A 72,089-nucleotide genomic window follows, 5' to 3' on the forward strand; every position below is an offset into this window, starting at 1 on the left:
GGTTATTGACCGGAGATGTGTCTCGGTCATGTCTACATAGTTCTCGAACCCGTAGGGTCCGCACGCTTAACGTTCGATGACGATTTGTATTATGAGTTATGTGTTTGGGTGACCGAACTTTGTTCGGAGTCCTGGATGAGATCACGGACTTGACGAGGAGTCTCGAAATGGTCGAGAGGTAAAGATTCATATATTGGAAGGTTATATTCGGACATCGGAATGGATCCGAGTGATTCGGGTATTTTTCCGAAGTACGGAGGGGTTACCGGAACCCCCCGGGGAAGTGTTGGGCCAACATGGGCCTAAGGGAGAGAGAGGGAAGCCCGCGGGGGGTGGCCGCGCGCCCCCTCCTAGGGAGTCCGAATAGGACAAGGAGGAGGGGGTAGCGCCCCCTTCCCTTTCCCTCTCCCTCTCCTTCCTATTCCCTCCAGTGGAGAAAGGAAAACGGGGGGCGAATCCTACTTGGACTAGGAGTCCAAGTAGGACTCCCCCCATGGCGCGCCCCTCCTGGCCGCCGGCCTCTCTCCCCCCTTCTTTATATACGTGGGCAGGGGGCACCCCAATGACACACCAAGAAATCTCTTAGCCGTGTGCGGTGCCCCCCTCCACAGTTTACTCCTTCGGTCATAGCGTCGTAGTGCTTAGGCGAAGCCCTGCGTGGATCACATCACCATCGTCGTCACCACGCCGTCGTGCTGTCGGAACTCTCCCTCAACCCTCTACTGGATCAAGAGCTCTAGGGACGTCATCGAGCTGAACGTGTGCAGAACACGGAGGTGCCGTACGTTCAGTACTTGGATCGGTTGGATCGTGAAGATGTTCGACTACATCAACCGCGTTAACATAACGCTTCCGCTTTCGGTCTAAGAGGGTACATGGACACACTCTTCCCCTCTCGTTGCTATGCATCTCCTAGATAGATCTTGCATGATCGTAGGTTTTTTTTTTGAAATTGCATGCTACGTTCCCCAACAGTGGCATCCGAGCCAGGTCTATGCGTTGAACACAAAGAGTTGTGGGCGATAATAGTCATACTGCTTACCACCAACGTCTTACTTTGATTCGGCGGTATTGTTGGATGAAGCGGCCCGGACCGACATTACATGACCGTGTTCATGAGACCGGTTCTACCGATGTGCTTCGCACACAGGTGGCCGGCGGGTGTCTGTTTCCCCAACTTTAGTTGAATCAAGTTTGACTACGGCTGGTCCTTGTTGAAGGTTAAAACAGCACACTTGACGAAAAATCGTTGTGGTTTTGATGCGTAGGTAAGAATGGTTCTTGCTAGAAGCCCGTAGCAGCCACGTAAAACTTGCAACAACAAAGTAGAGGACGTCTAACTTGTTTTTGCAGGGCATGTTGTGATGTGATATGGTCAAGACGTGATGAGATATAAATTGTTGTATGAGATGATCATGTTTTGTAACAGTTATCGGCAACTGGTAGGAGCCTTATGGTTGTCGCTTTATTGTATGAAATGCAATCGCCATGTAATTGCTTTACTTTATCACTAAGCGGTAGCGATAGTCGTAGAAGCAATAGTTGGCGAGACGACAACGACGCTACGATGGAGATCAAGGTGTCAAGCCGGTGACGATGGAGATCATGACGGTGCTTTGGAGATGGAGATCAAAGGCACAAGATGATGATGGCCATATCATGTCACATATTTTGATTGCATGTGATGTTTATCTTTTATGCATCTTATTTTGCCTAGTACGGCGGTAGCATCATAAGATGATCCCTCACTAAATTTCAAGGTACAAGTGTTCTCCCTGAGTATGCACTGTTGCTACAGTTCGTCGTGTCGAGACACCACGTGATGATCGGGTGTGATAAGCTCTACGTTCACATACAACGGGTGCAAGCCAGTTTTACACGTGCAGAATACTCGGGTCAAAATTGACGAGCCTAGCATATGCAGATATGGCCTCAGAACACTAAGACCGAAAGGTCGAACGTGAATCATATAGTAGATATGATCAACATAGTGATGTTCACCATTGAAAACTACTCCATCTCACGTGATGATCGGACATGGTTTAGTTGATATGGATCACGTGATCATTTAGATGACTAGAGGGATGTCTATCTAAGTGGGAGTTCTTAAGTAATATGATTAATTGAACTTTAATTTATCATGAACTTAGAACCTGATAGTTTTTGCACTATGTTGTTATAGATCAATGGCCCGTGCTATCATTCCCTTGAATTTTAATGCGTTCCTAGAAAAAGCTAAGTTGAAAGATGATGGTAGCAACTACACGGACTGGGTCCGTAACTTGAGGATTATCCTCATTGCTGCACAGAAGAATTACGTCCTGGAAGCATCACTAGGTGCAAGACCCGCTGCAGGAGCAACTCCAGATGTTATGAATGTCTGGCTGAGCAAAGCTGATGACTACACGATAGTTCAGTGTGCCATGCTTTACGGCTTAGAATCGGGACTTCAAAGACGTTTTGATCGTCATGGAGCATATGAGATGTTCCAGGAGTTGAAGTTAATATTTCGAGCAAATGCCTGAGTTGAGAGATATGAAGTCTCCAACAAGTTCTATAGTTGTAAGATGGAGGAGAATAGTTCTGTCAGTGAACACATACTCAGAATGTTTGGGTACCATAACCACTTGACTCAGCTGGGAGTTAATCTTCCTGGTGATAGTGTCATTAACAGAGTTCTTCAATCACTACCACCAAGCTATAAAGGCTTCGTGTTGAACTATAATATGCAAGGGATGGAAAAGACAATTCCCGTGCTCTTCGCGATGCTAAAGGCTGCGGAGGTAGAAATCAAGAAGGAGCATCAAGTGTTGATGCTTAACAAGACCACTAGTTTCAAGAAAAAGGGCAAAGGGAAAAAGGGGAACTTCAAGAAGAACAGCAAGCAAGTTGTTGCTCAAGGGAAGAAGCCCAAGTCTAGACCTAAGCCTGAAACTGAGTGCTTCTACTTCAAAGGGACTGGTCACTGGAAGCGGAACTGCCCCAAGTATTTGGCGGATAAGAAGGATAGCAAAGTGAAAGGTATATTTGATATACATGTTATTGATGTGTACCTTACTAATGCTCGTAGTAGCGCCTGGGTATTTGATACTAGTTCGGTTGCTCATATTTGCAACTCAAAACAGGGGCTACAGATTAAACGAAGATTGGCTAAGGACGAGGTGACGATGCGCGTGGGAAATGGTTCCAAAGTTGATGTGATCGTCGTCGGCACGTTACCTCTACATCTACCGTCGGGATTAGTTTTAGACCTAAATAATTGTTATTTGGTGCCAGCGTTGAGCATGAACATTATATGTGGATCTTGTTTAATGCAAGACGGTTATTCATTTAAATTGAAGAATAATGGTTGTTCTATTTATATGAGTAATATCTTTTGTGGTCATGCACCCTTGATGAATGGTCTATTTTTGTTGAATCTCGATCGTAGTGATACACATATTCATAATATTGAAGCCAAAAGATGCAAAGTTAATAATGATAGTGCAACTTATTTGTGGCACTGCCATTTAGGTCATATTGGTGTAAAGCGCATGAAGAAACTCCATGCTAATGGGCTTTTGCAATCACTTGATGCTTGTGAACCATGCCTCATGGGCAAGATGACTAAGACTCCGTTCTCCGGAACAATGGAGCGAGCAACTGACTTGTTGGAGACAATACATACTAATGTATGCGGTCCGATGAGTGTTGAGGCTCGCGGCGGGTATCGTTATTTTCTAACCTTTACAGATGATTTGAGCAGATATGGGTATATCTACTTAATGACACATAAGTCTGAAACATCTGAAAAGTTCAAAGAATTACAGAGTGAAGTGGAAAATCATTGTAACAAGAAAATAAAGTTTCTACAATCTGATCGTGGAGGAGAATATTTGAGTTATGAGTTTGGTCTTCATTTGAAACAATGTGGTATGGTTTCGCAACTCACGCCACCTGGAACACCATAGCATAATGGTGTGTCCGAACATCGTAACCATACTTTATTAGATATGGTGCGATCTATGATGTCTCTTACCGATTTACCGCTACCATTTTGGGGTTATTCTTTAGAGACGGCTGCATTCACATTAAATAGGGCTCCATCTAAATCCGTTGAGACAACACCATGTGAACTGTGGTTTGGCAAGAAACCTAAGCTGTCGTTTCTTAAAGTTTGGGGCTGCGATGCTTATGTGAAAAAGCTTCAACCTGATAAGCTCGAACCCAAATCGGAGAAATGCGTCTTCATAGGATACCCGAAGGAGACTGTTGGGTACACCTTCTATCACAGATCCGAAGGCAAGATATTCGTTGCTAAGAATGTATCCTTTCTAGAGAAGGAATTTCTCTCAAAAGAAGTGAGTGGGAGGAAAGTAGAACTTGATGAGGTAATTGTACCTGCTCCCTTATTGGAAAGTAGTTCATCACAGAAATAAGTTGCAGTGATTCCTACACCAATTAGTGAGGAAGCTAATGATGATGATCATGAAACTTCAGATCAAGTTACTACCGAACCTCGTAGGTCAACCAAAGTATGATCCGCATTAGAGTGGTACGGTAATCTTGTTCTGGAGGTCATGTTACTAGACCATGACGAACCTACGAACTATGAGGAAGCGATGATGAGCCCAGATTTCGCGAAATGGCTTGAGGCCATGAAATCTGAGATGGGATCCATGTATGAGAACAAAGTGTGGACTTTGGTTGACTTGCCCGATGATCGGCAAGCCATAGAGAATAAATGGATCTTTAAGAAGAAGACTGACGCTGACGGTAATGTTACTGTCTACAAAGCTCGACTTGTTGCGAAAGGTTTTCGACAAGTTCAAGGAGTTGACTACGATGAGACCTTCTCACCCGTAGCGATGCTTAAGTCTGTCCGAATCATGTTAGCAATTGCCGCATTTTATGATTATGAAATTTGGCAAATGGATGTCAAAACTGCATTCCTTAATGGATATCTTAAAGAAGAGTTGTATATGATGCAACCAGAAGGTTTTGTCGATCCTAAAGGTGCTAACAGAGTGTGCAAGCTCCAGCGATCCATTTATGGACTGGTGCAAGCCTCTCGGAGTTGTAATATACGCTTTGATAGTGTGATCAAAGCATATGGTTTTATATAGACTTTTGGAGAAACCTGTATTTACAAGAAAGTGAGTGGGAGCTCTGTAGCATTTCTGATAAGTATATGTGGATGACATATTGTTGATTGGAAATAATACAGAATTTCTGGATAGCATAAAAGGATACTTGAATAAGAATTTTCAATGAAAGACCTTAGTGAAGCTGCTTATATATTGGGCATCAAGATCTATAGAGATAGATCAGGATGCTTGATAAGTTTTTTCAATGAGTACATACCTTGACAAGATTTTGAAGTAGTTCAAAATGGAACAGTCAAAGAAGGAGTTCTTGCCTGTGTTGCAAGTGTAAAAGTTGAGTAAAGACTCAAAACCCGACCACGGTAGAAAATAGAAAGAGAATGAAAAGTCATTCCCTGTGCCTCAGTCATAGGTTCTATAAAGTATGCTATGCTGTGTACCAGAACTATTGTGTACCTCACCATGAGTTTGGCAAGGGAGTACAATAGTGATCTAGGAGTAGATCACTGGACAGCGGGCAAAATTATCCTTAGAGGACTAAGGAAATATTTCTCGCCTATGGAGGTGATAAAGAGTTCGTCGTAAAGAGTTAGCGATGCAAGCTTTGACACCGATCCGGATGACTCCGAGTCTCGATCTAGATACATATTGAAAGTGGGAGCAATTAGCTAGAGTAGCTCCGTGCAGAGCATTGTAGACATAGAAAATTTGCAAATACATACGGCTCTGAATATAGCAGGCCCGTTGACTAAATTTCTCTCACAAGCAAAACATGATCACGCCTTATTACTCTTGGGTGTTAATCACATAGCGATGTGAACAAGCTTATTGACTCTAGTAAACCCTTTGAGTGTTGGTCACATGGCGATGTGAACTATTGGTGTTAAATCACATGGCGATGTGGACTAGATTATTGACTCTAGTAAACCCTTTGAGTGTTGGTCACATGGCGATGTGAACTATTGGTGTTAAATCACATGGCGATGTGAACTAGATTATTGACTCTAGTGCAAGTGGGAGACTGAAGGAAATATGCCCTAGAGGCAATAATAAAGTTGTTGTTTAAATTTCCTTATATCATGATAAATGTTTATTATTCATGCTAGAATTGTATTAACTATAAACTTAGTACATGTGTGAATACATAGAGAAACAGAGTGTCCCTAGTATGCCTCTACTTGACTAGCTCGTTAATCAAAGATGGCTAAGTTTCCTAGCCATAGACATGTATTGTCATTTGATGAACGGGGTCACATCATTAGAAAATGATGTGACGGACAAGACCCATCCGTTAGCTTAGCATAATGATCGTTAAGTTTTATTGCTATTGCTTTCTTCATGACTTATACATGTTCCTCTGACTATGAGATTATGCAACTCTCGAATACCGGAAGAACACTTAGTGTGCTATCAAACATCACAACGTAATTGGGTGATTATAAAGATGCTCTACAGGTGTCTCCAAAGGTGTTTGTTAGGTTGGCATAAATCAAGATTAGGATTTGTCACTCCGTGTATCAGAGAGGTATCTCTGGGCCCTCTTAGTAATGCACATCACTATAAGCCTTGCAAGCAATGTGACTAATGAGTTAGTTGCGGGATGATGCATTACGGGATGAGTAAAGAGACTTGCCAGTAACGAGATTGAACTAGGTATGATGATACCGACGATCGAATCTCGGGCAAGTAACATACCAGTGACAAAGGGAACAACGTATGTTGTTATGCGGTTTGACCGATAAAGATCTTCGTAGAATATGTAGGAGCCAATACGAGCATCCAGGTTCCACTATTGGTTATTGACCGGAGATGTGTCTCGATCATGTCTACATAGTTCTCGAACCCGTAGGGTCCGCACGCTTAACGTTCGATGACGATTTGTATTATGAGTTATGTGATTTGATGACCGAAGCTTGTTCGGAGTCCCGGATGAGATCACGGACATGAAGAGGAGTCTCGAAATGGTCGGGAGGTAAAGATTCATATATTGGAAGGTTGCATTTGGACATCGGAATGGTTCTGAGTGGTTCGGGCATTTTTCCGGAGTACCGGGAGGTTACCGGAACCCCACCCCCCTCGGGAGAAGTTATGGGCCTTATGGGCCATAAGAGGGAAGCACACCAGCCCACAAGGGGCTGGTGCACCCCCCTTGGGCAGGAGGCCGATTAGGACTAGGAGAAGGGCCCCCCTTCTTTCTCCTTCTCCCTTCCCCCTTTCCTACTCCGTGTGGGAGGTGGAATCCTACTATGACTAGGGAGTCCTAGTAGGACTCCACACCATGGCGCGCTCCCTAGGGACGGCTGCCTCTCCCTCTCCCTCCTTTATATACGGAGTCAGGGGGCACCCCATAGACACACAAGTTGATCTTTTAGCCGTGTGCGGTGCCCCCCTCCACAGTTACACACCTCGGTCATATCGTCGTAGTGCTTAGGCGAAGCCCTGTGCCGGTAACTTCATCATCACCGTCACCACGCCATTGTGCTGACGGAACTCTCCCTCGGCCTCAACTGGATCAAGAGTTCGAGGGACGTCACCGAGCTGAAGGTGTGCTGATCGCGGAGGTGTCGTACGTTCGGTACTTGGATCGGTTGGATCGCGAAGACATTCGACTACATCAACCGCGTTACTAAACGCTTCCGCTTTCGGTCTATGAGGGTACGTAGACACACTCTCCCCACTCGTTGCTATGCTTCTCCTAGATAGATCTTGCGTGATCGTAGGCAATTTTTTTGAAATACTACGTTCCCCAACATTGCCTTGGCGAAGGAATCCAGATTTCACAAGAGAACCCAACACATCAAGAGATGCTTCAATTCCATCTGCGATCAAGTCAAGGAGGGAGACATAGAGATTTGCAAAATACATACGGATCTAAATGTTGCAGACCCATTGACTAAGCCTCTTCCATGAGCAAAACATGATCAGCACCAAGACTCCATGGGTGTTAGAATCATTACTATGTAATCTAGATTATTGACTCTAGTGCAAGTGGGAGACTGAAGGAAATATGCCCTAGAGGCAATAATAAAGTTATTATTTATATTTCCTTATATCATGAAAAATGTTTATTATTCATGATATAATTGTGTTAACCAAAAACTTAGTACATGTGTGAATACATAGAGAAACAGAGTGTCCCTAGTATGCCTCTACTTGACTAGCTCGTTAATCAAAGATGGTTATGTTTGCTGACCATAGACATGTGTTGTCATTTGATGAACGGGATCACATCATTAGAAAATGATGTGATGGACAAGACCCATCCGTTAGCTTAGCATTATGATCATTTTAGTTTTATTGCTATTGCTTTCTTCATGACTTATACATATTACTCTGACTATGAGATTATGCAACTCCCGAATACCAGAGGAACACCTTGCATGCTATCAAACATCACAACGTAACTGGGTGATTATAAAGATGCTCTACAGGTGTCTCCGAAGGTGTTTGTTGAGTTGGCATATATCGAGATTAGGATTTGTCACTCCGAGTATCGGAGAGGTATCTCTGGGCCCTCTCGGTAATGCACATCAATATAAGCCTTGCAAACAATGTAACTAATGAGATAGTTGCGGGATGATGCATTACAGAACGAGTAAAGAGACTTGCCGGTAACGAGATTGAACTAGGTATGATGATACCGACGATCGAATCTCGGGCAAGTAACATACCGATGACAAAGGGAATAACGTATGTTGTTATGCAGTTTGACTGATAAAAATCTTCGTAGAATATGTAGGAGCCAATATGAGCATCCAGGTTCCGCTATTGGTTATTGACCGGAGACGTGTCTCGGTCATGTTTACATAGTTCTCGAACCCGTAGGGTCCGCACGCTTAACGTTCGATGACGATTTGTATTATGAGTTATGTGTTTTGGTGACCGAAGTTTGTTCGGAGTCCCGGATGAGATCAAGGACATGACGAGGAGTCTCAAAATGGTCGAGAGGTAAAGATTCATATATTGGAAGGTTATATTTGGACATCGGAATGGATCCGAGTGATTCGGGTATTTTTTCGGAGTACCGAGGGGTTACTAGAACCCCCCGGGGAAGTGTTGGGCCAACATGGGCCTAAGGGAGAGAGAGGGAAGCCCGCAGGGGGTGGCCGCGCGCCCCCCTCATAGGGAGTCCGAATAGGACAAGGAGGGGGCGGCGCCCCCCTTCCCTTTCCCTCTCTCTCTCCTTCCTATTCCCTCCGGTGGAGAAAGGAAAAGGTTGGAATCCTACTTGGACTAGGAGTCCAAGTAGGACCCCCCATGGCACGCCCCTCCTGGCCGCCGGCATCTCTCCCCCTTCCTTTATATACGTGGGCAGGGGGCACCCCAAAGACACACCAAGAAATCTCTTAGCCGTGTGCGATGCCCCCCTCCACAGTTTACTCCTCCGGTCATAGCGCCGTAGTGCTTAGGCGAAGCCCTGCGCGGATCACATCACCGTCACCACGCCTCATGCTGTATGAACTCTCCCTCGACCCTCTACTAGATCAAGAGCTCGAGGGACGTCATCGAGCTGAACGTGTGCAGAACACGGAGGTGCCATACGTTCGGTACTTGGATCGGTTGGATCGTGAAGACGTTCGACTACATCAACCGCGTTAACATAACGCTTCCGCTTTCGGTCTACGAGGGTACGTGGACACACTCTCCCCCTCTCGTTGCTAGGCATCTCCTAGATAGATCTTGCGTGATCATAGGATTTTTTTTTGAAATTGCATGCTACGTTCCCCAACATTTCAGGTGTTCGGTTGTAAGTGTTTCATTCTCAAGAAAGGTGTTTGTTTGTCTAAGTTTGAACCTAGAGCTCAAGAGGCATATATGTTGGTTATGCTACAAATTCTCATGCTTACTGTGTCCTCAACAAGTCCACCGGACTCATCGAGGAGACGTGTAACATGGAGTTTGAGGAAAATAATGGCTCCCAAGTGGAGCAAAGTGGTCTTTGTGATGTAGGTGATGAAATTCCTCCCCAAGCCATAAGAAGAATGGGGATTGGTCAAATACTCCCCATCGAGGAACCCCTTGTGGCCGAAGGAGAAGGACAATGCTCTGCTCAAGTGGAGCCATCACCGACGCTAGACCCACACGCTTCCTAAGAACAAAGTGAAGGCCCTCAACCAAGTGAACAAGATCAAATGCAAGATCAACCTCATGATGATGGTGGTTCACCAAGTGATGCCCAAGATCAAGTTCATGACCCCGAGCAGCTCAAGATCAAGAGGATGCTCAAGATCAAGAGCAAGCTCAAGACGGTGCTCAAAGTGATCAAGTTGATGCTCCTCAAATTCCTATTGAGGAACTTTTGGAGCGATGTGATGCCAAGGTGGCTTCCAAGATCAAGCATCAACAACATGTCTTGGAGAACGTGCTAGGAAGCTTGAAAAAGGGGGTAACTACTCGTAGACAATTGTCAATTTTTTGTGAGCATCACATGTTTGTTTCGTGTGTTGAACCCCAAAAGGTACATGAGGCGCTCGATGATGTGGATTGGCTTGAAGCCATGCATGATGAACTCAACAACTTCGAGCGCAACCAATTTTGGGAATTAGTGCCAAGGCCAACAGAGGACCACAATGTCATCTGGACCAAGTGGATCTTCAAGAACAAGCAGGATGCGAGCGTGTGGTTGTTCGAAACAAGGCAAGATTGGTGGCACAGGGCTACTCCCAAGTCGAGGGTATCGACTACGGTGAAACCTTTGCCCCCGTCGCTCGTCTTGAATCTATTCGCATGTTGCTTGCATATGCATCTCATCATGATTTCAAATTGTAACAAATGGATGTGAAGAGTGCATTTCTTAATGGTCCTTTGAATGAGTTGGTATATGTCAAACAACCCCCGGGATTCGAGGATCCCAAGCTCCCCAATCATGTATACAAACTCAACAAGGCACTCTATGGCCTTAAACGAGCCCCACGTGCGTGGTATGAGCACCTTACTGAGTTGTTGCAAGATCGCGGTTTTGAAATTGGGACTAAGAGGGTCGAAGGGGATTTGTTCATATGCCAACTATATCTTGATGATATCATATTTGGTTCTCCTAACAAATCTTTCAATGATGAGTTTGTCATACTAATGACCGAGAAGTTCGAGATGTCTATGATGGGAGAGTTGAAGTTATTTCTTGGGTTCGAAGTCAAGCAAAGAAGATAAGGAACCTTCATCAATCAAGCCAAATATACCCAAGACATGCTCAAGAGATTCAAGCTAGATGATGTCAAGCCGGTCAAGTTTCCTATGCCTACCAAATGCAAGCTTGACATTGATCCCAATGGTAAAGCGGTGGATCAAAAGGTATATCGCTCCATGATTGGATCCTTGCTTTACCTTTGTGCATCTAGACCGGATATTATGTTGAGTGTGAGAATGTGTGCAAGGTTCCAAGCCTCACCTAAGGAAAGTCGCTATGTGGCGGTCAAGTGAATCTTTCGATATTTGGCTCATACCCCAAACTTTGGCCTATGGTACCCCAAAGGAGCAAGCTTTGATCTCATGGGTTATTTGGACTCGGATTGGGCGGGAGATGTTGTGGACAGGAAGTCAACTTTTGGAGGGTGCCAATTTCTTGGTTGCTCTTTGGTAAGTTGGTCTTCGAAGAAGCAAAATTGTGTGTCTCTCTCGTCCACCAAGACCGAGTATTTAGCCGCTGCGAGTTGTTGTGCACAATTTATATGGATGAGGCAAACTTTAAAGGATTATGGTGTCACGTGTGACAAAGTGCCTCTTCTATGTAACAATGAAAGTGCTATCAAGATCTCCTACAATCCGGTGAAACATAGCAAGACGAAGCATATTGAGATTCGTCGTCATTTCATTCGGGATCATATCAAGCGTGGGGAGATTGGCATTATCTACATCAACACTCAAGAGCAACCAGCGGACATTTTCAGCAAGTCCTAGGATGAAGCAAGATTTTGCGAGTTAAGGAATGAGCTAAATATCATTGATTCAAGCAACGTGGCTTGAATATAGGCACACCCCACCGCATTCATCATATTATCTTGTTCTAGATGTAGGCATGAACATAGGGGGAGTGTTGTTCTCTTAATGAACCCCCCCCCCATTATGGATAAATTGATCAAATCTTCCACATTAGCCATTTTTTATGGTACTTGTGCTTCAAAGATGACTTTTGGTCATGGGACCAAGGTTAAAATCTTTGCGGTGCCATACCTATTGACTCAAACATAGATGACCTTGGTCACCGCCCTCTCTCTTTGAGAGGTTTGGCTCCCTTTGGTTTGAGGTGTGCTTTCATTTCTTTGGCTTTCGGTTGTTGGATTACTCCATGTGTGCTCTCCTTTTTGTTGTTTCTGACCTTGGAGTACTCCTTCCCTTTTGTTGTGTTTTTGTGTTTGCAACCTAAGCCTTTCCGTGCCTCAACCTCTCATATGTTCCATAAGTCCTTATTCTCTTCTTGATCATGGGCAGTTCTTTTGGTAGCAGGCGGTACTACCGCTGGCAGGAATGGTACTACTGCTTTGGGCAGTACTACCGCACTTGCCGGCGGTACTACGTCGAGTGCAGTGTGTTGACCTCCTGTCAACGCACTGAGGCGGTACTACCGTTGTGGGGCACAGTACTACTGCTGACTAATACGTCTCCAACGTATCTATAATTTTTTATTGTTCCATGCTGTTATATTATCAATCTTGGATGTTTTATATTCATTTGATAGCAACTTTATATCATTTTTTGGGACTAACCTATTGACATAGTGCCCAGTGTGAGTTACTGTTTTTTACTTCGCAGAATATCAGTACCAAACGAAGTCCAAATGCCATGAAACTTTTTGGTGATTTTTCTGACAGAAGACAACTTGGGAGCCAAGGAAGTGCCCAAGGGGAGGCCCGTGGGCCCCACAAGGCACCAAGGCGCGCTAGAGGCCCCTAGCGCGCCCTGGTGGGTAATGGGGCCCACAGGCCCCCTCTCCACCGCCTATCAGCTCTATAAATACTCTAAAATCCCCAAAACCCTAGGAGAGCAAAGAGATCAGAGTTTCCACCGCCGCAAGTTCCAGAACCACGAGATCCAATCTAGAGACCTTTTCCGGCACCTTGCCGGAGGGGTCAACAATCACGGAGGGGTTCTTCATCAACACCCTTGCCCCTCCGATGATGCATGAGTAGTTTACCACGGACCTACGGGTCCGTATGCACAGGGCCGACCTTGGGGTATGGCCAGAGGGGCGACGGCCCAGGGCCCAGGCCGGAGGGGGCCCATAATGTAGTACACACATATAGTATAGCCCAGCAAAAAATAGACAAGGGAAAAATTATGAGAGGAAGAAAACAAGATGGGCTCGGCCCATCAGATCGCCTGGTAATGCGTAGCGAAGCATCGCGCACGCAAGTCACGGCCGCACGATGCGTACGTGTGAAACAAATCAATCTGAATATTTGGCTTTTCCTATTCATCGCTCGTCGGTTCGTCTTCGTCGTCTCATCTGCCCATCGCTCCGTCGTTCCTCGCTCGGTGCCTCAGCCGCTCGTTGCCGCCGCAGCACGCAATAGTCCGGCAACTCGGCCTTCCAGCAATACGGCAATACATATGTATGCGAACACATGTACATACCCAATATCCATGTTCGGATGTTCCTGATCCATTCATCCATACCCCAATTTTAGTAGTTTCTTTAGTACGTATATTAAACTATTCATCCATGATTCATCCCATGAAGTATCAAAAAATTTATGTATAGTTTTCTAATTCAATCTTTCATAGTATGTATTCAACCATCCTAATTTTTTGTCATTCTGTGTACATGTCTAGGGTTCCGATCATCCGACCTATAAATTTCTAATTTGTTGTCTACTCTTTGCTTCGTAATATTAGGACATTAGCATGCCATGTTGCCTAAAAAGCATTTGTCGGGTGCTGAAAAAAGAAAAAGAAAAAGAAAGAAAAAAATAGATCTAAAAATTCAACCACTGAAGGGTTCTTTGACAAAGTATTTTACATCTTCAAGTATTTTTTATGTCAGTGAAGAACGTAGGCAAGGAACTAATCCCGAGCATGAAAATTCAGATGTTAAGGTAGGTGAAGATGGTGCAAGTACAGAGGAGCAAATAAATTTGTTTCCTATTTGAGGTAAGCATGTCATGTCAGTTTTATTTTGCATTGTCCAAGAATTATTGTAGTCAAATTTTAAACTAAACATGTGTGGTTGAAAGTTTACTTTTAATATTATGCAAATGAAGTTATATTTTTTATGTACTACGAAAACACACACACACACACACATATATATGGTCTTAGGATGTAGGGGCCCATGTCGTCGAGTTCACCTAGGGCCTCCTGAAACACAGGGCCGACCCTGCGTATGTAGTAGCTAGATGGCTTCTTCTCTCTTTTTGGTTCTCAATACAATGTTCTCCTCAATGTTCTTGGAGATCTATTTGATGTAACTTTTTTTTGCGGTGTGTTTGTTGGGATCCGATGAATTGCGAGTTTATGATCAGTTCTATCTATGAATGTTATTTGAGTCTTTGTTGAACTCTCTTATGCATGATTATTATAGCCTCGTATTTCTTCTTCGAAACTTTGGTTTGGTTTGGCCAGCTAGATTGATTTTTTTGCAATGGGAAGAGGTGCCTTGTGATTGGTTCGACCTTGTGGTGTCCTCACCCAGTGACAGAAGGGGTAGCGAGGCACGCATGTATCGTTGCCATTAAGGATAAAAAGATGGGGTCTATTCCTACATGAATAGATCTTGTCTACATCATGTCATCGTTCTTATTGCATTACTTCGTTTCTCAATGAACTTAATACACTAGGTGCATGCTGGATAGCGGTCGATGTGTGGAGTAATAGTAGTAGATGCAGGCAGGAGTCGGTCTACTAATCTTGGATGTGATGCCTATATACATGATCATTGCCTTGGATATCGGCATAATTATTTGCTCTTTTATCAATTGCTCAACAGTAATTTGTTTACCCACCGTATGCTATTTTCTTGAGAGAAGCCTCTAGTGAAATCTAAGCCCCCGGGTCTATTTCCTATCATATTGTTTTCAGATCTATTAATCCAAAAATACCTTGTTGCACTTTTTCTTTACTTATTTTATTTTTGTGTTTTTGTTAGATCTATTTATCCAATCTTATACAATTTAATCTAGCTCAATACCGAGGAGGGATTGACAACCCCTCTTACGCGTTGGGTTGCGAGTTTTTGTTATTTGTATGAAGGTACTGCTTACATAGTACAGTACCTTGGTTTCATAACTGAGGGAAAACTTACTGTTGTTGTGCTGCATCACCCTTTACGCTTGAAGGAAAAAACCAACTCGATATCACAGGTAGCAGGAAACACTGACCCCAGCGGTACTACCGCTTCGAGGACTCGTGTGGGGGTTAAGTGCTGGGCACGTGGAGTTCTAACTCCCCCATACCCATTCACTTCTTCTTCCCCGACTTCTCTCTCTCAGGCGACCCAAAACTGCTCTGGCGGCCGGCTCCGGCTCTCCGAATCCGTGTCGTCTTCTCCGTTTCCGACCGATGGGATCGATCCCCACCTTCTCCTCTTGCCATGGATACTGGTATTGTCCTCGTTTTCCTCTCCTATAGTTCTACTTTTTGATCTTGGGTCTAGGGCAATGCATGTGGTATTCTTAGATTTTTGGCTAAATCTAGGCATGAGTAGGATGAGGGATGACTGCTAGATAGGAGTATAGTAGTCTTTGCCAAGATTTTGCTTGTCTACGTCACCGGTACTACCGGATCCACTCCGCGGAAGTTTTCCCATCGGGTGCGCGGTACTACCGCTTGGGCGTGGCCGGTACTACCGCTTGTAGCGATACTACCGCTCGTGTCTAGCGGAACTACCGCTTACCCTTCGGTAGTACTACCGCGGTTGGACACGGTACTACCGCAGTGACCTGGAACTTCAAAGTTTTTGCACTTACTTGTATCCTCATTTTGTGTCCCTTGTCTTATGCAATGGCTTTACACCTGCTTTTCCCTCGTCCCGTGTTTGTGGGTTCCAAGTGGTGGTATCTCCGCTCATCAAGCCCGTCGCAAGAACCCCGATCGTCCCGGTTCCAAGCGCTACTGTACCGCAGATGGCACTCCTGCAAGTTTCAGTGGTCCTCCCAGGCAGAATGTGAAGACAACTGCAAGCAAGCAGAAGGAGAAGGAGAAGTACACCCCTCCTGATGAGATGACTACCAAGGAGTTTGAGGAGTTCCGCATTTGCAATCCGTATCGCCGTACTCAAGATGAGGCTCTTGTTGGGCGTCCCTTCTGGACCAAGGAGCAATCGTTGATCTACCTGGACATTTTGAAGGCCAAGAAGAACTTGTTTGTGAACGTCAAGTCTATTGATGTCTCTCGTATGGAGAAGGATCTGACATATTTTGGAGAGTCTCTTGCTCTTTGCCATCAATGGGGACGCATTCCCTTCATCACCTACAACAAGGACTATGATGCGGAGATTGTGGCTCAATTCTATGCCACGGTTCACTTTCATGCCAATGAGGAGAGATCTATGTCATGGATGACCAGTGGGAGAAGATTTAGGTTGGTTGGAAGGAGTTCATGGATTGCTTGGGCATTGTTGATGAAGGAGAAGACAACCCGGTAGGTCTTCAGCCTCGTAGGGAAGGGCCGGTCACGCACAAGTCAAAGCTTATTCGCTACTCCAGGACGGTGAAGACTCTCAAGGGGACTCGCACGTAGCTCATTCCGTTTCTGGATATTATGCACAGGGTCTTTCGCAACCCTCTCTTCCCTCGCATTGGGAATTCGGACATGGTGCACTCCTGCTTGGTGGATCTTCTCTTGATGTGCATCAAGGAGCAGGGCAAGAATTCTACTTTGGACATCTCCCACGTCATGTGGCGTGAGCTTTACTATGGGCTTTACTTTGGATGTTTAATGGGCTTTACTATTATTTTTGGGACTAACTTATTAACCCAGAGCCCAGTGCCAGTTCCTGTTTTTCCCTTGTTTCAGTGTTTCGAAGAAAAGGAATATCAAACAGAGTCCAAACGGAATGAAACCTTCGGGAGAGTTATTTTTGGAACAGAAGCAATCCAGAAGACTTGGAGTGTACGTAAGGGAAGCAACGAGGAAGGCACGAGGCAGGGGGCGCGCCCTCCACCCTCATGGGCCCCTCGTGGCTCCCCTTACCGACTTCTTTTTCCTATATATATCCATATACCCTAAAAACATCGGGGAACAGAATAGATCGGGAGTTCCGCCGCCGCAAGCCTCTGTAGCCACCAAAAACTAATCGGGACCCTGTTCCGGCACCCTGCCGGAGGGGGGGAACCCTCACCGGTGGCCATCTTCATCATCCCGGCGATCTCCAGGACAAGGAGGGAGTAGTTCACCCTCGGGGCTGAGGGTATGTACCAGTAGCTATGTGTTTGATCTCTCTCTCTCTCGTGTTCTTGAGGTGATACGATCTTGATGGATCGCGAGCTTTGCTATTATAGTTGGATCTTATGATGTTTCTCCCCCTCTACTCTCTTGTAATGGATTGAGTTTTCCCTTTGAAGTTATCTTATCGGATTGAGTCTTTAAGGATTTGAGAACACTTGATGTATGTCTTGCCGTGCTTATCTGTGGTGACAATGGGATATCACGTGATTCACTTGATGTATGTTTTGGTGATCAACTTGCGGGTTCCGCCCGTGAACCTATGCATAGGGGTTGGCACACGTTTTCGTCTTGACTTTCCGGTAGAAACTTTGGGGCACTCTTTGAAGTACTTTGTGTTGGTTTGAATAGATGAATCTGAGATTGTGTGATGCATATCGTATAATCATACCCACGGATACTTGAGGTGACATTGGAGTATCTAGGTGACATTAGGGTTTTGGTTGATTTGTATCTTAAGGTGTTATTCTAGTATGAACTCTATGATAGATCGAACGAAAAGAATAGCTTCGTGTTATTTTACTACGGACTCTTGAATAGATCGATTAGAAAGGATAACTTTGAGGTGGTTTCGTACCCTACAATAATCTCTTCGTTTGTTCTCCGCTATTAGTGACTTTGGAGTGACTCTTTGTTGCATGTTGAGGGATAGTTATATGATCCAGTTATGTTATTATTGTTGAGAGAACTTGCACTAGTGAAATTATGAACCGACTCTCCGGTAGAAACTTTGGGGCACTCTTTGAAGTACTTTGTGTTGGTTTGAATAGATGAATCTGAGATTGTGTGATGCATATCGTATAATCATACCCACGGATACTTGAGGTGACATTGGAGTATCTAGGTGACATTAGGGTTTTGGTTGATTTGTATCTTAAGGTGTTATTCTAGTATGAACTCTATGATAGATCGAACGAAAAGAATAGCTTCGTGTTATTTTACTACGGACTCTTGAATAGATCGATTAGAAAGGATAACTTTGAGGTGGTTTCGTACCCTACAATAATCTCTTCATTTGTTCTCCGCTATTAGTGACTTTGGAGTGACTCTTTGTTGCATGTTGAGGGATAGTTATATGATCCAGTTATGTTATTATTGTTGAGAGAACTTGCACTAGTGAAAGTATGAACCCTAGGCCTTGTTTCAACGCATTGCAATACCGTTTTCGCTCACTTTTATCAACAGTTACCTTGCTATTTTTATATTTTTAGTTTATAAAAACCTATATCTACCATCCATATTGCACTTGTATCACCATCTCTTCGCCGAACTAGTGCACCTATACAATTTACCATTGTATTGGGTGTGTTGGGGACACAAGAGACTCTTTGTTATTTGGTTGCAGGGTTGCTTGAGAGAGACCATCTTCATCCTACGCCTCCCACGGATTGATAAACCTTAGGTCATCCACTTGAGGGAAATTTGCTGCTGTCCTACAAACCTCTGCACTTGGAGGCCCAACAACATCTACAAGAAGAAGGTTGCGTAGTAGACATCAGGCATAACCACCACCCTACTACGGCGGGTTTACTAAACCCTCTACAGATAGGCGAAAGTACCGCGCCACGCCACAGTAGTACCGCTCAGGTGGAACTACTGCTGGCTTGTGCCACGGAGAGTACCGCTTAACTTTGCTGTCCTGGACTGGTCTGTTCCACAAGCGGTAGTAGAGCGACAGTTTCCTACTGCAGTACAGCCCCGGGCGGTTCTACCGCCCTGCCCTCCCCTACTACCACGGGTTACGGCTGTAGTTCAACACCACACGGTAGTACAGCTGATGGGAACGGTAGTACCGCTCCGGGGGCACTACGTCCCCCTGACTTGTTCAGACTGAACCTTGTGGCCGGAAGTTCTGTGTCAGCGGAAGTACCGCTCATCCGAGCGGTATTACCGCTTATGCACGGAGAGTGTGGGAGCATAACGATGGGATCCCTTCTCCCACTATATAAAGGAGTCATCTTTCTTCTAGTTGACTACCTCTTCCTCTCCCAAGCTCCATTGTTGCTCTCAAGCTCATTTCCACCCGATCTCTCTCCGTAGCCAATCAAACTTGTTGATTCTTTAGGGATTGGTTGAGAAGGCCTAGATCTACACTTTCACCAAGAGAAATTTGATTCCCCCACTAATCCCTTGCGGATCTTGTTACTCTTGGGTGTTTGAGCACCCTAGACGGTTGAGGTCACCTCGGAGCCACATTCCATTGTGGTGAAGCTTCGTGGTGTTGTTGGGAGCCTCCAATTAAGTTGTGGAGATTGTCCCAACCTTGTTTGTAAAGATTCGGTCGCCGCCTTCAAGGGCACCACTAGTGGAATCACGGCATCTCGCATTGTGTGAGAATGTGAGGAGAATATAGTAGCCCTAGTGGCTTCTTGGGGAGCGCTTTCGTTCCGTTTTCCTTGTGGTTCCCGTAGTCGAAGCAGCTTTTCTCTTTCTTTTCCTTTTTGTTTGTTTCGAGAAAGATATCGTCCGATTCTCCTTCTATTGATTCTTTTCCGATCGAAGGCCGCCATCCTTCTTATTCAGGAACCCTTTGTTTGAGGAGGGCGTATCCCCGGGAAGGGGAGAGTGGCCGAGCGGTCAAAAGCGACAGACTGTAGAGCATTGTGCCTCCACACCGCTCCAACAGAGACGTACTTCCTCTCAAAGGGAAGGAACTTCAGCAACACATCCTCATCTTCACCGTCTCCAATTGTGGTTATCCCTTTACTTTGTGCAAGCTTTACTTGTGTTATATCATTTGCTTGCTCGTGTGGCTTGTGTTGTTAGCATCATATAGATTGCCCACCTAGTTTCTTATTAGACAACCTATTTGTTTCTAACCCTGATTTGTTAAGAAAAGTTAAAAAATTGGTAGTTGCCTATTCACCCCCCTTTAGTCAACCATATCCATCATTTCAGGGGGGAAATGCCATGTTTTTGTTTTGAGGTTGGTTCTTTTTATGGCGGGGTATTGTCGACATGTGTGTTTATCATATCTATTTAAACTTGCGCTTTTTGTGTCCACCTACATGATGGGTCCTTTTGTTGTTGTTGTTGTTCACATGTTTTCGATTTTGCAATATGCCAGAGAGGATTTGAACAATAGCGATGATGATTCTATGGATATTCCAGGCGGGGAACGTTGTGGCATCAATGATCCCTTAGAGCAGGCATTGCTAGTTTTTCCCAGCAACATTTGATCATCACAATTTTTATTGTTTTGTCATGCAGAGTTGTTGGATGCGTTGATGCTGATGGCCCATGCGACATCTACAAACGTTATTTTTGAACTATAGTTAGTCATCTTATAAGTAGGTGGCAATTTTCCACCTTTACTTGCATGGCACTTTTATAGTTGTTGTAGTTGGCATTTTTTAGTTTTTTTTGACTATTTACTGTAGAGCAACAGCCCCACAGTCCTTTTATTCCAGTTTTTTTGCCCAAACCTGTTTAAATCCGCTCCCACCGGGAGTCGAACCCAGGACCTGGCATTTTTTTAGTTGTTCTCAGTTGGCATCTGCAAATGTCATTTTGGAATTATAGTTAGCCATCTTTCATGTAGCTGACAGTTTTTCACTTTCACTTGTGTGGCACTTTCATAGCTATTGTAGTTGCCATTTTTAGCTATTCTCACATGGCATATATATGTTTCTACTGGATGGCATTTTAATCATGTTTTCTTCATGACATTTTTTCATGTAATCATTTTTATGATTGCAGATTTTATGTAAGATGGCATTTTATTAGTTTCGTGTGGCAGAAACAATTTCCATAGTGTGTTAGCAGTGGAAGATTTTATGTGTGCAAGTAATGGCACACCAGTTAGATGTTTTTGTTTATTTATGAATTGTTTCATATATTATTCGATGGTGGCAGATCGTTCCCAAGTTTTTCTTCCAACTACTTGAACATATAGGGCCACAATTGGTTTCCCCCCAGGAAAAACCACACCCCAAGTCGACAAAACTTTCGTCCCCCTTTATGTGTTTTTATGGTTTATGCAAAACCATGCCACAACGAAGCGATTTTTTGCAATACCAAGTTTCTCCATTTTAAGAATATAATGTTTTTTGTACTTGAACATATAAAATGGGATGGCAATGCTTAGCTCTAGATGGCAAAGCGTTGCCGGATCGTGAAGACCGTACACTTGCAACCAAGTAGAGATGCCGTGTTTTCGGTCTTCCATTCAAGAGATCGTTCAAGGGAGGTTCGCGGGATCGTCATCAACGGTTCGAGGGACTCCAAGTACGATCTACACCGACTTGTCTACTTTCGCTACACTCCGGAGTCTATAATGATCATTGATCCAAACCCTATATGCATCTTCATATTGTTCCTGGTTGATCGTAGATCAAATTTGTTTTATTTTCTACAACGTTTCCCAACAAGAATATCTCTCCATCTCGGAGGAGCAAATTCCACTCTCGAGCTATCTAGTCCCTTGTTAAAATTTTTGATGAACCTATAAGTTGTGGTATGATGGCCATGTTACAAATGACATTTGAGCAACCCAAAGTTCATCGTACGGTAAGAGATGACTACAATACTCTCATGGTCTAAGGAACAAAACACATGTTAACACTCCATGTTATAACAATTGACTTCAGACGATATTATCTCAAAGTATAACAACCAAGTTTGGGCCGATTCAGTATGACCATTCTTCTAGCGTCATACTCTCGATGTTGTTTTAGGACCATCGTTACACTTAACGATATTCTAAGATTCGAAAAACATGATCATCAACAACACTTGAGTCAGTCTTAGAGGCAAGACTAGGAATCTTATTTTACGTTTATCATTCCACACGTGCATATGAGTTTTCCAATGAAACACATACTCCAGGATCATATGGGTATAACATAGAATATAAACTCTTAATTATGAATATGGAAATATAATAATATGATATTATTGCCTCGAGGGCATATTTCCAACAGAGACGCTGTTGCAACTTGCTCGGGCGTCCATTTTTTGCTCATGTCAGCATCGACCATCTCTAAGTCTGGATCAGTGCTCATTGGGTCCTATGAGTATGATCCTTGGTTTTCCGCTTCTGGTGCCAGTTCGGCCGCCTCATCCTCCCCTTCTTCCTCCTCGACGTCCTCGGCCACCATCGGGTCTGGCACCAACACACATTGTCCATTCAACTCAAAGATCCTTGAAGGGCAGAGCTGATAGTGGGTGAATGCCATCACCATGGTCCTTAAAAACATGGCCAAGATGCCCACATACAACACACTAGTCGGGGAGTCTTTCATACTTCACCCGATAGATCTGGCATTTTGTGTCTCGGATCATTGAAACTGCATTCTTGAGCGGCTTGAAGACATTTATTTAATACAAACTCGGTAGAAATTGCCAACAAAGTCCTGCGATTGGGTTTCAGCAAAGAGCACCTCTCTCACCTTTCCTGATAGAGCTTCGACAAGATGAGCATACTTTTCTGGAACGTCATGGATCTGCGCCCATATGTTCAACATGTCTAGAGCACCATGGAGGATTGAGGGATTCCATCATAGGGCGTGAGGATGATCGCATTCCCTCGAAAGTTCCTGGGGCCATCTTGCATCACCCATTCCCAATCACCAAGACAAAAGATTTGCACGGTGTATAACTTGTCTTGCAGGGGGCGGAACTTGCAGTCATGTGCTAGATCCCGAGCCGCCCGCATGTTCTTGAAGAACCAAAACTGGCTGTAAGGCTTGTCCATATGAACTCGCACTACGGCCATCCACCTTGCTGATTCTGGTGGTGCCTCCTTCTCATCAGAGACCACATCATCCAGGTCTTCCTCGCGGAGGCCGAGCTCCGTCATCATCTTCTCTAGTTCACCAGCAGGGCTCGCGCCAGGAGCGCTTGCCGTCGGCGAATCACCCGATGCCATATCTGGAACCCTAACCCAACATAGATCTGATCGAGCGTTGTGACGAACCCTAGCTCCCTTCACGCACCAAGGGATTGATCAAGGCGGCGGCAGATCGCCCCGGGAGAAGCTAAAACCTAAAGAGAGGGAAGGTTCTATACATTTTTTCGTAATTTAAGTTTTTTTTTGGGACACTTTCGTAATTTAAGTTTTTTTTTGAGGCAACTTTCGTAATTTAAGTGAATTCGAAAGCTTCTTGCGTCGTTTCAAAATAGACCTTTTCTTGGGTTTTGCTGGGCCTGGGCCATCCGAAGAAAGCCCAGTAACGACAGCAAAGAAATCCCCCATGTCCAAGGGCATGGATGAAGATTTCGTGAAGGCCGAGCCTCCTCATGTAATTTCCCTCCCCGCCGAGAAGACAAAATTTCCCACTCCACTCGAATTAAAACCCTAGCGGCTACAACCTTCGTTCCCCGCCGCCTCGTCCACCTGTCGCCGGCGCGCCGCCACTGCCACCGCCAGCGAGATTGCGACCTGAGAGGTCCCGCGTCGTCGTGCTGTTCCCGGCTCTACCTTCGCCGCGGCCACCATGATCTGTGCAAGTAAGCTCCTTTGCCTCAGCCCCCCATCCTTTATTTTCTTCAAAACCCTAGCTACCCGATCCGTCTCCCCGTGCGCTAATTCGTCTTCCGTGGCCTCTACGTTTGGGCCTGAAGTCTCCGGCGAGGTGCCGGATGAGCCGGTGGTATCAAAGAGGTCGGGGCTCCTCTTTGAGCGGCGGCTCATCGAGCGCTACATTGAGGTCGGTAGTACGTCTTAGATCTCGCCTGGTATTTCTTTATCCTGTTTGCGCTAAGATTGTGTGGGTTGCTGTGGCCCAGGACCATGGAAAGTGTCCAGTTACGAAGGAGGAACTCTCCATGGACGACATCGTGCTGGTGAAGACCAACAAGGTGAGGCCTCTCTGGAATGCTAATAAATTTTCGAAATTGCATGCTTCCGTAGATTATCCTATGCCATATCCTCCTATGTGGCGGCACTAAACTAATTAGCTAAAAGTAACTTGACACATCACCCCTCAAATATTCGGGGATTCAATCTTTGAAAAAACCACTGATGAGCTCTATTATTCACAGGTCGTGAGGCCCAGGCCTCTGCAGGCTGCAAGCATTCCCGGACTCCTTGGAATCTTTCAAAACGTAAGTGGAATTCTGAATATCTAAAACTGTTGATAATCATTGTTGTCTTGTTAGTTTACTATAGCGTGTTATAATTATAGGTCAAACACTCACAGTAAATTCGTAGTGTGCTTCTAATGTCAACGATAAACAGTTCCGGGCTTCCTGCAAGCTGCAACACTGTGGAGCTGTTTAAGTGTATTCTTTAGCATCTACAGAGATGTAACTTACACTAAGCTAAAGCTAGAAAAATTGCCTGCTTGTCAGTTATATTAATGTGGAATCAGGAACTCTGCTATATATTTGTTGATCCACCCTTTTTTTACGTTTTCATATTTGTCCTAGAGTCAGAATGATCACATTTAATAACTGCTGAAATATATGAATAATAATCCTTAAATTCTGTTGATAACATTTCCCTTGATGGTGAAGTCTGCACTATGGTACTATTTCCCTGACCCCTGCCATACTCTCATGAACTAGTTTTTCTCTGATTTTGCAGGAGTGGGATGCTCTTATGCTTTCTAATTTTGCTTTGGAGCAGCAGCTTCACACAGCAAGACAAGAACTTAGTCATGCGTTATACCAGGTCTTTGTTTGACCAATGCAATTATTTCTTCTCAATTCACGCAAAAAATATTAAGGAAATTTCCGTGCAAGTCAAATAGTAAGGACGCAATTATTTTCTTCTTAGAAATCTCAGTCTGTGTTAATTCATAGCAAATGGACCATCAATTTTCGCGGGCCGAGGTCCCGCTGGAAGAATCTGAGCTTCCTATAGGTCCGTAGTTAGGCTGCTGTGGATTGTTTTTCAACATTTGAGTGACTCCACTCGTTTTACAATTGGCTGGTGATAGATGCACTAGAATGTTGAATCATTCATTGTTGGAGCCCTGCTTTCTTCGCTCTTATTATATAATCGTGTCTCAGAATTGTTCATACTGGAATTGTAGCTTAACTTGAGTTATGCACAAACTGAACATGATTTTAGAGGGTGTTTTTTCAAACCAATGCTTTAATTACTGATGTAGACTCAATTATTTTGAAAGTTTTGATGCGATGAGTTTGTTTTGTTCTGGGCCTTCAAATGAAGTTGTATTTTGCATTCTTAGAACTGAAAACAAGCTAACAATTATTTACAGCTGGTCTTTTATGCTTGTAGTTGTGCTTATGTGGGTAGAAATGGTTGACCGCTTATGTGGGTAGCACTAGCACATCTGAATATCTTATATGACGAAGTGGTCAAATGTTATTGGCCTTTATGTGCTGACCTGTCTTAACTTCACAAGTAACCAGTTATTACCAAATTTTGCCCTCTCTTTAGTCAACTAGTCATCATGATTATCTGTACTGTAATATGACCTTGGGATCTGTCTGCTCTAACCATTGTACCCTCTCTTCTCCTGTGCACCAGTAGTCAAATTGATCTGCACTCTTCAATTTATGTTTTCTTAACTTGAATAAATATTAAAACATTCATACTCCACCCATCCCTAAATAGATTTTATTCTAGGATTTGGATAATAATAAAGTGTACATATAGTACCATATTAGCCTCGCCCAGCCCCTCATTACTCCATTTATTGCTCTTGGGATAATGTATGTTCCTCTAGTTTGGATTAATAAATGAACTGTTGACAGCCGAAAGGAGAGGTATGCAAATAAAAAATGGTGCAAATAAATCTCGAATTGTAGAATGGCACTATTTAGGAACGGAAATTGGAAGGTGGAATGGCATGTATTCAGTATATTGTGTAAAGCCATTCTAGTTTTTTTTAGCATAAATTTGTGAAACTGTGTATTGAGGTTGTCTGGGTTGTCAAGTTTGATCTACACAAACTTTATTAAGCCAAGCTATTTTTTTCAATGCTTGATTTAATCTAGCAGACTTGTATGTTCATAGTTACTTGTTCAAACGCAGTTATAGTCTTGCATGAAAGAACATTACCCATCCGCTCTCTGTTTACTAGTTTGTTTTTGCCCCTTCCAGCATGATGCTGCCTGCCGTGTTATAGCCAGATTAAAGAAGGAAAGAGATGAGTCTAGAGCACTTTTGGCTCTAGCTGAGAGACAGATTCCCGCTTCGATGGCAGGAGTTGCACCTGCAGCTGTTGTTTCCAATGGAAAAAGAGGTTCCTACTGCTTGAAGCTGTGCAAGTATATCCTTAGGTATATATTTTTTAATTTCTCATAGTTTAGCTTTGTTGGATACAGCAATGGAGGATGAAATTGGCCCTGATGGGAAGAAGATACGCCCTGGTATCAATCCTGTCATGATCGATGAACTAACAGAGTGTAATACCATGCTTTCTGCCCAGCGTAAGAAACGACAGGTACGCAGCCCACTGCATAGCCACAACAGAAATAAGTTTACAACTGTATATTGTGTGTTGGTTGTTTTCAAAACAATTACCTCTCTAAAGAGTTAGCTTGTTCGGTGTTAGCATTATGCAGGGAGTAGCTTTATCTTATCGGGAGTGTAACAGGTGAAAAGGGACCTAAAATTGAAAATCTGAATTTCATTCCTGCCCTTAAGATCAGTGGCGAAGCCATGCCCCCCCCACTCAAGGTTGATAAAATTACAGACACCTTTCAAGTTTTCATGGAAAACAGCAAAACGTTCTATTTGCCCCCCCCGCCCCCCCTCCCCAAAAGAAAGTCGGAACTCCATGGCATACTTGGCATATAAGCTATCCCGAACTATGCATCTGATTTTGTTCTAGGGTTTGGATATGATGAACAGGAAGAGCACATACGCGCTATTGAGATCTGACACCTCGTCTTGGCATATTTTTCATCATTTCTAATATGGAAACCTTTGTATTGCTCATTCCCTCTGGCCGCAAAAGTTCGTTCTGAACAAAGGGATTTTTTGTGCCCCAGTTTGAATGTGAAGAATTGTGGAACATTTTGGATCTGAAACAGCAAAGTTACTTGCTTCAGACACAACGAATCAGGAAACTAATTGGTAATCAAGATCATTATTTCGTCATTTGGATCCAAACAAAGCTTCCAGATAAAACGTAAGAGAATATTAGATAAACGGAGGTGCTGCGGCAGCATTGGCTCCGGCGGGGAGCAAAGCCGCCTTAGGAGTGCACATGTAGGTGTCAGTCACAAGGAGGTGGCACTGGGTAGAGGAGCCCCCCGCCGAATTGAGGGGAGAAGTGTGCCAGGGCCACCTTGTGGCGGAGGACCTTCAGAGAAGGGTGTTGGCATCCACATCCGGTAGTGATAGTGATTCTGATTCAGGATGATTTGAGGAGGATGTTGGCATCAACATCAGACAGCCTGATTGTGAGAGGAAGATGGAGGAGGAGAAAAAGTGTGTGTGTGTGTGTGAGAGAGAGAGAGAGGGCAGGGAAGTGAGGAATAGAGGAGACTGGGGGTTCTTTTAAGAAAGGGTGAGGGTGTGTGTGGAAGATCTGCCTGTTGAGGGTGAGGGTGTGTGTGGAAGATCTGCCTGTTGAAATGCAATTGATTGGTGTGGCTTGGTATTTTCCAAAAGATGTGGATTTGCACATAATATGTTCCCTTATCTTGTATGAATGCACTTTTGTAAAAATAGTTACGACTTTGTTGGTGAAATGAGTCAGCAATCCTATCTGTCTTCTCTCAGGTACCACCAAGTTTGGCATCAATTGATGAACTGGAGAGATATACTCAGATCTCTAGTCATCCACTCCACAAGACAAACAAGCCGGGCATTTTGTCTATGGATATCCATCCGTCAAAGGTTAGATTATGATTTGGCTATGTGTTCATCGTGTTGGGTTAAACTGTATATAAGGTCACACATTAATTGAAGTACACACCATCATATTAATACATTTACTTGTGTCGGGCAATATGATGCATTATGTTGAGCAGGACTTCACAAATGTCGATTTGTTCATTTACTTTGATGTCAAAGTGATCGAGTTATTCATTTACTGGATTCTTAATCTGGATTAACAGGACATAGTTGCAACTGGGGGTATTGATACGAATGCAGTGCTATTTGATAGGACATCTGGTCAAATCCTGTGTACACTTGCTGGTCACTCCAAGAAGGTCTTTCCCCCAAGTGCTTCTGATGCATCCTTAATTTACTATTTTTAATATATTTGTCGGAGTTAAATTGTAACATGTGAACTTTCTGATGGCAGATAACCACTTTGAAATTTGTTCCACGGGATGAGCTCGTGGTAACTGGATCAGCAGATAAGGTATGCCACTTTCTGATGCTCTAATTACTCACAAATATGGTTAAAACAATCAGATGCTGATTTTATTGGCTTCTCGACTCTGTCATGTTGTAATTATGGGGCTTGTGGCAGTTAAATGCTTGGACACATTTAATTTGTGTATGAGATAGACAATGGCCTTCCTTTTTGCTTTTTAATATCTATCCTGACCAGCATGGATTGCTTATTTGCACCTTGTGTTTGCTCATGTTCAGAGGTAACAAAGTAGGTAAAAATTTGCCAATACCACCAGGTTTCTAGTTCCAGTGCCAGTAAATTCATAGTTCTACATGTTCATGTTCTGATATAAACTGCAAGAATGATCCAACTCAATCTAAGACTGAGCTGGAAACCGATGAGGTTGCTCAAGCAAGGCGGTAGCCCTTTGTGTCGTTTGTCGATGTAGCCGAGAGCGTGGGTGGTGTACCCGTGGTCGAGGTAGCTGTGCTAAGAACGCCGTGGTCGATGTCGAGTCGGGGTAGCCGGTGTCAAGGTAGTCGCCGTGGACCGGGAAGAAGAGCGGCGGCGGCGGCCTGAGGAGGCGGCGGTGGCTAGGTCAGAAGCGCGGCGACGGTGCTTGAAGTAGGCGAGGAAGAACCCGACAGCGTGACGAAGATTGGCGCGGACGGTGGCGTTCCCGCGCCTAGGAGACGGCGCGACGCATACCATGTAGAAGTCGACGCGCGGGGACGGCGAAGTGGACCGCGAGCCGCGACGCTACGGCCCGAAGGGGCGACACAGCGGCCGCGCGTGGGTCGGGGCGACGGCGGGGAAGACCTCAGGGCGGTTGCAGGGACCGCGTGCCACGCTCACTACGGCCCGATGGGGTGACGAAGTGGCAGCGCGAGGGTCGGTGCAGCCACTGGGACGGCCTGAGCGGACGGCCTCGGGGCGGTGATGGACCGCGGGCCGCGGCACTACGGCCCGAAGGGGCGACGCAGCGGCAATGCGCGGGTCGGTGCAGGCGCGGAGAGAACCACGGGGCGACGGCAAGAACCGCGTGCCATGCTCGCTACGGCCCGCCAGGGTGACGCAGCGGCAGCGCGAGGGTCGGTGCAGCCACGGAGACTGCCTGAAGCGGACGGCCTCGAGGCGGCAGTTGACCGCGGGCCGCGCACTACGGCCCGAAGGGGCGACGCAGCGGTAGCACACGGGTTGATGCAGTTGCAGGAGTACCACGGGGCGATGACGCTGCGGCCTTATGAGGCGACACAGCGGCAGCCCATTGCTCGATCGGTGAAGACGCTCATACCCGATGATGATCTTCATAGACTTGCGAAGCTGCGCGCAGATGGCTGATTAAAGCGAAAACACAACAAGCAAGGTCAAGAAGGCGCGGACGAACGACGAGACGCGCAGGGATGCAGGCAGTGGTGCAGCCGACGGGAACCGGCCTTGTGCATGGATGCATGCATGCACCCAAGCATACCCGCACGTGATGCAGCCCACATGCAAGTAGCAAGACTTGCACAGGTTGCATGATTCACAACCGGTGTAGATCGACGTGGCCTGATGAGCAGCCGCGAGCGGCCGGCTACACCATGCCCACATGTGGGACGACGTGCCAGTCAATGACGGCGCAACCGGCCACCGCAACAGCACGCGTTGCACACGTGAACCTGGGGCGCCGGCTCGAATGCACATATACGGATACGGGTATCAGTATCGGGCCAATACGGATACGTAAATTCGTCATTTTGAAAAAGTGCCAATACGGATACGTTTTACTATTTTTTTTAAAAAAAAAGGGATTCAGAATGTCAACCGTGGCCTTTTTACATGCATGGATTCCATGGTTCCCTGTCTTCTTTAGCAAATGAGCAGAAACTCTAGAGTAGCTACTCAAAGCTTCATGACCACAGTAGTCACATTTCCATTTAGTGTTGCCCCCTCCAGGTGATTTCTCTATGATTTGAACATGGCTCCACAATGGTGCCCTTAGATTTGTAGGTACAGTAGGAGGTTCAGCAGGAGGAGCCATCTGGAGGAGATGAGAAAAATGAGATCTTCACAGATCAGAGGAGAAAGAAGAGAGGATGAGCTTGGCTGGGCAGGAAAAAGGAGAAGAGGCGTTGGTGAGGAGTAGCAGCTCGTCGCTGGCTAGACGCCGCTGCCGCCCGCCCTGGGTGAGTAGCTGCTAGGTACGCAGCCACCAGCCGCCGCCTGGTGTGAGCTCGGGAGGGAGGAAAGAAAACTGGGAGGGAAAGGAAGGGGGCATTGGGGTACTAGGGTTGCTGTCTGCCTCTAAGCTGGGTTGAGTGGTCTGAGTGGTCTCTTAGATGGGCTGGGCCGTATCCAAAACAAACTAAAAAAGTATCCTTCAAGTATCTGAATTGTTTTAAACCGTTTATTAATGGATACTCCTTGGATACGTATCGGGGGCGTATCGGAGGAGTATCGGTATCGGATACGGTATCCGATACCGATTCGCTAGTTTCTTGAAGTATCGGTGCGTTCGAGGGCGCCGGCAACAGATCCGGGTGAAGGCGGGCGTTGTTGTCGAGGTCGGAGTAGAGACGCGTTGTAGATGACGAACGGCGGCGGGCGACGCAAACCGATCTTAGATCGGAAAACCAAAAAGAAACGCCGATCAAGATGACCGGCGTGAGAGAGAAAAACCCGGATAAAAAATCGGGAAAAAGACTCTAGGGCAGCCGATCAACACGACCGGCGGACGAACCCTAGGTACGGGCGGCGCGGCCCCCAGCGACGGTCATGGAGACCGACCGCCCCGGAGGCGGCGCGCGGGGCGGAAGCGGCGGGCGGCGGCTAGGGTTTGGATCGGTTAGGCTTTGATTTAGGCCAACTGAACCGACTTCATACCTGACTGCTGGGCATGGCTCTCAATCCAAAACAGCTAGGCAGTTTTTAGTCATCTATTTGGACCCAACCAACACCCATCTAAACTGACTCGTTCAAATATGTAAAAACCCTATTGCCGCGCTAACTCGACCACCTTCTACCTGGTGAGATCAATTGCACTAGTGCCATACTTGTAATCATGATTTGAGAGGTCATCTATCTAGAAATAATTTATATAATGCTTTAGCTCATGCCAGAAACCTTCTGTTAACATATAGGTGTTGCTGCCTGCTTATGCTGGTCAGTAAACTACTAAGTCGTGTAATATTTCATACATGCTCGCTTGTAGATAGCAAGTTGAAAAGTTGCTATGGTCTTTATGAACCTGCTGATGTTACTCCTGCAGCCCTGCTATATAAATGGACTGCTTTGCATTTGTTGCACTCATAAGAAACACAGAACCTGATCACTCTTTTGAGCCCTCTAGCACGAGCCCGAGGGTTTGAATTATACGAGCATATCAATTTTGGTAGTTTAAGTTATTGCTGACCTTTTTGCAAATGCTGCAGACTGTTCGGATTTGGCAAGGGGGTGAGGAGGGAAACTATAGTTGCATCCATACTTTGAAAGATCATACCGCTGAGGTTAGTGTTTACTCTTCAGGTGGATCTTGCTTTTGCTAAGCAGATCACACATGCTTGAGTTTATAATTTCCTGTCTTCAGAATTATGGTTTAAGGATTGCTGATACTCTTATTACATTCATATTCATCATTCCATTTTTTGATATTATATTCTTGGTGTCATATTAGATTCAATAACATTTAGAAAAATTGATACTAGTAGCAAAGGTCTATTTTTCTGTTTTGATTTATTTCTCATGTTGAGGAACAATGGACAATAAAAAAAGAGACAAAAGTTCTACAGTGACATGTTTTGTGATGGCAGTAGCCACACTATGCTTGAAACAATAATTCACACATGAGATACCTTTCTTCAAGTTTTCTTGCTCATTGCACCATTAGCTGTTGACCTGTTAGTCTATTACAGTCAATTCATTTTCTGCTGTCACATGTAAAATGCCCCTTTTTTGCGGGTCATTGTTAACAATATTTTCTTTTGTTCTTATCATTTTGGACTCATATTTTTAAAATGTCCCTGATGGTGAACAAAATATGTTTTTTAGCTCATCCTTTCTTTATTTATTTTAAAAAAATCTCAGGTCGAAGCTGTTACTGTGCATGCGACTCAGAAGTACTTTGTGACCGCGGCCAAGGATAATACTTGGTGCTTCTATGATATTTCAACTGGGTCTTGCCTCTCACAGGTCCACTCACGTAGACTACAATCATCATTGTGTGCACTTGCATACATGTGTATTCAATGCTAAAATATTTTTCATTAGGTTGGCGAGGCTTCAGGACAAGAGGGATATACATCTGCGTCTTTCCACCCAGATGGTCTTATCCTTGGAACAGGAACTACTGAAGCTGTTGTCAAAATTTGGGATGTGAAAACTCAGGTTGGTATTGCAATTGTTTTCAGGAATGATTTCAGATGGTCATGCATATGTCGGTGCTTGAAATATACTGCCCCCGTCCCAAAATATAAAATGTTTTTGCAGTTCAAATTTGAACTGCAAAAACGTCTTATATTTTGGGACGGAGGTAGTATTTCCTAATGAACATTCTTTTTGTCTGTAGTCCAATGTTGCAAAGTTTGAGGGGCATGCTGGACCTGTCACTGCTATGTCCTTCTCTGAAAATGGTTACTTCCTGGCGGTATGCTTGTTACCATAAAACAATGTGCACAGTGTTGATGTCATTGTTATTCTGATATTTTCACCACCCCCTTGCAGACTGCTGCTCTTGATGGTGTCAAGCTTTGGGATCTAAGGAAATTGAGAAATTTTAGGACTTTCTCGCCATATGATTCGGATACGCCGACAAATTCTGGTAAGGAACTTTGTACGTCACTTCTGTACTCCATACAGTAGTATACTTTAGAGCATATAAGTTGTGAATACTGCTATATGCATGGCTACAGCTAGTATGTCACTCCTTAGATTCATCACAATTCCATGTTGACATGTTATTTACATAGTTATCTTGGATTGTGATAGGCATGTTTTTAGTTTATGGCTATCGGTTCAATTCTATTTCTATGTTGCCTTGATGCCTTCTCTTCTGTTCTGCAGTGGAATTTGATTTTAGCGGTACCTATCTTGCTGTTGCTGGTTCAGATATAAGGTATGCTCTTGATTTCCTGGCATTTTGGCATTGCTTATGGAGGGGAATCTATTGATAGGTCTAGACATGATATATTGACTTCCTTGCAAAAAAAAAACATCCATCCTTCTTTCAGTTGTGTGTTACAATGTAAAACTAAATATTTACAATTTCCAATCTGTCTTTTGCAGGGTTTACCAAGTAGCCAACGTCAAGACGGAATGGAATCTTATCAAGACCTTGCCAGATTTGTCAGGAACAGGTTTGCACTCCTTCCTGGCCCTGATTAAGTTGGGCATGCATGTAGAGTTGAGGTGAAGTAACTTCATTCTTGTGAATTGTGTCTTCACAGGGAAAGTGACCTCTGCGAAGTTTGGCACTGATGCCAAATATATCGCCGTCGGCTCTATGGACCGTAACCTGAGGATATTTGGGCCTCCTGGAGATGATCAAATGGATGATGATGCAAAACCATCGGCCGAGTGAGGAAATGCAGTGTACCTGGTTTTACTTGTTTGATGCTCCCTGTGCTCTCTTTTGGCAGTGAATGGATGGGTTGCGTATGAGGAAAAGCAGGGTCCTCAGGGAGCAATGGCGTGGGCGTCCGCCGATGTAAAGACATTATTGTATTGTAGGCTTCACTAATTTTCTAATGAGGATATAATTTGTTTTGAAGAGGAATACAATCTCAAAGGGCTCGAGCCACGGGCATGCAAGTTTCTTTTACCCGAGGCCGTTATTTGATGAATTAATGAGATTTTAAAGAACATGCATTATGCACTTTCTACTAAAAGATGTTTCTTGTGCCTGAATTTCACAGAACTTTACTGACCGATTGGCTTTCGTCGTAGTAATCTTTTACAAGAGCTAAGTATGCGCTAACCTTTTATTTCATGTGGCACCATTAACTTTGACTAATCAAACCTGACACTTTGATGAACATTATTTCTCTAAAAAAGCTGGCTTAGTGTTAGACAGGAGACTTGGTCCACCATGTCTACCCACGATCTGCGCACGACTGGGCGCACGTATTCTGTTCTGTTGGGCGTGGCCCTCCTATATGTAATCGGGACGCTCGCATCTCCGCCCTGAACACAGAGCTGCGCACGGTCACCTAGGGTGATCGCCCTGTCGGTGTCTTTTGCCAGCAGATCAAGGCCATCGGCGACGAACTCCGTGAACTCATAGAAACGGTTGCTGATCGTGCCCTTCTTCACGTACTCATGGGTGGCTCCCTGATTCCGCTCCTCCGCCCTCTGCCGACCCTGTCCGAGGCTCGTTCGATGCTGCAGCTCGAGGAGCAGACTCAGGCCCGCAAGACTGGAGCCCCGCGCCTCTTCCACACCACGCCGCGCTCCGCTCCACCACCGGTGGCCCCTTCGCCGGCGCCGCCCGCCGCACAACCGCCGCCAGGATGGCGCCCCAGCCCCAACTACAAGGGTAAGAACCCAGTTTACCGTCCACCGAAGCAGGGCTCGTCTTCCTCTGCGCCTCCACCGTCGGCGCCCGCGGCATCTTCCGCACCTCTGCCGCCTGCGACGTCTTCCTCGCCGATTTCTTCCACATGGCGTCCCCCCACTGATCCATGGACTGGGCTGCACCCTCACCGTACGGTGCGCCGCCCGCCTACAGTGGAGTCTGGGCGCCCGGCATGCGCCCCTCTGTCGGCGCCCCTGGCCTTCTCGGGTCCCGGCCGCCGCCGCACGCCTACACCGCCTACGCGCCCGTGTACCAGTATACTCCAGCACCAACAGCGTCGTCCATGTACCCCTATGGCGCTCCTCCAGTTCTGAGCTGGGAGGTGGGCGGTCCCTCGGCGCAACCTTCTTCATCGACGTACCACCCTGCTGCCTCTACTTCGACTTCAGCTCCACCAACCTGGGATCAAGCTGCTCTCATTGCGGCTCTGAACTCGCTTACCACTCAGGACACAGGTACAGAATGGATGTTTGATTCTGGTGCATCTACGCATATGTTTGCATCTAGTCGTACGCTTTCTTCTCTCCATCCATCTATTCTATTTCCATCCATCACCATTGGTGATGGCTCTATTGTACCCGTGTCTTGCGTTGGTTCTGCCACTCTTCCCTCTTCTAGATCACCACTTCTCCTTCACGAGGTTCTGGTAGCCCCTGCTCTCATAAAAAATTGATTTCTGTTCGCCGTTTTATAATCGATAACCATGTTTCTGTGGAGTTTGATCCGTTTGGTCTGTCTGTGAAGGACCTCCACAGCAAGGCGGTGATAGCTCGGTACAATAGCTCCGGCGATCTCTACACCATCAGCGACGTACCTTCTTCGACACCTCACGCCATGCATGCTTCCGTGTCCCTCTGGCATCGTCGCTTCAGTCATCCCAACATCAGTACCACGTCCAAGCTCCTTCAAGAATTCCAGCTTCCACATGATCGAGATTCTCATGACAGCGTTCTGTGTTCAGCATGTCAAATGGGCAAACATGTTCACCTGCCCTTTGGCACATCTATCAGTAGTAGTACTTTTCCTTTTGAGTTGTTGCATTGTGACCTATGGACCTCTCCAATACCTAGTGTTTCTACCTTGTACTTGTGGATGACTACTCTCACTATATATGGACCTTTCCTATTCGCAACAAATCTGAAATTCATAGCCTTTTCGTTAATTTTCAGAATTACGTCTATACTCACTTCTCTTTTCCCATCCGCTTCTTACAATGTGATAACGGACGCGAATTTGACAACACTCGCAATCGCGAGTTCTTTCTGCACCATGGCATTCTTCCACGCTTCTCTTGCCCCTACACATCCTCGCAAAACGGGAAAGCCGAGCGCTCGCTTCGTACCATTAATGACATTCTCCGTGCTCTCCTCATCCAAGCATCCATGCCACCCAAATTTTGGGTCGAAGCACTCTGACACGCAACCTATCTACTCAGCATTCGTCCCACTACCAAATGCCCAAAATTTTCTCCCTACGAATCTCTCTTCCTTGCATCACCCCCCTATGATAGCCTACGCACCTTTGGCTGTCTTTGATTCCCAAACCTCAGCGCCACAACACCTCACAAACTTTCCCCTCGATCTTTGTCTTGTGTCTTCCTTGGCCACTCGGAATCACACAAAGGCATCGTTATCTTGACTTGCAAACCGGTCGAGTCCTCATCTCCCGCCACGTTACTTTTGATGAAGCAGTCTTCCCTTTCGCCTCCCACTCCCCGCCAGATTTTTCCGCTCCACTCTCTGTCACCAAAAACACCAGCCACAGCTCCCCTCCGATCGACGTGCATGGCCTGCATGGCCCTGTTCACGTAATCTTGTCCCAGCCAACCAGCACAGCCGTGCCAGATTCCCCCGTGTGCACATCTTCTCCGGGATCCGCATCCTCTCTTTCTCCTAATCATTGCACCGAACCCCACGCCTCCTTTCCCGATTCCCCTGCAGCCAATCCCGACGCCGCTTCTCCGGGGCCCGCCACTACACCGTCCACACCACTGCATGCCACATCCGCAGCTTCTCCGGGGCCCGCCACTACACCACCAACCCCGCATCATGCATCTTCCACTCCCATGCATGCATCATCCGCTGCCTCTCCACACACGCCGCCGGATCATAGTTCTGGCTCTTCAACTTCTCCACCACCGCGCCCATTGCCTAAAACAGCTGTCCCTGTTCCCATTCCTACAAACGACCACACCATGCGCACGCGTAGCAAGGCTGGTTTCGGTCTTCCAGTTCAACGCCTAAACCTCACCACCTCATCCACGCCACTATCTCCAATCCCCTCTTCTTATAAAGCCGCGCTTCTCGACCCCAACTGGCTTCACGCCATGAAGGAAGAGTATGATGCTCTACTTCTCAACGACACCTGGTCCCTTGTTCCTCGTCCCTATGGTGCTAATGTTGTCTCCGGCAAATGGGTCTTTCATCATAAGTTTAACTCTGACGGCTCATTATCTCGTTATAAGCTAGGTGGGTTTGTCGTGGTGATTCTCAGCAAGCCGGCATTGACTACGATGAAACGTTCTCTCCCGTGGTTAAACCAAGCACGATTCGCGTTGTCCTCAGCCTTGCCATCTCTTCTTCCTGGCCTATTCACCAGTTAGATGTCAAGAACGCTTTCCTTCACGGCTCTCTCAACGACACTGGCTTTTGTCGACAACCACTTGGCTTCGTTAACCCCTCATTCCCTGATCACGTTTGCCGTTTGAACAAATCGCTGTACGGTCTAAAACAGGCGCTCCGTGCTTGGTTTCATCGCTTTGCCACTTTTATTCAAACTCTAGGTTTCCTTCCCTCTTGTTCGGACTCTTCTCTCTTCATACTCCACTCCCAATCTCAAACTGCCTACCTACTTCTCTATGTCGATGATATTGTGCTCACCACCTCTTCTAACTCTTTTCTTAACCACATTATTCACTCTCTCCGTCATGAGTTTTGCATGACTGACCTCGGTTCTCTCCACCATTTTCTTGGGATTGCCGTGACCCGATCCTCTTCCGGCCTTTTTCTCTCTCAACGTCAGTATGTCCTCGATCTCCTCCCTAAAGCTGGTATGTCCGAATGCCATCCTTCCTCCACACCCGCTGCCCCTGAGGGAGTCCTGGACTAAGGGGTCCTCGGGCGTCCGGCCTGTTAGCCATGGGCCGGACTGATGGGTTGTGAAGATACGAAGACCGAAGACTGCACCCGTGTCCGGATGGGACTCTCCTAGGCGTGGAAGGCAAGCTTGGCGACTGGATATGAAAGATTCCTTTCTTTATAACCGACCTAGTGCAACCCTAGATCCTCCCGGTGCCTATATAAACCGGAGGACTTAGTCCGGAAAGAGATACTCATTACCATAGTCATACATGTCAGATTTCTAGGGTTTAGCCATTACGATCTCGTGGTAGATCAACTCTTGTAATACTCATATCCATCAAGATCAATCAAGCAGGAAGTAGGGTATTACCTCCATAGAGAGGGCCCGAACCTGGGTAAACATCGTGTCCCTTGTCTCCTGTTACCATCGACCTTAGACGAACAGTTCGGGACCCCCTACCCGAGATCCGCCGGTTTTGACACCGACATTGGTGCTTTCATTGAGAGTTCCACTGTGCCGTCCCCGAAAAGGTTTCGATGGCCCCTTTAATCGTCAACAATGACTCTGTCCAAGGAGGAACCTTCCTTCCCGGACAGATCTTCGTGTTCGGCGGCTTCGCACTGCGGGCTAACTCGCTTGGCCATCTGGAGCAGATCGATAGCTACGCCCCTGGCCATCAGGTCAGATTTGGGAGCTTGAACTACGTCGCGGACATCCGTGGAGACTTGATCTTCGCCGGATTTGAGACCGCGGCGACCACTCCCGGTCACTTCGACGAACATGACCTAAATCTGTCGTCGGACCGCTTTCAGGAGATAGCTCCTGTAACTGCTCCAGCCTTAGGTCCGGAGCATACTGCGCCATCCAAGGACGGGAAGCTCAACCCCGCCACAGAGGCCACGGATCCCGCGGCGTTGGAGCCACACATGGACCTAAATTCAGGGGACATCTGCGTTACCGGAACTCCGGACTCGTCTCCGGTCATAAGTTCCGAACCATATGAGCCCGCGGACGCCGAACTTGATTGTTTATCGATCTTCGAATTCGGCGCCGCAGACATCTTCCAACACTCGCCCTTTGGCGATGTGCTAAACTCATTAAAGAATTTGTCCCTGGCGGGGGACTCGTAGCCGAATTATGTCTGGTTCAAACTGGAGGCCGATGATGGGGGAGAACTTTGCTTCCCACCCACCACCCACTTCATAACCACTGTCGAAGACTTAACCGACACGCTGGACTATGTCTCCGAAGACATCGACGGTATGGACGATGATGCCGGAGACGAGGATGCCCAAAACCCGCCGTTCACTGGACGATGGACGGCCACCTCCTCATATGACGTATACATGGTGGATACGCCGAAAAATAATAGCGGCGATGACAAAGAAAACCCAGCAAAGGAGGACCCTCCTAAAACACAACCAAAGCGCCGGCGTCAGCAGCGCCGCTCTAAATCCCGCCGCAGCAGGAACAACAACACCGGCACAGGAGACGACAACACTCCGGATGGTGCCGAAGACACAGAAGAACCCGATGAACAAACTGCCGAACAGGACAATCGGGAATCAGGGCATGTCAGCCCTGACGAACAGGCCATAGAGGAAGACTCGGAGGACGGTAGTTACCGTCCGCCCTCCGAGGAGGAGGTGAGCCTCGGCAACGAAGACTTCATCGTGCCCGAGGAGCCTCTGGAGCAGGAACGCTTTAAGCTTCAGCTATTAGCCACTGCGAGGAGCCTAAAAAAGAAGCAGCAGCAGCTTCAAGCTGATCAAGACCTGCTCAATGACAGATGGACCGATGTCCTGACAGCCGAGGAATACGGCCTTAAATGCCCAGCCAAAAGTTACCCGAAGCGCAGATTACTACCTCAATTCGACGATGAGGCGCCAAACCCTGCACCAGCATCACGCAATACTGCTGGTCGGCCACCGCGCGATCGGGATAAAACGGCAACCCGAGCCGAAAACTAGACTGTCCCACCCCGCCGTAAAGGCAGGGATAAGACAGCTCGGGGCTATACATATGACCTCCGTCAAGACCTGGACAGAAGAGCAGAACATACAAGATCGATCTACGGATTGCGAGGACGCGCCTTGACATGCGACGACGGCTACCTATTCGGACGTGACAAACCTAGTCACGCTCGAGCCGATAACCATAGACGGACTCCATTGGAGCTTCGTCGCGATGCGGCTCGATATAGAGGCGCCGCACACCCTCTTTGCTTCACTGATGAAGTAATGGACCATGAATTCCCCGAAGGGTTCAAACCCGTCAATATTGAATCATACGACGAAACAACCGATCCCGCGGCATGGATCGAGGATTTCAGTCTACACATTCATATGGCCCGTGGAGATGACCTCCATGCTATCAAATACCTCCCACTAAAACTCAAAGGGCCAGCTCGGCACTGGTTAAACAGTCTGCCTGAAAATTCCATCGGCAACTGGGAGGACTTGGAGGAAGCCTTTCTCGACAACTTCCAAGGTACATATGTCCGGCCGCCGGACGCCGATGACTTAAGTCACATAGTTCAACAGCCCGGAGAGTCGGCCAGGAAATTTTGGACTAGGTTCCTAACTAAAAAGAACCAGATCATCGACTGTCCGGATGCAGAAGCCCTAGCGGTCTTTAAACATAGCATCCGCGATGAATGGCTCGCCCGCCACCTCGGCGAAGAAAAGCCGAAATCTATGGCCGCCCTCACAGCCCTCATGACCTACTTTTGTGCGGGTGAGGATAGCTGGCTGGCTTGTAGTAAAAATACGGCCAATGAGGCAAGCCCCTCCGAGGCCAAAAATAGCAACAGCAAGCTCCGACGCAGCACACACAAACGCCGAAGCAACGGCGACAACACCGATGACACTGCTGCCAACGCCGGATTCAGCAGCTCCAACTCCGGTCAGCGGAAAAAGCCGTATATAAGGAACAATCAGGGACCATCCGGCTTGGACCGCATACTCGACCGTCCGTGCCAAATCCATGGCATCCCAGACAAACCAGCCAACCATACCAACAGAGATTGCTGGGTTTTTAAGCAAGCCGGCAAGTTAAATGCCGAGACCAAGGAAAAGGGATCGCAGAGCAAGGACGATGACGAGGAACCCCGGCAGACAAGCACAGGGGGATAGAAGAAGTTTCCCTCTCAGGTCAAAACGGTGAACATGATATACGCTACACATATCCCCAAAAGGGAGCGCAAGCGCGCACTAAGGGACGTTTATGCGATAGAGCCAGTCGCCCCAAAATTCAACCCATGGTCATCGCGCCCGATCACTTTTGATCGTCGGGATCATCCAACCAGTATCTGGCATGGCGGATCAGCCGCACTAGTCCTGGACCCAATCATGATATAGTGCGCAAAATGGGCATTAACCCATCACGGATGAAGCCCACAAGGACTACCTTTAAAGGAGTCATACCAGGTGTAGAGGCCCGCTGTACGGGCTCAGTCACACTAGAGGTAGTCTTCGGATCTCCGGACAACTTCCGAAGCGAGGAATTAATCTTTGATATCGTCCCCTTTCGCAACGGCTATCACGCACTGCTTGGACGAACCACATTTGCTCGATTCAATGCGGTACCTCACTATGCTTATCTTAAGCCCAAGATGCCCGATCCACGCGGCGTTATAACGGTCAACGGAAACACGGAACGCTCCTTCCGTACAGAGGAGCACACCGCTGCCCTAGCAGCAGAAGTACAACGCGACCTTTTCAAGCAGAACCGTAATCTGGCTGCCGAGCCCCTGGACACCGTTAAAAGAGTCCGGACTATGCCGCAACAGGACATCTCAGCTCGTCAAGAGCTCGATTAGCAATTCGGCCTCCGTCCCAGCCCCGATCAAGTAGTGGCATCCGTACCACGCATACATAATTACGCACTCGAAATTCCATGGGCATCGCGGAGGCACAACTAGTTTGTGATCCATAGTTCGGCTCGACCGATCCCGGACACAAGTATACTTCCACCATTTCCTTTTTTCCCTTTTCAGATTTTATTTTACATAAGCCTTCTTCGATGGCCGGATTACTGGCCCTGTCAAAGGATGAAATACACCAAGGAAGCAAGAAGCTTTGACGTACAAGGGAGGGCTTAGGTGGTCTCTGCTAACGATCGCTATACCTATTTTACATACCCGCACGCAGCTCGCTCTTGGTCATGGCATGTTAAATAGCCTTACTCACTCAATGCATTACTTGCAGAAGTACGCCTCGACGTATTAATCAAACCACAAGGGAAATTAATCGGCAGTGTCAGCTTATTACTTGATTTTTTCCTTGCCTTTGTATTTATTACTAATCGCACCCATACACTCTGGTACGTACTACTTCTCTAGGGGCTTCATCACGCCCCGCAACACGGCAATAAAGTCCGAACACTTTTTATAGTATAGTTCGGCACCCTAAACTTATAGCATTATATGCATCGGCTCCGAATCATGTCTTTGGTCAATAGTTGGGTTGCCCGGCTCCTGTGCTTACTACCTTACGTTCCGCTATATCGGCTAGGGTAGTAAAGGGAGAACTACTGCGATTGTGTCCCGGTTCTTCCTGACGAGCACCTTAGTAGAGAAAGCCGAAAACTGACTGTCATGATGCGGCGAGAGCTGGTCAGCTGTTCGAGAGGTTTCAAATCCTTAGAGATTTTTTCAGCTTTACGCGAGGAATCGGTTTCTATCCGATCAGGCGTGTATAGCGCCCCTGGTTCGGCCTTCCGAATACCAGGGGCTTCGCCAAAATTCTCATTGTCAAACTCCTATGGCTAAGTGAGGGCGATAAAAGCTGTATAGTCTGATTGCCTTGTTCGCTGCGCTAAACAACTCCTTTAAGGACCAGAAGGTGGAGCAAAGAGTGTTTAGATTTATCCCGAACACCCCCGTAGTATCTACGTGGGGGCAGAAGCCGACGACTGGTTAACCCTCAGATCTCATAAACGGCCGCACAGGAGGTAAAATTTTAAGAGTCACAAGCATTATATTACATAACGACCTTGTTTCATATTACAGGACAGGATAACATGAATGTTTTCATGGGAATATAACATCCTTTGCACATTGCTCCGCCACAAGGCGGGATCCCTCCAGGACACTATCAAAATATAGCTCGGGTCGATGGTGCTCCTTGCCTTCAGGCGGTCCCTCGGTCATCAGCTTCTTGGCATTCATCTTTGCCCAGTGCATCTTGACGCGGGCAAAGGCTGGAGAGCTCCAAATTCGGGTAAGTAAAAGGAATGTTTCCTTCACAGACTTGCTTTGCATAATGAAAGCCTTACCCGCCACGATCTTCTTGGCCGCCTGGATTTCCTGACGGGCGCTCTGGGCCTCGGCTCGAGCCTCTTGTGTGCTCTGGCGGGCCTTCACAAGTTTGGATGCTTGCGTCTTAGAATCACGCTCCAAGGACTCGTACTTCTTGACAACGTCCTGGAGCTCTTGCTGGACCTCGCTGACCCGAGCCTCGTGCTTCTGGCGCGCGGCGCGCTCCTTGGCCGCTTTGTCCTCAGCCTTGGCTAACGCCTTCTTGAGGGCCGCCACCTCGGTCGTGGCCCCTAAAAAATTTCATGACACTTTAGTCAGCACGAAACATTCATCCTTCCTAAATATACGGGCAGGTTACTGCATACCTTGGCTATCCTCCAGCTACTTCTTCGTGAGGCCGAGCTCTTCTTCGACCCGCTCCAGGCTCTGCTTCAGGCCGAAGACTTCCGCAGTATGAGCGGCAGCAGCCAACAGCGATGCCTGCTTATTCACATAGACATCTTATGTTAGACTCCTGCGAAAATCATTTTGATCCTCTACTCGGCTTTTTCCTTCCGAACGCCGAACAGAGCATCAGGGGCTACTGTCTACACTGTGATATTCCTTTTACAATTACATTACTTACCTCAAAGCCCGTTAAAAGGCTAGCGCAGGCTTCGGTCAGTCCGCTTTTGGCGGACTGAACCTTCTCGATCACCGTACCCATAATGACACGGTGTTCATCCACAACGGAAGCGCCTTGCAGCGCTTCCAGCAAATTATCCGGTGCCTCCGGTTGGACAGAGGTCACCGACGGAACAGGCACACCTCCTCCTTTCGGGGAAGGCCGTCCGCTAGACTCCGGAGCCGTGTAGGTCTCCGGAATGGTATCCGGCTGGGGGTCGAATGGAACTTGGCCCCCATCACCAGTCCCCATGGGGGCTTTTGAAGGAAATATGCCCTAGAGGCAATAATAAAGTTATTATTTATTTCCTTATATCATGATAAATGTTTATTATTCATGCTAGAATTGTATTAACCGGAAAATTGATACATGTGTGAATACATAGACAAACAGAGTGTCACTAGTATGCCTCTACTTGACTAGCTCGTTGATCAAAGATGGTTATGTTTCCTAGCCATAGACATGAGTTGTCATTTGATTAACGGGATCACATCATTAGGAGAATGATGTGATTGACTTGACCCATTCCGTTAGCTTAGCACTCGATCGTTTAGTATGTTGCTATTGCTTTCTTCATGACTTATACATGTTCCTATGACTTTGAGATTATGCAACTCCCGTTTACCGGAGGAACACTTTGTGTGCTACCAAACGTCACAACGTAACTGGGTGATTATAAAGGTGCTCTACAGGTGTCTCCGAAGGTACTTGTTGGGTTGGCGTATTTCGAGATTAGGATTTGTCACTCCGATTGTCGGAGAGGTATCTCTGGGCCCACTCGGTAATGCACATCACTATAAGCCTTGCAAGCATTGCAACTAATGAGCTAGTTGCGGGATAATGTATTACGGAACGAGTAAAGAGACTTGCCGGTAATGAGATTGAACTAGGTATTGAGATACCGACGATCGAATCTTGGGCAAGTAACATACCGATGACAAAGGGAACAACGTATGTTGTTATGCGGTCTGACCGATAAAGATCTTCGTAGAATATGTGGGAGCCAATATGAGCATCCAGGTTCCGCTATTGATTATTGACCGGAGACGTGTCTCAGTCATGTCTACATAGTTCTCGAACCCGTAGGGTCCGCACGCTTAACGTTTCGATGACAGTTATATTATGAGTTTATATGTTTTGATGTACCGAAGGTTGTTCGGAGTCCCGGATGTGATCATAGACATGACGAGGAGTCTCGAAATGGTCGAGACATAAAGATTGATATATTTGAAGCCTATATTTGGATATCGGAAGTGTTCCGGGTGAAATCGGGATTTTACCGGAGTACCGGGAGGTTACCGGAACCCCCCGGCAACATAATGGGCCTTAGTGGGCCTAGGTGGTAGAGAGGAGAGGCGGCTAGGGCTGGGCTGCGCGCCCCTCCCCCCTAGTCTGAATAGGAAAAGGAGAAGGGGGCGGCGCCCCCCTTCCTTCTTCTCCCTCTCCTCTTTCCCCCCTCCCTAGTCCTAATCCAACTAGGAAAAGGGGGGAGTCCTACTCCCGGTGGGAGTAGGACTCCTCCTGGCGTGCCCCAAGGCTGGCCGCACCTCCCCCCCTTTGCTCCTTTATATACGGGGGCAGGGGGGCACCCCATAGACACAACAATTCATCATTGATCTCTTAGCCGTGTGCGGTGCCCCCCTCCACCATATCACACCTCGATAATATCGTAGCGGTGCTTAGGCGAAGCCTTGCGTCGGTAGAACAACATCATCGTCACCACGCCGTCATGCTGACGAAACTCTCCCTCAACACTCGGCTGGATCGGAGTTCGAGGGACATCATCGAGCTGAACGTGTGCTGAACTCGGAGGTGCCGTGCGTTCGGTACTTGATCGGTCGGATTGTGAAGACGTACGACTACATCAATCGCGTTGTTTTAACGCTTCCGCTTTCGGTCTACGAGGGTACGTGGACAAAACTCTCCCCTCTCGTTGCTATGCATCACCATGATCTTGCGTGTGCGTAGGAATTTTTTTGAAATTACTACGTTCCCCAACAGTGGCATCCGAGCCTGGTTTTATGCGTAGATGTCATATGCACGAGTAGAACACAAGTGAGTTGTGGGCGATATAAGTCATACTGCTTACCAGCATGTCATACTTTGGTTCGGCGGTATTGTTGGATGAAGCGGCCCGGACCGACATTACGCGTACGCTTACGCGAGACTGGTTCTTCCGACGTGCTTTGCACAGAGGTGGCTGGCGGGTGTCAGTTTCTCCAACTTTAGTTGAACCGAGTGTGGCTACGCCCGGTCCTTGCGAAGGTTAAAACAGCACCAACTTGACAAACTATCGTTGTTGTTTTGATGCGTAGGTAAGAACGGTTCTTGCTAAGCCCGTAGCAGCCACGTAAAACTTGCAACAACAAAGTAGAGGACGTCTAACTTGTTTTTGCAGGGCATGTTGTGATGTGATATGGTCAAGACATGATGCTGAATTTTATTGTATGAGATGATCATGTTTTGTAACCGAGTTAGCGGCAACTGGCAGGGGCCATATGGTTGTCGTTTTATTGTATGCAATGCAATCGCCATGTAATTGTTTTACTTTATCACTAAGCGGTAGCGATAGTCGTAGAAGCAATAGTTGGCGAGACGACAACGATGCTACGATGGAGATCAAGGTGGTCGCGCCGGTGACGATGGGGATCATGACGGTGCTTCGGAGATGGAGATCACAAGCACAAGATGATGATGGCCATATCATATCACCTATATTGATTGCATGTGATGTTTATCTTTTTATGCATCTTATCTTGCTTTGATTGACGGTAGCATTATAAGATGATCCCTCACTAAATTATCAAAGTATAAGTGTTCTCCCTGAGTATGCACCGTTGCGAAAGTTCTTCGTGCTGAGACACCACGTGATGATCGGGTGTGATAGGCTCTATGTTCAAATACAACGGGTGCAAAACAATTGCACATGCGGAATACTCAGGTTAAACTTGACAAGCCTAGCATATAACAGATATGGCCTCGGAACATGGAGACCGAAAGGTCGAGCGTGAATCATATAGTAGATATGATCAACATAGTGATGTTCACCGTTGAAACTACTCCATCTCACGTGATGATCGGACATGGTTTAGTTGATATGGATCACGTGATCACTTAGAGGATTAGAGGGATGTCTATCTAAGTGGGAGTTCTTAAGTAATATGATTAATTGAACTTGAATTTATCATGAACTTAGTCCTGATAGTATTTTGCAAATTATGTTGTAGATCAATAGCTCGCGTTGTTGCTTCCCTGTGTTTATTTTTGATATGTTCCTAGAGAAAAATTATGTTGAAAGATGTTAGTAGCAAAGATGCGGACTGGATTTGTGATCTGAGGATTATCCTCATTGCTGCACAGAAGAATTATGTCCTTGATGCACCGCTAGGTGACAGACCTATTGCAGGAGCAGATGCAGATGTTATGAACGTTTGGCTAGCTCAATATGATGACTACTTGATAGTTTAGTGCACCATGCTTAACGGCTTAGAATCGGGACTTCAAAGACGTTTTGAACGTCATGGACCATATGAGATGTTCCAGGAGTTGAAGTTAATATTTTAAGCAAATACCCGAGTTGAGAGATATGAAGTCTCCAACAAGTTCTATAGCTAAAAGATGGAGGAGAATAGCTCAAGAAGTGAGCATGTGCTCAGATTGTCTGGGTACTACAATCGCTTGAATCAAGTGGGAATTAATCTTCCAGATAAAATAGTGATTGACAGAATTCTCTAGTCACCATCACCAAGTTAGTAGAACTTCGTGATGAACTATAGTATGCAAGGGATGACGGAAGTAATTCCCGAGCTCTTCGTGATGCTGAAATCGACGAAGGTAGAAATCAAGAAAAACATCAAGTGTTGATGGTTGACGAGACCACTAGTTTCAAGAAAAGGGCAAAGGGAAGAAGGGGAACTTCAAGAAGAACGGCAAGCAAGTTGCTGCTCAAGTGAAGAAGCCTAAGTCTGGTCCTAAGCCTGAGACTAAGTGCTTCTACTGCAAAGGGACTGGTCACTGGAAGCGGAACTACCCCAAGTATTTGGTGGATAAGAAGGATGGCAAAGTGAACAAAGGTATATTGGATATACATGTTATTGATGTGTACTTTACTAGTGTTTATAGCAACCCCTCAGCATTTGATACTGGTTCAGTTGCTAAGAGTAGTAACTCTAAACGGGAGTTGCAGAATAAACAGAGACTAGTAAAAGGCGAGGTGACGATGTGTGTTGGAAGTAGTTCCAAGATTGATATGATCATCATCGCACACTCCCTATACTTTCGGGATTAGTGTTGAAACTAAATAAGTGTTATTTGGTGTTTGCGTTGAGCATGAATATGATTTGATCATGTTTGTTGCAATACAGTTATTCATTTAAATTAGAGAATAATTGTTGTTCTGTTTACATGAATAAAACCTTCTATGGTCATACACCCAATAAAATGGTTTGTTGGATCTCGATCGTAGTGATACACATATTCATAATAATGAAGCCAAAAGATGCAAAGTTAATAATGATAGTGCAACTTATTTGTGGCACTGCCGTTTAGGTCATATTGGTGTAAAGCGCATGAAGAAACTCCATACTGATGGGATTTTGGAATCACTTGATTATGAATCACTTGATGCTTGCGAACCGTGCCTCATGGGCAAGATGACTAAAACGCCATTCTCCGGAACTATGGAGAGAGCAACAGATTTGTTGGAAATAATACATACTGATGTATGCGGTCCGATGAGTGTTAAGGCTCGCGGCAAGTATCGTTATTTTCTGACCTTCATAGATGATTTGAGCAGATATGGGTATATCTACTTGATGAAACACAAGTCTGAAACATTTGAAAAGTTCAAAGAATTTCAGAGTGAAGTGGAGAATCATCGTAACAAGAAAATAAAAGTTTCTACGATATGATCGCAGACGTGAAATATTTGAGTTACGAGTTTGGCCTTCAGTTAAAACAATGTGAAATAGTTTCACTACTCACGCCACCTGGAACACCACAGTGTAATGGTGTGTCCGAACGTCATAACCATACTTTATTGGATATAGTGCAATCTATGATGTTTCTTACCGATTTACCACTATAGTTTTGGGGTTGTGCATTAGAGACAGCTGCATTCACATTAAAAAGGGTACCATCTAAACCGTTGAGACGACATCTTATGAACTGTGGTTTGGCAAGAAACCAAAGTTGTCGTTCCTTAAAGTTTGGGGTTGCGATGCTTATGTGAAAAAGTTTCATCCTGATAAGCTCAAACCCAAGTCGGAGAAATGTGTCTTCATAGGATACCCAAAGGAGACAGTTGGGTACACCTTCTCACAGATCCGAAGGCAAGACATTCGTTGCTAAGAATGGATCCTTTCTAGAGAAGGAGTTTCTCTCAAAAGAAGTGAGTGGGAGGAAAGTAGAACTTGATGAGGTAATTGTACCAGCTCCCTTATTGGAAAGTAGTTCATCGCAGAAACCAGTTTCTGTGACGCCTATACCAATTAGTGAGGAATTTAATGATGATGATCATGGAACTTCAGATCAAGTTATTACTGAACCTCGTAGGTCAACCAGAGTAAGATCCGCACCAGAGTGGTACGGCAATCCTGTTCTGGACGTTATGATACTAGACCATGATGAACCTACGAACTATGAAGAAGCGATGGTGAGCCCAGATTCCGCAAAATGGCTTGAGGCCATGAAATCTGAGATGAGATCCATGTATGAGAACAAAGTATGGACTTTGATTGACTTGCCCAATGATCGGCGAGCCATTGAGATTAAATGGATCTTCAAGAGGAAGACGGACGCTGATAGTAGTGTTACTATCTACAAAGCTAGAATTGTCGCAAAAGGTTTTCGACAAGTTTAAGGTGTTGACTACGATGAGAGTTTCTCACTCGTATCTATGCTTAAGTATGTCCGAATCATGTTAGCAATTGCCGCATTTTATGAAATCTGGCAAATGGATAAACAAAAGTGCATTCCTTAATGGATTTATTAAAGAAGAGTTGTATATGATGCAACCAGAAGGTTTTGTCAATCCTAAAGGTGCTAACAAAATATGCAAGCTCCAGCGATCCATCTATGGACTGGTGCAAGCATCTCGGAGTTGGAATATACACTTTGATAAGTTGATCAAAGGATATAGTTTTATACAGACTTGCGGTGAAGCCTGTATTTACAAGAAAGTGAGTGGGAGCACTACAACATTTCTGATAAGTATATGTGAATGACATATTGTTGATCGGAAATAATGTAGAATTATTCTGCAAAGCATAAAGGAGTATTCGAAAGGAGTTTTTCAAAGAAGGACCTCGGTGAAGCTGCTTACATATTGAGCATCAAGATCTATAGAGATAGATCAAGATGCTTGATAAGTTTTTTCAATGAGTACATACCTTAACAAGATTTTGAAGTGGTTCAAAATGGAACATTCAAAGAAAGAGTTTCTTGCCTGTGTTACAAGGTGTGAAATTGAGTAAGACTCAAAGCCCGACCACGGCAGAAGATAGAAAAAGAATGAAAGTCATTCCCTATGCCTCGGCCATAGGTTCTATAAAGTATGCCATGCTGTGTACCAGATCTATTGTATATCCTACACTGATTTTGGCAAGGGAGTACAATAGTGATCTAGGAGTAGATCACTGGACAACGGTCAAAATTATCCTTAGTGGAATAAGGATATGTTTCTCAATTATGGAAGTGACAAAAGGTTCGTCGTAAAGGGTTACGTCGATGCTAGATGAATCTAAGTCTCGGTCTAGATACATATTGAAAGTGGGAGCAATTAGCTAGAGTAGCTCCGTGCAGAGCATTGTAGACATAGAAATTTGCAAAATACTTACGGATCTAAATGTGACAGACCCGTTGACTAAAATTATCTCACAAGCAAAACATGATCACACCTTAGTACTCTTTGGGTGTCAATCACATAGCGATGTGAACTAGATTACTGACTCTAGTAAACCCTTTGGGTGTTGGTCACATTACGATGTGAACTATGGGTGTTAATCACATGGTGATGTGAACTATTGATGTTAAATCACATGGCGATGTGAACTAGATTATTGACTCTAGTGCAAGTGGGAGACTGGAGGAAATATGCCCTAAAGGCAATAATAAAGTTATTATTTATTTCCTTATATCATGATAAATGTTTATTATTCATGCTAGAATTGTATTAACCGGAAACTTGATACATGTGTGAATACATAGACAAACAGAGTGTCACTAGTATGCCTCTACTTGACTAGCTCGTTGATCAAAGATGGTTATGTTTCCTAGCCATAGACATGAGTTGTCATTTGATTAACGGGATCACATCATTAGGAGAATGATGTGGTTGACTTGACCCATTCCGTTAGCTTAGCACTCGATCGTTTAGTATGTTGCTATTGCTTTCTTTATGACTTATACATGTTCCTATGACTATGAGATTATGCAACTCCCGTTTACCGGAGGAACACTTTGTGTGCTACCAAACGTCAGAACGTAACTGGGTGATTATAAAGGTGCTCTACAGGTGTCTCCGAAGGTACTTGTTGGGTTGGCGTATTTCGAGATTAGGATTTGTCACTCCGATTGTCGGAGACGTATCTCTGGGCCCACTCGATAATGCACATCACTATAAGCCTTGCAAGCGTTGCAACTAATGAGCTAGTTGCGGGATGATGTATTACGGAATGAGTAAAGAGACTTGCCGGTAACGAGATTGAACTAGGTATTGAGATACCGACGATCGAATCTCGGGCAAGTAACATACCGACGACAAAGGGAACAACGTATGTTGTTATGCGGTCTGACCGATAAAGATCTTCGTAGAATATGTGGGAGCCAATATGAGCATCCAGGTTCCGCTATTGGTTATTGACCGGAGACGTGTCTCAGTCATGTCTACATAGTTCTCGAACCCGTAGGGTCCGCACGCTTAACGTTTCGATGACAGTTATATTATGAGTTTATATGTTTTGATGTACTGAAGGTTGTTCGTAGTCCTGGATGTGATCACGGACATGACGAGGAGTCTCGAAATGGTCGAGACATAAAGATTGATATATTGGAAGCCTATATTTGGATATCGGAAGTGTTCCGGGTGAAATCGGGATTTTACCGGAGTACCGGGAGGTTACCGGAACCCCCCGGCAACATAATGGGCCTTAGTGGGCCTAGGTGGTAGAGAGGAGAGGCGGCTAGGGCTGGGCTGCGCGCCCCTCCCCCCTAGTCCGAATAGGACAAGGAGAAGGGGGCGGCGCCCCCCTTCCTTCTTCTCCTCTCCTCTTTCCCCCCTCCCAAGTCCTAATCCAACTAGGAAAAGGGAGGGAGTCCTACTCCCGGTGGGAGTAGGACTCCTCCTGGCGCGCCCCAAGGCTGGCCGCACCTCTCCCCCTTTGCTCCTTTATATACGGGGGCAGGGGGGCACCCCATAGACACAACAATTGATCATTGATCTCTTAGCCGTGTGCGGTGCCCCCCTCCACCATAGTGCACCTCGATAATATCGTAGCGGTGCTTAGGCGAAGCCCTGCGTCGGTAGAACATCATCATCGTCACCATGCCGTCGTGCTTATGAAATTCTCCCTCAACACTCGGCTGGATCGGAGTTCGAGGGACGTCATCGAGCTGAACGTGTGCTGAACTCGGAGGTGCCGTGCGTTCGGTACTTGATCGGTCGGATCGTGAAGACGTACGACTACATCAACCGCGTTGTATTAACGCTTCCGCTTTCGGTCTACGAGGGTACGTGGACAACACTCTCCCCTCTCGTTGCTATGCATCACCATGATCTTGCGTGTGGTTAGGATTTTTTTTGAAATTACTACGTTCCCCAACAGCTTTCTCCCCCATGTGTCCGGCGGCCGAGGAGTCATCCTTGGGCGCCGCCCCGACGATCTCCGGAACCTCCCCCTGACCTGGGAAGGTCCTTTGGGACACCACCTCTTCATTACCCTTGGACGGGGGAGAGTGAGCTGGCGGCGGTGACACGCTGGCCATCTCCTTTGAATCTAGCAAACCTCTAGTTGAGGATCGTGAGGAGCTGTCACGGGCCGGACTGCAATGGCATAATTTAAATATATTAATATTACAAAGTGGAAAGGCTAGGCATTTGGATGTGCATAAGGTTTTTTACTTACGAGGCGGCCCGAGACTTGGTCCGGGGCATTCGCTCCGGACTACTATCGACATCCCACGCAGAGTTATCCGCAAGGGAGCCCTTCCCTCTCTTGGGCGCCTTCGCCTCCAGATTTGTGGAGGCCCCCCTTTTCTTCCTCCCCCCTCAGGGGGGGATTTGCTTTCTTCTTCCTCTTCGTCGCCGTCTTCGGCGGCCGAAGAGTCGGTCTCGTCTTCGGACGATATGTCCGATGCACCCTTTCGGCAAAGGCCACTCCTGGTCCCTTTGGCCGTTTTCTTGGCCTTCTTCTCTGGCACATCATAAGGCGCCGGAAACAGCATCTTCGTCAGGAGTGGGGTTTCTTCGTCTTCGGGCAGCGGGGCCGGACAATTAATCCGCCCCGCAATGTCGGTCCAGGCCTAAAAATTGATAGGAAGGCTTAAACTCCTTCCTCAAAATATGCCAGTAAAGGTTATACCTTGAAAGCATGAAAGAACTTACCGAATTCGCCTGGCGCTTTAAGCCAAGCCCGTGATCCTCGATCGTGGGCGGTGGTGTCTCGCCGGCCTTGAAGAGCACTTTCCAGATGTCTTTGTGCGTTGTGCCAAAGAGCTCTAGTAGCGTCTGGTGCTTGGCCGGATCGAACTCCCACAAGTAGCAAGTCCGGCGTTGGCACGGAAGGATCCGGCGAATGAGCATAACCTGGATCACGTTGACAAGTTTGATCTTCTTAGTTATCATGTTCTGGACGCACGTCTGGAGCCCAGTCAGCTCGTTCGAAGAACCCCAGGTTAGGCCCTTCTCTTGCCAGGAGGTGAGCCGCATCGGAACTCCGGATCGGAATTCGGGGGGCGCCGCCCAGTTGGTGTCGCGCGGCTCGGTGATGTAGAACCACCCCGATTGCCACCCCTTCAGCGTCTCCACAAAGGAGCCTTCGAGCCAGGTGACATTGGGCATCTTGCCCACCATGGCACCTCCGCACTCTGCTTGTTGGCCGCTCACCACCTTCGGCTTCACATTGAAGGTCTTCAGCCATAGGCCGAAGTGAGGTGGGATGCGGAGAAAGGCCTCGCACACGACTATAAATGCCGAGATGTTGAGGATGAAGTTGGGGGCTAGATCATGGAAGTCTAGCCCGTAGTAAAACATCAGTCCGCGGACAAACGGGTGGAGAGGGAATCCCAGCCCGCGGACGAAATGCGCGAGGAACACCACCCTCTCATGAGGCTCGGGGGTGGGGACGATCTGTCCCTTGGCCGGGAGTCGGTGAACGATCTCCTTGGCCAGGTATCCGGCCTCTCGAAGCTCCTTGATATCTCTCTTCTTAACGGAGGAGGCCATCCACTTGCCCCCAGCTCCGGATCCGGACATGGTTGGAGTGTTTTCTCGGGCGGGGGAAGCTAGAACTTGGGCGCTGGAGCTCAAGAAGGGATGGGCAGAGGGAGGATAAGGCGTGGGTGAATGAGGACGAATCCTTATCCCCTTATAAAGGCTGCGAATGTCAAACGCCCCCCGCTTGCCCTAAAACTCGCTTCCCAAGGGCTGTGTAAACGGCGCGGTTGGGTTACCCACGCCCGTATTGATGAGAATCCCGCAATAAAGGGACACGATCTCTTCTTTGACAAGACGTGCCAATGGCAACTGCGTCTCGAAACGTGGAGCGGCAGACGGAAAACGGTTCGAAATAATGACCGGACAGACATGATGTCATGTTACAAAAAGTTGTCAGCGGATTGGATTCGTGAAATATTATATTCTCTCTACGGTTGTGTGGGGTGTGTGTGTTACATATCCGGACACATCGGTACATCCGAAGACTATTTCGGGTACAGTTCGGAAGGAGGAACCCGCCTTGCAATGCTGAAGACGGATCTACGTGCCGGATACTTTGTCATTGAAGCCAGGTTCAGGGGCTACTGAGGGAGTCCTAGACTAAGGGGTCCTCGGGCGTCCGGCTTGTTAGCCATGGGCCGGACTGATGGGCTATGAAGATACGAAGACCGAAGACTGCACCCGTGTCCGGATGGGACTCTCCTTGGCGTGGAAGGCAAGCTTGGCGACCGGATATGAAAGATTCCTTTCTTTATAACCGACCTTGTGTAACCCTAGATCCTCCCGGTGCCTATATAAACCAGAGGACTTAGTCCGGAAAGAGATACTCATTACCATAGTCATACAGGTTAGACTTCTAGGGTTTAGCCATTACGATCTCGTGGTAGATCAACTCTTGTAATACTCATATCCATCAAGATCAATCAAGCAGGAAGTAGGGTATTACCTCCATAGAGAGGGCCCAAACCTGGGTAAACATCGTGTCCCTTGTCTCCTGTTACCATCAACCTTAGACGCACAGTTCGGGACCCCCTACCCGAGATCCGCCGGTTTTGACACCGACAGCCCCTGGTTCCAAGCTTTCCGTCGAAGGTGACCCATTTTTTGATCCCACTCTCTACCGTAGCATCACCGGTGCTCTCCAATACATGACCCTCACTCGTCTAGAAATCACATACGCTGTCCAACAAGCCTGTTTGTATATGCATGACCCTTGCCTTGCTCACTTTAATCATGTCAAACATATCTTGCGTTATCTTAAAGGTACTCTCGATCATGGTCTTTCCATTTCCCCCTTAGCACCAACATCCCTTACCGCGTAGTCTGATGCAGACTGGGCTGGATGCCTAGACACTCGTCGATCTACTTCTGGCTATTGTGTATACTTGGGTGATAACTTGGTTTCATGGTCGTCAAAGAGACAGCTCATTGTTTCCAGGTCATCTGCTGAAGCCGAGTACCGCTCCGTTGCACATGCTGTCGCGGAAACAGTGTGGCTTCGTCAACTTCTCCAAGAATTGCATCGGCCTCTTCATCAAGCTAATGTCGTGTACTGTGATAATATCTCTGCTGTTTACATGTCCTGTAATTCTGTACAGCATCGTCGTACAAAGCACATAGAGATAGATATTCACTTTGTTAGAGAAAAGGTAGCTTTAGGTGATGTCCGCGTTCTTCATGTTCCCACCAGCGCACAGTTTGCTGACATCTTCACCAAGGGACTACCAACAGCAGCCTTCATCGATATTCGTGCTAGTCTCAACGTCGTCGAGCCCGCCGATGACACTGCGGGGGGGGGGGGGGGGGGGGGGTTAGACAGGAGACTTGGTCCACCATGTCTCCCCACGATCTGCGCACGACTGGGCGCACGTATTCTGTTCTGTTGGGAGTGGCCCTCCTATATGTAACCTGACTTGTACTCTGGTTCAGTTAAAAAAGACCTCAATTAGTTTTCACTTAGATATGAATTTGTATGGTTAGATATGCTTGCACAACAATTCATATTGAGACAGGCTTGAACCTTTTTTCTTAAAGAGGAGCTAAACACTCTTATATTAGGCAAATCACAACCAAACCTTGTTAAATTGCAACAACGGTAGACCGCAGCGTAGACTGTGAATTGACAATTGTGCCAAGCATATCGGCAGGGGCATCAGATAGGTACCCATCGCTAGAACATTGTTGCTGGTGATCTTACAAGCAAGATGCAACGACTCGAAATGAATGGTTGTCCAAGAAGATAATGCTGTCGTCGTCTATGCCCATGAAGACACATCCACGAACGAGTCCCAACACAGAGTCCATGAAGGCCGACACGGATACAAACTCCCAAGCTTCAGTGCTGGAGCAAAGCGTTACCGAGATGGGACTGAAGCTGGAGGAATTTTACTGGATACAACATCATCGTCATTGTCGGAACAACGTCGCCACGACATCGAATCAAACCTAAGAAAACTTGCTCATATAATGAAAGACGAAAACCTCCTTCCTTAGCCTCACAAGCTAGAGCGGGAATTGGATGGCGAGGGTGGTGGCTAATATTTTTTAATTGTTTGGATTGCTTACCACATATGTCATGTGATACGGCGGCGGCTAGTGTTAATCATGGAGTGGTCCTTCAAAATTCCACATTACACCGCTCCTATACCCGTCTTCCTGGGCTCCTCGCGTCCGAGAGTCGCTTCTGGCCATCCGTTGGTCAGTGGCTTGTGTCGGGAGCCTCTCCGGGCCGTCCGATTTGCCTGGACGGTTCGGACCCGAGCGACTTGGCTGGACTGTCCATGACGGGTGGACCGCTTCGCGCGTACGGTCCACCCGTCATTGGGTGGCGCACGTCGCCTGGCTTCACCCGCTTGCTCGAACGATGACGACCGGACCTCGGGTGGCTTGCCTCGGGAGCCTCTCAGGGGCGATGTGATCCGTCTGATCTGCCCAGACGACTCATATCCAGGCGAGCCGGTTGGAAGGTGCATGACGGGTGGACTGCCCAGCGCGCTCGGGTCCACCGTCATTAGGCGGTTTTGGGCGTCCGACGGTCCGCCGTGCGCAACGAGCTAGCCGGAGACGTCGTTTGGTCCCGACAGGCGATGCGTGCGTCGTGCATCTTGCACGACGGGCCACTCGGACACGCGTGTCATTGTCTTTGCTTCTTGCCGTGCTTTTCTTGCGCGATGGGCAAGCCGGGCAGGGCTGTCAGCGCCCTTGGCCCCTTATAGGGCTGCTAGAAACTCGAGGCGCTGCATGCATATCGCAAGTCCAAGAATATCTGTTTCACATGTGGTGACCCATGGGCACGAGGTCATGAATGTCCCGATAAATTCCTGACTCACCCTATGGAGGAACTACCGGAAGTGATGCATCTCGAAGAAGCTCTTGATCCGCAACATCTCACTGGTTCCAGCTCAGGTGAAGAGGTGATGTTTATGACCAATGTAGGATTGAAGAAGATAGGTCTAGAGGGGGGGGGGGTGAATAGACTCTTAACCAAAGGTGCAGTTTTTAGTTCTCTTGAAGTTTAGACAAATTTTGGCACCACTTAAGATAACACCAAGGTTTTCTACACATGCACATCTAGAGATGGAGCAGCGGAAATAGTAAAGCATGCAATGTGCGGAAAGTAAAGGGTGCAGTTGGAAGATCAGATGCAATGAAGACACGATAATTTTTGGAGTGGTTCCGGTAGGTGGTGCTATCGTACGTCCAGGTTGATGGAGACTTCAACCCACGGAGGGTAACGGTTGTGCAAGTCCACGAAGGGTCCACAAAGAAGCAACCTTGCTTATTCCATCATGGCCAACGCCCACGAAGGACTTGCCTCACTTGGGTAGATCTTCACGAAGTAGGCGATCTCCTCGCCCTTACAAACTCCTTGGTTCAACTCCATAATCTTGGAGGCTCCCAAGTGAGACCTAACCAATCTAGGAGACACCACTCTCCAAAAGGTAATAGATGGAGTTGTTGATGATGAACTCCTTGCTCTTGTGCTTCAAATGATAGTCTCCCCAACACTCAAACACTCTCTCACAGATTTGGCTTTGGTAGGAGAGGGGATTGAATGGAAAGCAACTTGGGGAAGGCTAGAAATCAAGGTTCAAATGGTTGGATTGGAATCTCTTGATCTCAACACATGAGTAGGTGATTCTCTTCTCAGAAAATGAGTAGTGGAAGTTGTGGTTCGTTCTGATGGTTCTCTTGGAGAGTAGGTGGTGGCGGAGTGGTATAAATAGGCAGCACGAAAAATCCAACCGTTACAAGTCTTTGACCCAATTCGGTGACACCGACATGAAAGTCTCGGTGAGACCGACTAGTGCAAAAGCCTTGATCGTTAGGCTTTTTGGTGAGACCGATCATACCAACTCGGTGGGACCGAAGTGCGATGGCTAGGGCAAGAACTTGTTTTTGAAATTCCGATCGGTTCATCTTGGTGATTCTGAAATGCAGCAACTTCATTACAGAAACTTGGTCAGGCCATCTCGGTGAGACCGAGATCCATTTCGGTTGCACCGAAGTATTAGGGTTTGGCATATGGCAGTGTATGGGATCATCTAGGTGGGTCCGGATGGGAATGTTTCGGTGGGACCGAGATGGATATTTAGGGTTTTGAATAGGATGTAAGTGGAGAAATATCTGAGGGTTTTGGAGCAATATCACTAAGCACTTGAGCAATTGAGTCATGATCAAAACCTCATTCCCTTTTAATAGTATTGGCCTTCCTATGGAATCAATGTGATCTTGGATCACTTAACCAAAAAATGTAGAGTCTTGTTGCTTTGCCAATCCTTGCCCTTAGCATTTTGAAGGGGTCCACATTCACTAGTCATTGCCATGCCACTGTTGAACTTATCTGAAATATACTAGATAAAGGTGTTAGTCCAACAATATGTATGTTGACATTAATTACCAAAATCACCAAGGGAGTAAATGTGCTTTCGACCAAGGAAGTAGCTGCGGCTGTGCCGATGCGTTGTAGCACCATGCATCTGCACAGACTTATCGACAAGCATGACACACTCAACCCGATTTATTCTGGAGCAATTTGGTTGTTTGTTGATGTTGTGCTTGTGGAGGAGCTGACCCAATAGATGCCAGGAAAGCAATATATGGTGGTTGGTGGCACAACATTAATAGTTCTCATTGCGTGGCACAATTGGCATGGTGGACACAGGGATTCAACATCACTCATGATGTCAAAGTGATTACGCTAGGGTGTTATGATTTTTTTTGTTGGTGTTGATTGACTCGAGGAACATAGTCCCATGTGGGTGCACTGGCGCGAGAGGTGGATGTGCTTCACGCGTCAGTGTCGTCATATCACATTGACAAAAATCCAAGTCAACCTGATACCATGTGAACCAACAACTATCCACAAGTTGAAGGGGTTTTTGAAGTGAGGGGCAATACAACATGGAGTGCAAGTTGGTCCTGCTCTTCTGGAACCATAATTGATAGCGCCGGAGGAGTCAATCATTCGGTCTGCCCCCGTTCCCCCGGAAGTGCAGGCATTGCTAGCTGACTTTGACGATATGTTCGAGAAGCCTAAAGCTCTTCCTCTGAGGCACACAAATAATCATTGCATTCCTCTTGTTCCAGGGGCCCAGCAAGTCAGTGCACGCCCTTACCGGTACACACCTCATCAGAAGGACGAAATTCAACGCCAAATCTGGGAGATGCTTCGCAATGCCACGACTTGCCCCAGCTCCAGCCCATTTGCCTCACCGTTCTGTTTATGCGCCAAAAGGATGGTACCTGGCGCTTTTGTGTGGATTACCGATTGCTTAATGCAATCATGGTAAAAAACAAACATCCCATGCCAATAGTGGATGAGTTGCTCGACGAACTCTCGACTGCTCAATGGTTTACCAAGTTGGATATGCTCTTTGGTTACCACCAGATTTGAGTGTTGAAGGAGATGAATTCAAGATGGCATTTCGCACGCACCGAGGACTGTATGAATTCCTAGTGATGCCCATGGGACTAACTAGAGGACCAACTACCTTCCAAGGGGCGATGAACACAATTTTTGATGTTCTATTGAGCAAAGGTGTTTTGGTATTTATTTATGTCATATTGGTGTATAGTACCCCGCTGGAGGAGCACTTGCAACAACTGAAGGTTGTGCTTCAGCTTCTCCGGGATAATAAGTTGGTGGCAAAAATTTCCAAGTGTGCCTTTGCACAACCTTGGCTGACATATCTGGGGCATGCGATTGGATCAGGCAGGGATTCAACTGATCCTGCAAAGGTGGAGGCTGTGCAAGCATGGTCGGTGCCAACATCTCTAAAGGAGCTCCATGGATTTCTGGGACTAACCGGGTATTGCCGGAAATTTATCCATTATCATGGGCTGATCAGTCACCCTCTAACTAACCTACTCAAGAAGGGTGTGCTCTTTTAGTGGACACCAGTGACGGATAAAGCCTTCCAGCTACTCAAGAAAACAATGGTCAATGCTCTTGTGCTTGCGGTACCCAATTTTTTTTGCCCTTTGTGTTGGAGACAAATTCTTGCAAAGATGGGGTGGGTGCAGTTCTAATGCAACATGGGTACCCTTTGGCGTTCCTGAGTAAGGCCTTGTGCTCGAAGAATCATGTGTTGTGCACTTACAATAGCTATCTTTATGGCGGTTGAGAAATGGCGTCCGGGTTGACGGGCATTGCTGCACTTGATAGAGCAACGTCTCAGTACGGGAATTCAACATAATGCTTTTGTGCAGCTCATGGTCTATACAATTCTATACAAGCGGGGCATCACGAATGTGGCGGCTGATGCTCTCTCTCGGCGAAAACACCCATCACCGGTGTTGGCAATTTCTGCCGCCATTTCATCATGGCAAGAGTAGTTACTGGAGGGTTGTAATGATGATCCTGCAACACCGAAGTTGTGGGAGGAGCTCTCTGTCATGGGCTCAATCAAATATTGTTGGGAATCATTGCATGGAAAACAAAAAAAAATTCTACGCACACGCAATGATCTATCCATGGAGATGCATAGCAATGAGGGGGAGAGTGTGTCTACGTACCCTCGTAGACCGTAAGCGGAAGCCTTTCACAGCGGGGTTGATGTAGTCGAACTTCTTCGCACTTCAACCGATCAAGTAACGAACGCACGACACCTCCGTGTTCTGCACACGTTCAACTCGGTGACGTCCCTCGCCTTCTTGATCCAGCAAGACGTCGAGGTAGTAGACGAGTTCCGCCAGCACGACGGTGTGGTGACGGTGATGGTGAAGTGATCCTCGCAGGGCTTCGCCTAAGCACTACGAAAATATGATCGGGGGGTGTAAACGGTGAAGGGGGGCGCCACACATGGCTAAACAATTGTCTGGGTTGTGCTAGGCGCCCCCACATATATATAGGTGGGAGGAAGAGGGGAGAGGCCAGGAGGCGCCCCAAGTAGGACCGAATCCTACTTGGGCTCCTCCCAAGCCGCGCCCCTGCCATATATATCGGAGGGGGAAGGAAAGAAGGGGAAGGGGGAAGGAAGGGGGAATCCTATTCCCTTTCTTTCCTTTCCTCCTTCCCCTTTCCTTCTCCACCTTGGCCGGCCCATATGGGGGGCGCACCAGCCCCTTGTGGCTGGTGCGTTTCCCCTCTTGGCCCATAAGGCCCATATCTTTTGCCGGGGGTGCCCGGAACCCCTTCCGTTGATCCGATATGTACCCGGTACCCTTCGGAACACTTCCTGTGTCCGAATACCATCGTCCTATATATCAATATTTACCTCTCGACTATTTCGAGACTCCTCGTCATGTCTGTGATCTCATCCGGGACTCCGAACATCATTCGGTCACCAAATCACATAACTCATATATTATTATATCGTCAACCAACGTTAAGCGTGCGGACCCTACGGGTTCGAGAACTATGTAGACATGACCGAGACACCTCTCCGGTCAATAACCATTAGCGGAACCTGGATGCATATTCTACGAAGATCTTTATCCGTCGAACCGTTATGACAACATACGTAATTCCCTTTGTCCATCGGTATGTTACTTGCCCGAGATTCGATCATCGATATCTTCATACCTAGTTCAATCTCGTTACCGGCAAGTCTCTTTACTCGTTCCGTAATACATCACCTCGTGACTAACTCCTTAGTCGTTTGCTTGCAAGCTTATGATGTGTATTACCGAGAGGGCCCAGAGATACCTCTCCGATACTCGGAGTGACAAGTCCTAACCTCGATCTATGCCAACTCAACAAACACCTTTGGAGACACCTGTAGAGCATCTTTATAATCACCCAGTTACGCTGTGACGTTTGATAGCACATAAGGCATTCCTCCCTTATCCGGGAGTTGCATAATCTCATAGTCGAAGGAATATGTATTTGACATGAAGAAAGCAATATCAATAAAACTGAACGATCATAATGCTAAGCTAACGGATGGGTTTTGTCCATCACATCATTCTCCTAATGATGTGATCCCGTTATCAAATGACAACTCATGTCCATGGTTAGAAAAACTTAACCATCTTTGATCAACGAGCTAGTCAAGTAGAGGCTCACCAGGGACAGGGTGCTTGTTTATGTATTCACACATGTATTTAAGTTTCTGATCAATACAATTCTAGCATGAATAATAAACCTTTATCATGAATAAGGAAATATAAAATAACAACATTATTGCCTCTAGGGCATATTTCCTTCAAATATGGGCATACTCTGGATCAGGGGGTGATCCAAAGGGAGAATCTGAGTCGGCGGCAACAGTTTGGCCCAATAGCATATTCTGCAAGCTACGCATGCTAGCGCCCTAGGAGGCCACTTTGTCACACTAGCGACGCATTAGCGAGTCAAACACCTCTTTGCATGGCCCAAACTTAAGCTTTCAGTCCAATAGTTCGTGCAACAGTGCAACCAAGAGAAATTGTGGGCAGAGGTGCGTTTGTTAGGACTGCAGGTAGATTCTAAAAAGGGGAAGGACCTTTTTGCAAAACACGCATGACGGGCTAAGAATATCACCTTCCTTTATTAGGGAAATCTCCAAGGTGCAGCGGTGGAGCTTGACAAGGATCAATGGTGGGCGGCAAGCATACTATTTCTTCTCATCTATGTTGACCACTGAATTTTTCCCACTAATTTACCCAAACCTGGGGCAGTGGCCCCCGCAGGATTGCACTAAGCTCCGCCAGTGTCAAAGAGGACCCTCAAATTGCACGCATTCGTCCAAACCAAGCTGTTTGGATACATTTTGCCATCCATCAAGGTTTTGTACCCGTCTTCCCGCAAATCAGAAACAAACTAGTGAGGCTTTGTGGAAGTTCGGACGTCCGCTGGCCATTCAAAAACCACCACGTACCCCTCTGCTCTCCGTCCACTCAGGATTTGGCGGAAGGCTGTTATTGTTTGCCAAAAAAGAATGATCAACACATGTATTTGACGGAAGGCTGTTTAACAAGTGACCATTTGAACATGTATTTTATGGAAAGGCTACTAATCATGCTACACAATTTGATCGGAAGGCTACTAAGACCAAAGTGCCAAATGGCGGAAGGCTACTAATTAATCTCTATAAAGAAATGTAAAGGAATTTAAAATTGTTGTACTACACAATTTTACGGAATGCTACTAAAACCAAAGTGCCAATAACGAATGGATACTAAATATGGCGGAAGGTCTACTAGGACCAAAGTTTATTGGCGGAAGGTCTAATAAGACCAAAGTTTATTGGCGGAAGGTGCTAATCATTCTACTTCAAATACACAATTTGGCGAAAGGCTGCTAATTTAAATTAATATTAGTGGACATATGAGATATATAGTTGGATGGCCGGCTCCCGTATCCATGTCCAGATATTAATCTAGATCGATCCGCGGCAAATACCATGTCTGTTTTAGGGATCCCCGTTGGAGATGTCGTTAGTAGATATATAGACTAATGCATCGAAAATCCATTTCTGCACCCGAGCTCATCTACACCCATGCTGATAAAAAAATTAAAAAAAACTAGTAGAAAAATTCAACAAATTCCAATTTTTTTGTGTCGTAGACAATTTGATGCGTGAGGTCCGCTTCAATTTTCATATGATTTGGATATCTGAGCAGCTCTCGACAAAAAAGGACAAATTGAGGGTCACTAAAAAGGTTTACTGTTCATGAACTATTTTGACCCGATTTATCTTTTTTGCTGAGAGCTTCTCAGATGTCCAAATGATTTGAAATTTGGAACGGGCCTCACGCATCAAATTTTCTACCGTCTTATTTTTTTGGAATTTTTTTAATTTTTTAGTATTTTTTATGATTTTTTCTAACCAAATGCAGATGAGCCTCGGCACCGAAACGCCGTACTCGCATACTCTTCTTTTTTGTTGCGTATATGACATGTAGTTTCACCAATCTTCAAGCTTTGATGCTTCGGTCTTTGGTGTTTCACTTAGCTTGGAGCCCCTATGTTTTTTTGAACACATTACAAATGCAAACGCTCATATACACGCGCATACACTTACTTCTATGAACACATACACGCATACCCTACCCTATAAGCACCTCCGAAAGACTGAGCCCCTATGTTTGAATATAGATGAAACAATCCTTAAAAAAAAGACAGATGAAACAAAGAACTTTGATTTCTGTCTAGTCGATTGAATTATCCGAAGAATTTTGAAAAGAATATCTACTTAGAGCAACTCTAATGGGCCGACCCAAACGGACGGCGATTTCGTTCGCTTTTTGTCCGTTTGGGTCAGCCGCCCGCCCGGCGTCCGCCCTGTTTTTGATATGGGTCGGCAGCGCGCCCAACGCGCCGACCCATATGTGCCGGCGTGGCCGGCTGGCCGCCCAATTTTACATGATTTGCATTCAACATATTGTCATATGAAAATGTTTAACAAGACAAATAGTCTGGCCGCCCAAATAAATAGTATAGTTTTACAAGCCAAATACAAATAAAAATGTTTCACATAGTTTTACAAACGAATAAAAGAAGATACATTTATTGGTTGCCAACATGAGCCCACATATGCTCAACCAAATCATTTTGCAGTTGCACGTGAGTTTCTCAATCACGCATGTCTTCATGAAATTGAGTGAACTGCTCAAATGTTGCCGCTACTCCATGCTCAGGCACAACATTCTCACCCTGAAACTGAAAGCCTTGATCGTACAGACGTTCCGGGCTCTCGTCTTCTACGATCATATTGTGCATGATCACACAAGCAGTCATCACCTTCCATAGTTTCTGCGTGCTCCAGGTATTAGCAGGATACCGAACGATGCCCCATCGAGATTGCAAAACACCAAAGGCACGCTCGACATCCTTTCTAGCACTCTCTTGCTCTTGGGCAAATCTTTTCCTTTTCTCTCCGACAGGATTGGGTATTGTCTTGACAATAGTGGTCCACTGAGGATAGATACCATCACCCAGATAGTACCCTTTGTCGTAGTTGTGGCCGTTGACAGTAAAGTTCACCGGTGGGCTGTTGCCTTCTGCAAGCCTAGCAAACACCGGCGAGCGCTAAAGCACGTTGATATCATTGTGTGATCCAGCCATGCCAAAGAAACAGTGCCAGATCCAGAGATCTTGAGACGCCTAGTATGACAGTGCAAGCCCTGACATATCCCTTATACTGCCCTTGCCAAGCAGAAGGACAGTTCTTCCACTCCCAGTGCATGCAGTCTATGCTGCCAAGCATCCCCGGAAAGCCCCTGGTGGCATTCATCGCCAACGAACGGGCTGTATCTTCAGCTGTCGGCTCTCTCAAGTACTCAGGGCCAAACACAACAATAACAACCTTGCAGAACTTATACAAGGACTCTAGGCATGTAGACTCGCTCATACGGATGTACTCGTCAATGAGATCACCGGGCACTCTGTATGCAAGTATTCAGATGGCGGCAGTGCATTTCTGATAAGAGGAGAAACTAATCTTGCCGACGGCATCCTCTTTGCACTCGAAGTAGTCATCATAGCCGACCACTCCCTCTCTAATACGGTTGAAAACATGTCTACTCATACGGAACCGGCGGCGGAATTTGTGATGTTTGAACAACGGGTTTGTTGTATCAAAATAGTCCTTCCAGAGAAGGAAATACCCGCTCTCTCAGTTGCGATTCAACGCCGGAAGGTGGCCCGGAATGAAGCCACGGAACAACGGCCGCTGGCTGTTGAGGTGGTGATGGACCAACACGGCAGCCAATATCTCCTCCTCGTCGTCGGATGATGAATCGTCGGAGTCGCAAAGGAAATTATGGGGAAAAAAACTCGTCGGCGGAGTCCATTTCGTACCTTGGCAAACTGTCGAACAGCTTGCGGGCGTCGACGTTGGAGACGGCCGGCGAGGGGAGTCGCGGCGCTCACAGACAAGCTAGCTGCCCTGCCGACGTCCGACGAGTGTGACGGCGTCCGACGAGCGTGCCGGTCGGATGAGGCAGGGGCGGCGAGGCGGCTTCTTGGTCGCGAGCGGCTGTGCGGTGGGAGAAGCGGCGGTGGGAAGCAGTTTGCTCCCCGGCGGCAAAACGGCGGCGGAGGGCGACGGGGGAGGGGCGGCGGCAGCTGAAAGAGTCGCCGGAAAAAAGGGCGGCGGCGTCTACGACGGAGGAGGCGGGAGGGTTGCTTGTTGTCCGCAGGGTGAGACGGGAGGCCAATGTGCCACAGACCAGCGGGTCAAGGGAGAGGAGTATGTGAGCGCGCGCGTGTCCGTGACGTGCCCGCGCCGATACAAAACCGGCTCAAAAATAGGCCGGGAATGGGTCGCCCGCGGACAAAAACCAGACGCGCGTCCGTTTGGGTCGGCGCGTTAGGCCGCTTTTTGTGTCCGCACCGATCCAAACGAACAAACGCAGACGAAATGGGTCGCCCCATTGGAGTTGCTCTTATATATATGTCTTGAAAGACACAAGAATGATAACGTTCTATGATTCTAATATACACGATCCCAGCAAAATCTTCCAACCTGATGGCGGGAGCGGATCGGATTTGGTCGACGATGCTGCCGCAACCCACCCCCAGGACGCCTGTGGTACGAAGCTCGTGGACGTGGAAGGCCTGTCCTGGCCGTACGAACCTTTGGTTAAATCGGCACCGGCCGGGCTCAGCCTCAAACAGCATCTCTCATCGCATCGTGTCCCGCGCGTCGATCGTGCCTTAGGCGGACGAGACGCGACGATGCACTCATTCACCGGAGAGGCCGACCAGATTCCCACTCGAACAATGCCATGTCGAGAGCTGGTTCGCTCGCCGTGGTACGTTTGTACCTTAGCGCCGTCGGTCTCCGGCCGCGCGCGCGCGCGTGAACGGTGGAGCAGCGACGACGCTTTCGTGGCGCGCGCGCGCGTTAACTGTCCACGATTTTTTTTGAAACATTTAACTGTCCACGACTTGACGTACGTGTGTGAGAAGGTGTTGCACGGGCACCCGAGTGAGCAGAGCGCATGCACCCCCCAGGGGCTGATTCAATGTGTCCGTTAATGATTGGGGTTAGTTGTGGAAGCGGGCCTACCCCATGAAAATCAGGGGGTGAACGTTTAGTAAATTGAAAGGGGTCTGTAAAGCCCCGTAACTGTTCGTACATGTAGCATTTTTGGGCACCCCCAGTCCCCACCACCCATGGTGTTTCTATGAATTTCTGATTTCTCTTTAGTGCATTCTTTCGGTACGAAGCCTGCCTTCGCATCGCCGCCTAGCAGGACACGGAACAAGACATGCGATCTGGGCGCTGTGTAGGAACAATTTCTCTGTAGCGCGCATGAAAAGAAAACCGAGTAAGCCCAATTGGCTCATTTTTTGAAGAGAAAATTGTCATCAAACTAAAACTAAAAAGTTCCGATGCATAAAACGGCAGAGAAACATTACATTGCCAAGCTCTATATTAGAAAAATTGACATGCTATATCCATAAAACTGCAATCCTCTAATTTAAATTTATAACATGGTATATTCAATGAATGTCCCAAGGTATCTACAAACAATAAAAATTGCCATGCTCCGACTTAGGACATGTATATAGCATAAAAAAGGGGCAATTTGCCAAGTTTTAAAAATTGCATAATAGAAGGATATACAGGTCTGTAAAAACACAACAAAAAGGGGGCTTTGCCAAAAAAAAGTACTAGTGACAACATCGCAAAATTTGCCATTTGAGTAATACAAATAGATTCCATATAAAGAGTTTCATTGGTTATGTATGTAAATTACAATGTCCTGGAGAAAACAAAATCCGTAAAATTTGCTATGTGATCAGTCCAATCATTGTCTAGAAAAATAAAGTTGCCATGGTAGCTACAAATAAGCCACCATGGTAATTAAAAAAAAAGGTCTAAAGAGTGAAATTGCCATGGAACCATAATAAAATTGCAGATGGAAAATTTAGGAAAAACATTTCAAATTTTGAAAAATTAGTAATCGGGGACAAGCCAAATTTAATAATTTTGTTTGTTTTCAAAAAAATATGGCAAAGTTAGGGGATTTATCCTTGAAAGGATGACAAATCTACGAATTTGCCATGGACAAATGAGACAAGTGTAATTGATAAATTTCCACTTGTTGGGACAAATAATTAAAATTTGTCATGATCTAATTAATAAAATTTCCCATCTCTAAAGAAAAGAAATTTCCATGCTACAAAAAATAAACTAACATGGTCTAATTAATAAAATGTGCCATGGTGTAATTAATAAAATTTCCATGTACTGGAAAATAAAACGTTCCGTGGTCTAATTAATAAATTGACATGGTCTAAATAATTAAATTGCCATGGTACCTACGATAAACTACCATGTTCTAATTAGTAAAAAAATGACATGTTATAATTAGTAAATTGCCATGGTATCTATAATAAAATTGCATATGACAAAATTAGGAAAAAAAATATTCACTAAAAAACATTTCCATTTTATGAACTTTGTAATGGGTGGCATGGAAATTTTATGATTTTTGTTCTTTTAAAAAAGGTGGCAAAGTTAAAGAATTTATTCTCTGAAAATGGTAAATTTAGGAAGTTGCCATGGGCACATGAGATAATTGTAGTTTTTTTCTAAAAAAAACCCACCATTTTAATATGGTAAATGATACGTCCCCGATGTATCTATAATGGTTTATTCTTTCATGCAATATTTATATCATTTTTACATACTTTTGGCATCAACTTATATCACTTTCATTTCGACTAACTTATTAATCTAGTGCTAAAAGCTAGTTCCCGTTTTCTTTTTTTTGGGGGGGGGGGGTTAGGTCAAAAGTCCACAAAGTTGATTTTTTGAAAAAAAAATCTAGTGAGAAGATGGGCCCCTCGGGTGCACAAGGTGCCGATGCGGCTGGATAGCACTGCCCCCGCCCTGGCCGCACCGCGGGCAGTGTGGATCCTCCTTAAGGCAGTCGGGACTCTTCTTCGGCCACAAGAAAGCTCCTAAAATAAAAAAATTCCGGTAAAAAATTCTGCCTGATCAGAGTTACGGATCTCCGCCTACTTAAGAAACGGTGATCGGTCGAGAAAGACAAAGAGGGAGATTAGATCCTATCTCGGAGGGCCTCTCGCCCTCTGAGAGCCATGGAGGCCAAGGACTAGAAGGGGAAACCTCTCCCCATCTATGGGAGAGGTCAAGGAAGAAGGAGAGGGGGTTTTCTCGCCCTCTCTTTCGGTGGTCTTCATCAACATCTCCATCAGCTTCCTCCCTCTCTATACAGTGGTTCACTCTCCCACTACCTGTTGTTCCCTGCTACTTCTTGAGCTTGCGTTGGTTTTTCCCTTGAAGAGGCAAGGGTGATATAGCAAAGTAGAGATAAGTATTTTCCTCAGTTTGAGAACCAAGGTATCAATCCAGTAGGAGGTACACGCAAGTCTCCAATCTATGCACCTGCACAAATAATCAAACACTTGCACCCAACGTGAAGGGGTTGTCAATCCCTTCACGGTCACTTGCAAGGATGAGATCTGATAGAGATAGATCTAAAAGATTACTGCTACTTCTTGATCTTGCGTTGGTTTTTCACTTAAAGAGGAAAGGGTGATGCAGCAAAGTAGAGATAAGTATTTCCCTCAGTTTGAGAACCAAGATATCAATCCAGTAGGAGACAACGCACAAATCACCGAATACCTACACAAACAATCAAACAACTTGCACCCAACGCGATAAAAGGGTTGTCAATCCCTTCACGATTACTTGCAAGTGGTGAATAAAAATATAGCCTCAAGTAAAGTTACCGATAGATGAAGACGAAAGAGGGGATGCCTTCCGGGGCATCCCCAAGCTTAGGCTCTTGCCACTCCTTATTCCATAGTCCATCAAATCCTTACCCAAAACTTGAAAACTTCACAACACAAAACTCAACAAAAGATCTCATAAGCTCCATTAGTATAAGAAAATAAATCACCACTTTTGGTATTGTTGTGAACTCATTCTTTATTCATATTGGTGCAATATCTAATGTATGCCAACTTATCCATGGTTCATACCCCCTATACTACCCATAGAATCATCAAAATAAGCAAACAACACATAAAAAACAGAATCTGTCAAAAACAGAACAGTTTGTAGTAATCTGGAACTCTCGAATACTTCTGTAACTCCAAAAATTCTGAAAAATTAGGACGACCTAAGAAATTTGTTTATTAATCTTCTGCAAAAATAATCAAATCAAAATCACTCTTCTTCTAATAATGAGAATTGTTTTCCTGAGCGCAAAAGTTTCTTTTTTTCAGCAAGATGAAATCAACTATCACCGTAAGCTATCCCGAAGGTCTTACTTGGCACAAACACTAAGTAAAACACGAAACCACATCTAACCATAGGCTAGATGAATTATTTAATGCAAAACAGGACCTAAAAAGCAAAAACAAAAACAAAATTGTTTAACGCCCTTAGTTAGGCATAAAAACACGAATAGATCTAGGTATCAACATCTTTGGTATGCAATCCATAACTGGCTCTCATAATAGATTCATATGGCAATTTAATTTTCTTTCTAGGAAAGTGTTCCATGCCCTTCCTTAACGAAAATTGAAATCTAATGTTTCCTTCTTTCATATAAATAATTGCACCAATCATTCTAAGGAAAGGTCTACCAAGAATAATAGGACAAGTAGCAGTGCAATCTATATCAAGAACAATGAAATCTATGGGCACATAATTCCTATTTGCAACAATAACATCATTAATCCTTCCCATAGGTTTCTTAATAGTGGAATCCGCAAGATGCAAATTTAAAGAACAATCATCAAATTCACGGAAACCTAGCACATCACATAAAGTTTTTGGAATCGTGGAAACACTAGCACCCAAATCACACAAAGCATGGCACTCATAATATTTAATCTTAATCTTAATAGTAGGTTCTCACTCATCATAAAGTTTGCTAGGGATAGAAACTTCCAATTCAAGCTTTTCTTCAAAAGATTGCATCATAGCATCAATGATATGTTTAGTAAAAGCTTTGTTTTGATTATAAGCATGAGGAGAATTCAACATGGATTGCAACAAGGAAATACAATCTATT

At 46.2% G+C, this 72,089-nt stretch overlaps 1 protein-coding gene across 2 annotated transcripts; it reads left to right on the plus strand.

Annotated features, from left to right (window-relative positions):
* The first annotated feature begins 23,667 nt into the window (after positions 1–23,667).
* Positions 23,668–34,555, plus strand: LOC109771913 (pre-mRNA-processing factor 19). Of its 2 annotated transcripts, XM_020330607.3 has the most exons (18): positions 23,668–23,912; positions 24,027–24,112; positions 24,192–24,263; positions 24,447–24,509; positions 24,991–25,077; positions 26,479–26,620; positions 26,703–26,821; positions 28,108–28,224; positions 28,446–28,541; positions 28,637–28,696; positions 32,086–32,160; positions 32,738–32,842; positions 32,921–33,037; positions 33,219–33,296; positions 33,374–33,470; positions 33,713–33,764; positions 33,935–34,005; positions 34,096–34,555. In XM_020330607.3, the coding sequence occupies exons 1-18, from the start codon at positions 23,900–23,902 to the stop codon at positions 34,227–34,229; spliced, it is 1,584 nt and encodes a 527-aa protein (XP_020186196.1). In that variant the 5' UTR covers positions 23,668–23,899; the 3' UTR covers positions 34,230–34,555. The 2 variants fall into 2 exon arrangements, with proteins under 2 accessions (XP_020186196.1, XP_020186195.1); XM_020330606.3 differs by having other exon boundaries at positions 23,754–24,112.
* The last annotated feature ends 37,534 nt before the right edge of the window (positions 34,556–72,089 follow it).

Source organism: Aegilops tauschii, chromosome 1 (genome assembly GCF_002575655.3).
Source record: "Aegilops tauschii subsp. strangulata cultivar AL8/78 chromosome 1, Aet v6.0, whole genome shotgun sequence".
NCBI lineage: Eukaryota > Viridiplantae > Streptophyta > Magnoliopsida > Poales > Poaceae > Aegilops > Aegilops tauschii.

Excerpts from the sequence above, each read along its gene's own strand:
- LOC109771913 (XM_020330606.3), top strand. The coding sequence starts at position 23,900 with ATGATCTGTGCAAGTAAGCTCCTTTGCCTCAGCCCCCCATCCTTTATT. Across the intron at positions 26,621-26,702 it reads TGTTTCCAATGGAAAAAGAG|CAATGGAGGATGAAATTGGC; the intron begins GTTCCTACTGCT and ends TGTTGGATACAG. Across the intron at positions 32,161-32,737 it reads TGAAAGATCATACCGCTGAG|GTCGAAGCTGTTACTGTGCA; the intron begins GTTAGTGTTTAC and ends AAAAAATCTCAG.